Source organism: Podarcis erhardii (genome assembly GCF_964252035.2).
Source record: "Podarcis erhardii genome assembly, chromosome: 17".
Taxonomy (NCBI): domain Eukaryota; kingdom Metazoa; phylum Chordata; class Lepidosauria; order Squamata; family Lacertidae; genus Podarcis; species Podarcis erhardii.
Genome location: NC_138515.1, coordinates 1,168,254 through 1,236,635, shown reverse-complemented (window position 1 = coordinate 1,236,635; position 68,382 = coordinate 1,168,254). Strand labels below are relative to the sequence as shown.

Here is a 68,382-nt window from a genome sequence, read left to right as displayed (position 1 = left end):
CCCGCCTGTGATTTCAATGGGTGTCCGCCTTCACCGTGGCGGTCAGACCCTAATTTCCATGGAGCAAATTCCTCCCGATCGGAGGAACTCCGCCATTGCCTGGAGGCACCAACCCGGAAGTCCAAAGAGATGCTTTTCACACCAAGGAGATGAGTGCTGTTCCTCCCTAATGTCTGCAGCTCAAGCTGCTGCCAAAGATGTGGGGACCAATTACAACATATTTATTTGTTGGCCGCTCCTACCTGGAGAGCACACTTTTAAGGCCAGGCTGTTGGACTCACAACTTTCATCAGCCCCAGCCGGCCTGGTCAGGGATGATGGGAGATGGCATTCAAAACCGTGCAGAATGCTCCTGACATGGTGGTTTTCAGCAGCAAGCAGGCAGTAAATCACACCATGCATAGGAGCCCACTCCTAGGGGCAACGGGTGCTTTGTCCCCTGCAATAAAATATTTGAGGGGCCCGGGCCCCCACAGAGTTGATCAAATGGTGTGCATGCACAGTGCCATTAGTGAGCATTCCCAGGTGTGTGCAAAAACAGGCCAGTGTGGCATAGAAGACCCTGAAAGGCTTATTCTGCTGATTGCTGCAAATCAAGCTGCTGTTTAATGACATAGCAGCAAGGGCAGGACAAGAAGTTGACGATCCTACCTGAGCCACTGCAAACCATGAAATCCCAGTGCGGTCCTTTCCCCCTTCCTTGGGATAATGATCACATCCACACACTATGTTTGAAGCACTTCCTTACACCTGCCTTAAATATACCAGCATTCCGCTTCCATTAGGTAAACTCTGGGTTCTAGTCTTCCCACCATCCATTTTTCCACACCGTGTCCTCTGTAAAGTCAGACAGCTGTGAAGCAAGTCTGTGAATGAGGCAGGCTGTTTCCAGACTCCCATTATTTTCAGGTGGGATTCAAGTACATACTAGCTAATTCAGGTTGTGCAATTACAGCAGATTTGGAGATCTTACACAACAAACTTGCTCTCCCCCTCCCCCCTTTATTATTTTTTTCTTTTTGTAATAAAGAACGTGATAGGGAAATGAGTGCTCAATAAATGCTCCATGTAATCTAAGCTCCAGGAAATTTTTGTGCAAACAAATCAGGATTAATGCTTGATAACCAGTTCACCTGAAAGTGACGCCAGTTGATTTCTGAAATGGTAGAGTAGAGCATATCGCTTCAGTCTTAACTGATATTTTGAATGTTCCATGCAAGTTGAAAAGAAGTGCAGGAAAGAGCTTTTCACCTTGGTGTGCCAAGCTGGGTGGCTGGCTTGCAGAGAGTTGATGTGGCTTTGTGATGAAGGGAATAATTAATAAAAGGTGATTTACCCCACCCATTGTACCTCCTGACATGGCACAGTCCAGTTACCATCTCATAACCCTGTCTGTTTTATGAGTCATCCTGGCTTTTGTGGCTGCAGAAGTCTGGCAAAAGGGTGACCCAGATATAAAGAACATCAGAGCCACTCAAAGAATGGGACCGTGTTTCATTCCATTTTCCCAACTTGTGTGCGTTTTGCTTTGTTTTGCACTACAGCCCTTCACTGTGCTGAATCATTACTGTTCTGCAATTGCTGAGAAGCAGAATCATAGCTGTGGTTCTGAAGGGCATTATATTCCAATTAAAATCATGCAGTGCTCATCCTGACATGAAGAGGCTGCGTGTCAGCTTTTGTTACTTTATTGTCTTTTTGTGAACACAGTTCCACTGTAGGGGCACCTCCAGACTCTAACTATTGGGGGGGATCCCAATCTCTTACTGAAAAAATCAAGGTGTGCAGTTGTTGTTAATTGGCAGCTCTGGTGCAAGAAAGCCACTTCACCAAAGTAATCAGACTTGTCGCAAGAAGGAAAGCACCAGGAAAAGGCAGAAGGAATCCCAGAAGGAAGATCCCAGAAGAAAGAGCAGCAAAAGAGGCTTGAGCCCAGGAGTCAGCCTCTTTTGGCCTTAGGCCCACCCCCGGCCGGCTGTCCATTGTCCTCCCTGGCCGAGGTTGGGTCAAAGGCCAGCTCAGGCAGGTGGGTGGCACCCGCCCAGGTGAGCCTCGCTTGGTGCCGCAAACCCCGCCCACCTGTGGGGAAGGGAGGGCGGATATTGTCGCAAGAAGGAAAGCACCAGGAAAAGGCACCTGCAAGTGTGGGTGAAATATACTCGGAGTCGCATAGTGATTTCATGCTCTTTATTGCAGCTCGTAAAACAGTGAATGAATTGCCCCCCAAACCTCTGGCTTTATATACATTATTTACACAAGGAGTCCTGTCTGACTGGCGGATTCTGCTTCCCTCCTGGAGCCTCCAGTTGTTGCCTTCTAGGATCCTACCAGCCTAATAGACTGATTAACTTCCTCCAGGGGCCTGATGGTCTGCTCCTGCAGGCCAATCAGGTTGTTGCCTTCTAGGATCCTACCTGCCTATTGTTCTAGGATCCAAGCTCAGTACATAACAGTGGGGTAACAGTTGCTTTGACGCAAGTGTCATCTAATCTCCCTGCAAATGCTCTTTAAACAGCCAACTGTTTTCTAATCTCCCTGCAAACAAATCAGGATGAATGCTCAGTAAACAGTCACTCTGGAAGCCTGGAAGCAAGAGGTTGAATTCAGTAGAACTTACTGCTGGACAGACATGGTAAATAATGTGCTGTCAAGTAAGAGGGGTTGTTTTTGCAAATACTATAAGGTAGTGAACAAATACACACACACATTCATTAAATGTATTTAGGGAAGTGACTATGACTCTGAGGCTATGCTTAAATTATGCAAGTGCATTGTTCCACTCCACTGGCAAGTACACTTTAATTCTGGGAAATCTAGGGCTGCCATATTTGAAATAGGAAAAACCAGGTCACTCAAAAATTGTTAAATTGTTGAGCTTTATTTTTTTTTTACAAAAACACCAAAAACGTGATTTTTTGATTGACTTGCCTAAGATCCAGGACAAAACACCACCTTGTGGAAATCCTGCCCCCCTCCCCTGAAGTCAATTTTGCCTTTGAAATCCCAGTGATGTCTGGGAAATTTGGACATCTGGCAGTCCTAGACGAATCCCTTTTCTGCAGCTGAGAGAAGCAAAGGGGGAATCACCTGGAGCTGAGTGTGAGCTCCACTCAGACAAACTTGCAAAGCTGCAGACCCCAACCCTTCTCTCCCACCAGCTCAGGGTTGCACTGGAGGCACCAAAGAAACCATTTCAACCACTTTTTTGTTCCCTTTTTTGATCCCTTGTGCTACATTCAGCACAAAAACAAACTTTAGAAGAAACACGTAACACTGGCTCTGAAAATGTAAATAGGAAAAGGGACACAACTAGGCTGAAGAGCATGTCAGGTGGATAATAGTGCTTTGCTAGCACACATGTGGAAATCTGCTACTGAGATATCATTCAAAATAGGGTTATCTTTTTTATATATATAATATTTATTCAAATTTTAAAAGTTACAAAAAGAAACAATAAAAAAGAAAAATAACAAAAACATGAAAAATACACACAAACATTAATAGAAGAAAAAAAACAGATCAGACCATTACATAGCTTTCTTTCCTTTACTTATTTCCTTGACTTCCTCACACCTCCCTTTTTTGTATTCTAGTTCAATTAGATGTTTCAGCAAATCCTTTCCATCTTTGTTTTTATCCTAATAATTTATCTTAATATACTGTAATTCTCGTCTTTCACCAATTAATAAATCAATTTTAACCTAATCCTTTATAACATTTCTGCTAAAACCACATTACTTCATTCCAACAACCTTCTAACATTCCTTAATTTTGCAATGTTTCTGTAAATAAACTTTAAATTTTTTCCAGTCTTCTTCCACCGACTCTTCTCCCTGGTCTCGGATTCTGCCAGTCATTTCCGCCAGTTCCATATAGTCCATCACCTTCATCTGCCATTCTTCCTGGGTGGGTAAATCTTGTGTCTTCCAATACTTCGCGATAAGTATTCTTGCTGCTGTTGTTGCATACATAAAAAAAGTTCTGTCCTTCTTTGGCACCAATTGGCCGACCATGCCCAGGAGAAAGGCCTCTGGTTTCTTCTGAAAGGTATATTTAAATACCTTTTTCATTTCATTATAGATCATTTCCCAGAAAGTCTTAATGCTTGGGCATGTCACCAAAGGTGAAAGAATGTACCTTCAGTCTCTTTACATTTCCAACATTTATTATCGGGCAAATGATAGATTTTTGCAAGCTTGACTGGTGTCATGTACCACCTGTATATCATTTTCATTATATTCTCTCTTAAGGCATTGCATGCCGTAAACTTCATACCTGTGGTCCATAACTGTTCCCAGTCAGCCATCATAATATTATGTCAAAATAGGGTTCTCTTCCGAGAGAAAGAAGAATGGCAGTGCAGGGGTTAAGAGTGTGGGACTAGGGAACAGGCTGAAAATCCCCAATCAGCTTATCTGTAGTGGCTGGCATGTAACACTAAGAGCTGGGAGACCAGCATTCAGCTCTGAACTCAGCCATGAAGCTCACTGGGTGACCTTGGGCCAGTCACAATCTTGCACCCTAACCCACCTCACAGGGTTGTTGTGGGAACAGCAATGGAGAGGGGAAGAACCATAGATGCTCCTTCAGCTCCTTGGAGGAAAGGTGGGCCAGAAATGTAATAAATAAAAGAGACCTTACATGCATGATGGGAAATAGCGTCATGAAGCTTACGGTATTTCCTGACAATAACATGACACGATTTCTCCGGAAACCCTGAAATGGAACCTGAAACATGGGTTGATAGCAGTTCTGGAGAAAACACACAGTTATCCTGATGAACCTAGGAACTTCAGTTGTTTTCACACAATAAAGGGCTCCATAATTTGATCAGCAACATTTCCTGCACGTGGAATCATTTTGTTTCTCCTGTGCTGTTCTGCCTCATGTTTTCAGCAGGTCTCCTGGGGATACTGGTGTGCTGTTCCTGCATTGTAAATGTGTTGATTCGGGCTGCAAATCCTATCCACACTTCCATGAAACTAAGCCCCCTGAACTCATGAGGACACACAGGGGATTGCCCCATTGTTAATTTAAAACAAACAAACAAACAAACAAAGCATTTTGAGCATCTGCACATGCACGAGCGGCGAAACCCGGAAGTAACGCAATCCGTTACTTCTGGGTCGCCGCAGGGCGCAACCCGAAAATATTCCTCCCGAAGCTACTTCAACCCGAGGTATGACTGTATCTTGGAGAAACCTTTCCCAATAGTTATTTCACCTACAAATCCTTAAGGGAATATTTTGCGTATGAATACAGTATGAATCCTGTGACCTGGATTCAAGAACTAAAGTATTTGCCATCTCAGAGGAATGGCCAGACAACCAGCAAGTATTATCTTGATAGACAGGAAACAAGCCACACTCTCAAATTTCTGCTGCAGACCACCTCTTTCTGTGTACGATGCTTTTTGGGTGGTCTTTGGCTAAGGGGCTGGGCAATTTCCAAAGTCTTTAAAGGTTATTTTACACCTTTGCTCTGGGTCTTCACCTCCTTGCAATGCAGTGGGGAAACTGTTGCCATGGAAAAATAAAGCTCTACTTTGCTTTCACTGAATTCTAGCGGACACAGAGTCCCTTGATGGAGAGTCAAACTGTAAAAGCCAACCCCAATTTCTTCTATAGCACAGCTTTGCACGGGTAGTGGGGGAACGGATAAATGGAGAGTGGTGGGGGGACAGTCAGAAGGGGTTGTCCCAGTCAGCTTTAGGAGCTCCTTCTGTGCTGGTTTTCTCACAGCAGCCTGGCAATGTAGGGATAGTAACAAGGTGGGGCAGTTCTAGGGGTCTTCCTGACTCTACCTTCTGAGATTTTGCCTTTGTGCACAAATCCACACAATGTAAATCAGAGGCCTACTGTGCAGTTGTCAATCAGAAGGTTGAAGGGTTTTTTAAAAAATCAATTTTTATTGAAAGTTTCCCACACAAAATGCAATAAAAGCCAAGCTAATCTAATGTGAAACGATTTATTTAAAAAAGAAAGAAAAGGAAGAAAATAAAGAGTAAAAGTAAAAGTACATACAAAGCCCTCTAGCACCATTATATATTAGCGTTTATTCCACACACAAAAGAGTGAACCCTCTGTTACGGTAAAATCTGGGTGCGAGGCTGCTCTGCCACCCAGCTCATCAGACTAAGTCCGCGGGTCCCTGCGGAGGAAAATGAGCTCAGCTGAAGACAGGAGCAAGCTGCAGCAGATCCAAGTTTATTGCGCAACAGGTTCAAGGCGAGATTGAACAGCGGGAAAGGGGTGACATGAACTTTTAAAACTTCCCTCCATGTCCCAGAATACAGTGCAAAATACATCATAGTTACATCATGAATACATTAAAGAGAGGTTGGGTTACACGGATTACATCATGAATACATTAAGAAGAGGTTGGGTTACACAGGATTAACATATGGAGGAGGGGGGGAATATGCAGAGCTGGAGATATGCGCAGATAAGCACATCCTGAGTACCGGTGATGAGAAGACAATGGTCCATGTACTGGCATTGCCCGGAGGAAAGGCTTGGCAGAGTGATTTGACAGGATTAGGGTCTTCCTGAGAGTACGTGACACCTCGCCTGAGGGATTATGGAGGACAGGGGAGGTGTCATGGAGTCCTAGAGAAATTGAGCAAATTGGCACATTGATTTTCTATGAATTTTATAGATTTTAGTCCCTTTTGACATTGACAATTGGACTCGGAAATAAATGGGTATATTGTAGCGAAGAAGAAGGTGAAGAAGGCATGCCCCCCCTTTCCGTATCACCTCCCAGGTCACCCCTGGGAGCTCCCCCCTCTTCCCCCAGCCTCCCACCCAGGGAGATCCTCTCTGCCCTATCCGTCAGGCAGGGCCCCTCCTCTCCTGTCTATCACCTTCCTGTGTGTATCTGCATTAATCCAAAATAGGGAAATTCAGAAATCAACACAGAAGGAAAGCATGAATTGGAAATCACAAAGAGCTAAGATAGGTTTTGGGATGAAGGGAGCATCTTGGAGTGAGGAACCACCATCATGTCCAGCCTTGAAGGTTAGGCCTCAGGGCATCAGGTTATGATTTGGGTGACCTGTCTGTCAATTAATTTTCACCTAGAACACAAATTGTATGCTAGCATAAGAAGATACATTAACTAACATTAACAGGCTGAAAAATAATATAAAAATTGCATGTACAGTCATACCTCGGGTTAAATATGATTCAGGTTGAGTGTTTTCAGGTTGCGTTCCACGGCAACTCGGAAGTAACGGAATGGGTTACTTCCAGGTTTTGCGCTCGCACATGCGCAGACACTCAAAATGACATCATGCGCATGCACAGAAGTGGCAAATCGCAGCCCGCGCACACACAGACACGGGTTGCGTTCTGCTCAGGATGCGAACGGGGCTCCAGAACGGATCCCGTTCGCATCCAGAGGTACCACTGTAATTATCTGACATTAAGAAAAATTATAAACAGGTAAGGATGCTCGGGTTATTAAGAATCGTTATTTTATATTACTTTTAACTCTCCGTCCTTTCTGTGAGCGCTGGTTGCAGAACTGAAACTACGTTCCTTAGCATGGGGAAAGCACGTCTTTCTTAAAGAGACAGATGCAGATTTTGAAGGCAGAGACTGCTAAATTGGAAACCAATGGAACCTAATATGGCAAGGATATTGCTGATTTGTGGCATCATGAAGCAATTTTTTAATGAGCAATTGAAAGAGCTCATCTTTTGCCTTAGGGATCCTAGATCTCTCTCTATCTCTCTGTGCTGCTCTGGGCTTTGCTTGACCTCATGAGAGCAGACTGCTCCTGCTCTAGCTAGATCACTTCCCTTGCCACTTCTCTGTTTTTATTGCTTTCTTTGGGCTAATTAGGACCCTGAAAGGAACACAACAGAAGCCTCATGCTCACCATTAAATAGTTTATTATTATTATTGGGAGGTCCTAAGGAGCTCTAGTCATGCTGGCCACATGACCACATGAGCTGTACGCCGGCTCCCTTGGCCAATAAAGCGAGATGAGTGCCGCAACCCCAGAGTCGGTCACGACTGGACCTAATGGTCAGGGTTCCCTTTACCTTTACCTTTAAGGAGCTAGGGACGCGGGTGGCGCTGTGGTCTAAACCACAGAGCCTAGGACTTGCCTATCAGAAGACCGGTGGTTTGAATCCCCGCAATGGGGTGAGCTCCCATTGCTCGGTCCCTGCTCCTGCCAACCTAGCAGTTCGAAAGCATGTCAAAGTGCAAGTAGATAAATAGGTACCAGTGCGGTGGGAACGTAAACGGCGTTTCCGTGTGCTGCTCTGGTTCGCCAGAAGCGGCTTAGTCATGCTGGCTACATGACCTGGAAACTGTACGCTGGCTCCCTCGGCCAATAAAGCGAGATGAGTGCCGCAACCCCAGAGTCATCCACGACTGGACCTAATGGTCAGGGGTCCCTTTACCTTTAAGGAGCTCAGTTTTCTTGCTAGGACAGTGCAGAGCCCAGGGCTTAAGGGTAACCTAGAAAGCCTGCCTTATGTGTTCAGCCACTCCATCCCAGCCAATGTTCTGAACAATACACAGTCTCCTTGTTATTATCTGCAGACTGTCATACATTCATAAGGCTTGTTGCCTGGCACTTGCCAGAACTCCAGTGTACAACTGCAATGCCTGCAGGTCACAGTGACATTCAGGAAATTGCTTCATCTTCTTCCCCTTTCCTTGGAACAGTTTATTCCAAGTCATGATTTATTATTTCCCTTACTCTCTGTCGTTTCCATTTCCAAAAAAAGGGCTGTCTTTTTTGCTCCCCATGTGCCTGAAATGTGAATCATGCATTCAAGTATTTCCCTGCCCCCTGATGCATCTAGGACTCCAGTTCAAGTCACCAGCTTCTTGTACCCCTCCCAGTTTATCATACCGCAACCATGAGGCTCTCTGCTTCTGCCTGCTTCTATCAGTTTCATAGGCAAATCTATGCTATTGGTCCAGGCAATGTGGGCTTGGAAGGTAAGTTGTGTGTGACCTTGCTGTGATGAACCGTTTGGCCATTTGGCCACATTACATTTGGCCCTGCAAGCCACAAAGCCATTTTACACCCTGACTGGCATGTTTATAGGTACATAAATAAATTGTTTTATTCAAACTCCGATTTGGTCTCAGTGGTTCTCACCAATTTCCCCCCAAGAACATAAGGCAGAATTCAATATCCCCCAGGGCACACAATTCATCTCCAGATTAAAGTTCTGCCTGTAAACACACCGGCGAGCTTGAGAACACAGCTTCCCTTCCCTGGCTTCTGCTTTCTCCCAAAGGTGCTGATAGGCTGTTGGCCCTCTTGACATTGCCACCGTTCCATTGGCCCTGCTCCCCTACCTGGAGATGCCTTGGCCTCCCGTATGTGACTGATCTCTGACTCCCCCCCCCCCCCCGCAGACATGGCCAGGGTCAGGAAGGAGGGGCCACCTGCAGCTGCCCCATCTTGGCTTCACCTGCTAAACCACATGGGCTGGGCTGCTGGAAAGGGCACAGCAACAGGGCCAGTGCAAAGGTGGGCATTCTGGGCACACCTGGACTCACCTGCTTCTCTCGCTTCTTTTTTTCCAATAGATTTTTATTGAGATTTTAAAGGTTACAAAAAGAAAAAACAAAGAACATATTTAAACGGGGGGGGGGGGAAAGATGCAGATAATAAAAAAAAACGATAAATCAATCCTTTACATAACTTTCTTTCCTTTGCTTCTGGATTGGGTGTCACCTGTGGTAGGGGGCTGCTATAGGGGTTTCGTCAGGAACAGATGGAGTCCCAGACATCTCAGGGTCCCCTACCTGTACCTCGTCATCCTGAGGACTAGCAGACCCTGGTTCATTTGCTGAAGCCCCTGGTGATTGCACCTCTGGGCCATTTTCACTCTGGTCTTGCAGCTCTGCGTCGTTAGCCAGGGATGAATTATCAGACTCCTCCCTGCTGAGCGCCTGGCGCCTCAGCTGATCTATATGTCTCTTCCAAACTTGTCCATTTTCCAAGGTCACATAATAGGACACAGGTCCACTAGCCCCATTATCTGATACAATGGTCTCAGGTAACCCGTGGGTTGCAAACAGCTGCCTCAACACCTTGATTACGGCAGCTGATGCCATGCTAGGGACCATCGCCACTTCTAACCATTTGGAATATGCATCGACGATAACCAAAAAGACCTTCCCCTGGAATGGCCCAGCAAAATCTAAGTGCAGCCGGCTCCAGGGAGATCTGGACTGCTCCCACCAGTGAACTGGTGCTCTGGCCACTTCTGGCCGCACCTCTTGGCATGCCTTGCATGTTCGTACCCATTGTTCTATGTTCTGGTCCATTCCAGGCCACCACACATAACATCGGGCTAGCGACTTCATCCTGACCATTCCCGGGTGTCCCATGTGAAGGTTCTCAAGAACCCTGTTTCTCAGTGGTGCTGGGGTGATCACCCTATCTCCCCACAGGAGACAACCCTTATGCATGGATAACTCGTGCTGCCTTGTCACATAAGGCCTGAATTTGTCTTCATGCGGACCACCTGGCCACCCCCTCCCCACCCAAGTGAGCACACGGGAGAGAACAGCATCTTTCCTCATTTTCTCAGCAATATCAGTAGCTGTTACAGGAGCCCCCGGAAGTGTTTCCAGCATCATTATGTGCTCCGCTGGAGCAGGATCCTCATTGCTCCCGCCAGGAAGGGGCAATCGACTCAGCGCATCAGCGTGGCACAACCGTTTCCCCGGCACATGGGTCAAGGTGTACTGGAACCCGTTCAGGAATATAGACCAACGCAACATTCTGGGGGAGAATTTGTGGCGTTTGTTTGTTCGGGTTGAACAACCCCAACAGTGGTTTGTGGTCCGTTTCAATGGAGAAATGACGACCGTACACATAATCATGGAACTTTTTGATTCCTGCCACAATTGCAAGCGCCTCTTTGTCAATTTGAGCATAGTTGCGCTCCGTGGGCGACAACATACGGGAATAGAAATAGATGGGCTTTTCCGACCCATCTGGTTCCCTATGACTCAGCACCGCCCCCAGGCCGTATTGAGAGGCATCACATGCCAGGACCAGCGGCTTCGATTCATCATAATGAGCAAGGACGCTCTTGCTACTCAGCATTCCTCGCAAGGAGTCAAAAGCCTTCTGCTGCTCCTGCCCCCATCGCCACAAATTCTTTTTCTGCAACAGTCTATGTAATGGTTCAGCTACCGAAGCTTTCTGGGGTAGGAACGAATGATAAAAGTTAATAAGTCCCAGGAATGACTGCAACTCTGTCTTGTTCTGTGGTCGTGGTGCCTCGATGATGGCCTTAACCTTAGCATCTGTGGGGTGGATGCCTGATGCATCAATTTTAAACCCCAAGAATTCCACAGTTGGCACCCCAAAACTGCATTTTTCCTTTTTTAGTTGCAACCCCACCTCCTTGAACTTGAGCAACACTGCACGGACACGCGCAACCAGTTCCTGTGGGTCTTTTCCAGCAATCAAAATGTCATCAAAAAATGGCAAGACCCCCGGCAGACCTCTTAACAGGCGTTCCATGAGCCCTTGAAAAATCCCTGGGGCCACACAAACTCCAAATTGTAATCTGTTAACTCTGAACGCCCCTTTATGTGTGACAATAGTCTGTGCTTCCGCTGATTGTGGGGTTACTGGCAGCTGTTGGTAAGCTTGTGCCAGGTCAAGTTTGGTGAACACCTTGCCCCCAGCCAGTTTAGCCAACAGATGTGATACGACTGGAATGGGGTATGAATTTCCCCTGAGTGCCTTATTGATAGTACATTTGTAATCAGCACAGATCCTAACTTCCCCATTTGCTTTAAGGGGCGTGACGATTGGAGTCTCCCACTTAGCGGAGTCCACGGGTGAGAGAACTCCCTGCTTGACCAATTTATCCAGCTCTGCTTCGATCTTGGGTTGCAGTGCAAATGGCACTCGCCTTGGTTTGAGTCGGATTGGGGCCACCCCAGGGTCCAATTCGAAGTCAACTGGGGGCCCTTTATAACAACCCAGTTTTCCATTAAAGAGACCAGCAAATTCTTTGTATAATGCCTCGCTCACCTCAGGGCAGGTTTGGATTGAATTAAGCCCTGATATACTCAGTCCCAGGGCGGGAAACCAGTCAGTGCCCAAGAGACTGGGGCGACTGCCCTTCGCAATCACCAGTTTGAGTACCGCCTGTTTGTCCCGGAACTGTACTCTCACGGCACACATTCCCATGACATGGATGCGGCCCGCTGAGTATGACTGCAAAGTTGCCGGGAAGGGCTCCAGAGGGGGCAATCACCAGGGGCTTCAGCAAATGAACCAGGGTCTGCTAGTCCTCAGGATGACGAGGTACAGGTAGGGGACCCTGAGATGTCTGGGACTCCATCTGTTCCTGACGAAACCCCTATAGCAGCCCCCCTACCACAGGTGACACCCAATCCAGAACCGGCAACACCAGTTGTCAGGAGATCAAGTAGAAGTTGTAGGACCCCACAGTACCTGAGAGATTACGTCTGCTGTGCTCACTAGGGGGGGAGGGGTGTTGTGTATTGAGTCAAAGGATTTTATGTCTGTATTATTATTGTCTGTATTTGCATTAGGGTAAAGTAACTGCCTTTTGGTTCCAGAGGGTACAGCTACTATTGGTTCATTTAAGCTGCTGTATTTGTATCCTCTGTCTTATTGGTTGCCTCCAAAAGGCAGGACTGTGATTGCCTGATATTGTTCCCTCCAAAATGTATCCTTTCTAGCTAGTTCCCTGTCCCTATAAATGTAGCTCTCCCCTCCTCAAGTCTCAGTCTTGTTTGCTTTAATAAAGAAGTGTTACTAGAGAACTGTCTCCAGCATATTATGTCAAGAGAGCTGAAATCACAAACCCCACGTCACAACAGGTGGGCATTCTGGGCACACCTGGACTCACCTGCTTCTCTCGCTTCTTTTTTTTTCAATAGATTTTTATTGAGATTTTAAAGGTTACAAAAAGAAAAAACAAAGAACATATTTAAACAGGGGGGGGGAAAGATGCAGATAATAAAAAAAAACCATAAATCAATCCTTTACATAACTTTCTTTCCTTTGCTTATTTCCTTGACCTCCTCACACCTCCCTTTTTGTATTCTAATTCAATTAGATATTTCAGCAAATCCTTTCCATCTTTATTTCTATCCTAATGATTTATCTTAATATACTATAATTTAACGTTCTGTTTTTTCACCAATTAACAATCCATTTTTACTTAATCCTTTATATCAATCAAATCCGTTTATTGTGAGTACCATGCCTGTGCACAAAAATCAACACTACAATAGTTAAAAAATATTAAAATTCATTACATACTATGCCAACAAAACCTTCTTCCCACAAAGTAGAAAAGGAGGGAAAACGAGCAGCGAGTTAAACAGACGGTGAAGGGGTCTTTACATTGTCGTTCATAAATCTTTCCCTGGCTTTCATGGCCTTCATCACAAAGACCGCTACCACATGGGTAATGCGTGGGTTTGCATCAACTAACAAAAATTTTACTCTATCTTCAGGACTGGTTATAGAGTTGGGTATAATTTGCAGCAATGCGTCTCTAAAGCCCGAGTAAATGGGGCAATAGAGGAAATAATGTATAAGATCCTCTTTAATTTTCATAAGGCAAGGACATAAACGATGTTCAACTGGGGTTTTTGTGTATCTACCGGTCAGATAAGCAGTTGGCAATGTTTGAAACCGTGCCATGGTGAAAGCTCTCTGAAGGGTGGGATCAGTGATCTCCACCAAGTAGTTGGCACAGATTTTGACTGCTTTTACTCGTGGAAACCAGTAGGAAAACCCAGAGTTTTTTATCTTGGTGGAGTCCAAAAAGGCGTCTTTTTCAAAGATCCATTCCCGAACTTTATCAGGGCTCCACAATTTGAGAGTATTAAACTCTGGTAAGTTGTATCTGGATAGAATGTCTAGTAGACTTTTATGCCAAGTGGTATTATATGGTAATGATACAAAGGCTTGTTTAGCCAATAGGGTGTTCGGGGCATCTATGAGGTTGGTGAAAAAACGCAAGAATCTTAAGTGGGCCCTGGCAGACACAGAAGGTAATCCTACTTCCACTCTTAGGAGAGCTGCCGGAGTACTCTGAGGGAGGCCTAGAATTCTTCTGAGATAAAAATTTTGGAAGATTTCAAGCCGATCTAACAGCTTCTGATTCCATTCCCAGAGTTCTACTCCGTATAACATCTGTGGAATCACTTTTCCAACAAAAGTTTTTAGTGCCGGGGTCACCAGTTGCCCTCCCCTCGAATAAAAGAAACTGAGCAGAGCACCAGTTGTCCTACGTGTTAGAAGGGCTACAGTCTTGAAGTGGGCAAACCAGCTAGATGTAGCTTGGAAAGTGATACCGAGGTATTTAAAAAGGAGACATTGTTCAATTTTGTGTTCATCTAGAGACCATCTAAATGTGTGGCGAGCTCTAGTAAATACCACAATTTTTGTTTTATCATAGTTTATCTTTAGAGAGTTTTGGGAACAATAAGCTGCGAGTCCCTCCAGCATGCTGAGTAGACCCCTTCGGGTGAGTGCCATGACCGCCATGTCATCAGCATATAGCAGTATATTCAGATGTTTGCCTTCCAGGGCAGGGGCTGATGACTTATACTTTGCCATATGTTGAACAATGTTGTTTATATAGAAATTAAAGAGGAACGGCGCAAACAAACAGCCCTGTTTAACCCCTTTCCCCAGTGGCAGTGGGTCAGTATAGTTGCCTGACATCCCAGTTCTGATTTTAACTGTGGTGTCTGAATGTAACTCTCTAAGTATTTTGAGAAGTCGTCTATCAATATCAGTGTCATATAGTTTTTGTAATCCTTTATATCATTTCTGCTAAAACCACATTTCTTCATTCCAACATCCTTCTAACATTCCTTAATTTTACAATGTTTCTGTAGATAAACTTTAAATTTCTTCCAATCTTCTTCCACCGACTCTTCTCCTTGGTCTCGGATTCTGCCAGTCATTTCCACCAGTTCCATATAGTCCATCACCTTCATCTGCCATTCTTCCCAGGTGGATAAATCTTGTGTCTTCCAATACTTTGCAATAAGTATTCTTGCTGCTGTTGTGGCATACATAAAGAAAGTTCTATCCTTCTTTGACACCAATTGGCAGACCATGCCCAGGAGAAAGGCCTCTGGTTTCTTCTGAAAGGTATATTTAAATACCTTTTTCATTTCATTATAAATCATCTCCCAGAAAGTCTTAATCCTTGGGCATGTCCACCAATGGTGAAAGAATGTACCTTCGGTCTCTTTACATTTCCAACATTTATTATCGGGCAAATGATAAATTTTTGCAAGCTTGACTGGCGTCATGTACCACCTGTAGATCATTTTCATTATATTCTCTCTTAAGGCATTACATGCCGTAAACTTCATACCTGTGGTCCATAACTGTTCCCAGTCAGCCATCATAATGTTATGTCCAACATCTTGTGCCCATTTAATCATAGCAGATTTCACCGTTTCATCCTGAGTATTCCATTTCAACAGCAAGTTATACATTCTTGATAAATTCTTAGTTTTATGGTCTAACAGTTCTATTTCCAAAACAAAATAAAAAAATTCCTTCCAGTAGCACCTTATACTGGAAGGAATTTTTTTATTTTGTTTTGACCATGGCAGACCAACACGGCTACCTATCTGTAACTAGTTCTATTTCCAATTTTGATTTTTCCACCTGGACTCACCTGCTTCTCTCCACCCTCTTTGCCCCTCAAGGATCTCAAAGATCAGCAAGATATGTGGAAAGTGAAGAGAAAGGGCCAAACTGCGTCTCATCCATTTGACTCTGTATGAACTCCATTCTCCCCTTTCCTAAACGCTTCTCTTGAGAGTATTAGGGAGGGGCTCTTTTAATGCTTTGCACGTCTTTCAAATCACATACATACAGTAACCATTTGTTTTGTTGTTGTTTTATTATATTGCACTTTTCTAAATAGTTTTCCAAAAATGAATTATTAATTATTAAGATAGTTACTAAAGGAGCTTGCTTGTCCCCACCCCCATGTTCTCCCTCTCTGTTGGCTTCACTTAAACAAAAAAAGAAAAGCAAGAATTAATGGATGTGTAATAGCCATGTCTGGCCACACGAGGGAGGTACCAAACCACAACAACACACCATGTGCAGCAATCAATGAGATGCTGGGGGGGGGGGGCTCCCAGCGAGGGGTTTGGTGCGCTGGGCGGGGCTTCCTTCCAGAGCAATGGCAGAGTCGGGATCTGGAATATCCCAAGTGTGGGAACTCGGGAACTCCGGCTGGCAGGCAAACACTTTTAAATAAAACAGGTGTTTGACCACCGAGGTCTGTCTGGGCTGCTCTAGGCTGCTTGTTCGCCTCTGCTGCCATGTTTGCAATTTAAATACGTTTTTAACTGCCTTACATTAAAAAAAAACAACACTTTCCCATATGCTCTGATGTTTACATTGTGTTACTGCATAATACAGTTTGCAAATCGTTTATTTTCTGTTGCAGACCTTATTGTTAGCTTCCATGAACAATTTTTATTGAAAAGTGGAAGGGATAGATCTCTGTCAGAGGCAAATAACCTGCCCTCCAAAATTTCTCTGATGAAAATAGGGACATCTATTCTTCATTTATATTTATGTTTATGTTTATACCCTGCATTTCTGACAGGGTTGTCCCAGCTATTCTGGATGGCTTCCAACATATATAAAACCATAACAAAACATTAAACATTAAAACTCTTCCCTATACAGGGCTGCCTTTATATGTCTTCTAAAGGTTGTATAGTTACTTAAATCTTTGACTCAGGCGTCACATGACTCCATACCCCCCAACATTTTTCAAGTGAAAATAAGGATGTCCTAAGGAAAAGTGGGATATTTTGGGATCAAATCAGAAAGCAGGACAGCTTCTGTAATTCTGGGTCTGTCGCTGGAAAATAAGGACACTTGAAGGGTCTGAAGACAGCCTTTGTTGAATACAAATTTGAAACAACAACTCAGAGTACAGTGGAAAGCAAGCAGCATGCATCTCCCTTTCAGATAATTGCCAAAATACCCTTTGTCATGGGGAAGTCCACGCCCAGGGAACAAATGCAGCTCCCTTGCCTCTCTGCCTGCTCTTTGGGACTCCCCCCCCCCACACACACACTGCCCTTGCTTCACATGCCTTGAGAGTTGTGGGGGCGGGGGGGTTGCCCAGATGTCTTGTGTTCTTGAACACTCAAAATAACATCCCATAAACACCTGAATGGACAGAGAGAGAGTGTGTGTAAACTAGCCTGCTGTACACAGGTACAATTCACATTCATTGTTCTGAGCATTTTGGCCTCTGGACCCTCCCATTACTGGAGGATCTGCCAGAAGAGACCACTGCCTCAGGGTAAACATGCTTTCCACCCCATGACAGCATCTTCAGTCATGCTGCTGTGATGCTGTGCTGTACAAAATGGGGAAATGCACCATCCCATAGTCTTCCATGTATCTCTGTCACAGGTGGAAACTAGATAGTGGACAGTAATGGACAGAGAACTGTTCTAAGCACCTGCAATGCAAGTCATGTCCACCTGCCACAGTGAATGCTGAAACAAATTTTTGCTTGCTCTGGTAGTGCTCCTCTGAGATCTCACGGAGTGAGAGTCAGGAAGGCAGAATCCCAGGGTCCTGATGCTGCCTTGACGTGACGCCTGCCTGCCTGCCTGCCTGGCTGCTTGCTCCCATGAATAAGACCATGCCATTTCTTTCAAGAGCAGGTCACCCATGGTCAAAGGTCAGGGGTGATGGGAGCTGTAGTCCAGAAACATTCCAAGAACCTCAGGTTTCCCAGATCTGCCTGGGAGGGGTAGAGCCTAAGATAGCAGTTTTCACAACCTTGGAAACTGAGCAGACAAAAATTTCCAGAGCAAGTTCTGGGGCATCATCACATGATCTAGAACAGAGATGTCCAACAGGTTGATTGGGATCAACTGGTCGATCCCCGGGAGGTTTCGGTAGATCACAATAGATCACTGGCTCCTCCATCCTGCCCCGCCCCGTCGCCCTATCCTCTAGATTGCTAGAGCGGAAGTTGGAGTTATCGCAGCGAGGCTGACTGTCTCATTAGTGATCTCTTTGTGAGTGCCTTATTTTATTTAATAGACCTAAGCCCCTAAATTCATAAACAATTCCTCCCTAAAAGCTCAACAACTTTTACCTGACCCCCCCCCAAGGGGTAGGTCACTGCCAGATTTTAATTGTGTGAGTAGATCACAGTCCCCAGGAAGTTGGACATCCCTGATCTAGAAGATACTCAACACTTGTCTACAGCTGCACATTACTGCAGAAGCCCAGCTGTAGTGGCTGAGATGCATTCTATGAATCATAGAATCATAGAGTTGGAAGAGACCACAAGGGCCATCGAGTCCAACCCCCTGCCAAGCAGGAAACATCTTGTAGCTTGGGAGGGGGCTCCCAGTTCGGATAACACATGGGTGCCGTCAGATTGGGTCACGGAGGAGGGTTTAGTGGAGGACTTCCATGAGCTATTTCCCCATAAGCCACAACCCGCAGGGAGGTTCGCGGAGAGGGCATTTGGGCCGACGGACGATGAAGAGGATTTTGAAGGGTTCTCAACCTCAGACCAAGAGGAAACACAGTGGGGGGAAGGAGTGAGTGAAGAGCGTCCGGGTCCATCAGGTGTTAGAGGTTGGGGTAATGTTTTTGATGATACCGAAGAGGAGGAGGAGATTTTCCTAGGATCTACCCCCGAGAAGCATGAGGAGGATGCATTGGGTGAGGCTCCTTCTCAGGAAAGGGAGGTGAGGGGGGCCTTTGAGGAGGGGGTGGATGTCAGGGAACTGCAGGCAGCGAGGGAGGAAAGAATTAGAGGATACAGGGAACGATCTCCACTGCTCAGTACTGAGTCCTCCTCAGAAGACAGAGAAGAGGATAGTGAGTCTGGGGAGGAAGGGGTGCTGGGAGTGTTTTCTCTGCTAAGTGCAGCAACGCGTGCAGCTGGCTAGCTGACACAGTTCCACTTCGTTCATTGAGTTTCCGAACTCTGGATCTCTGATGAGCTGACGGATCTGAGGAACGTCAAAGATGCCAGCTTTCAACTTCTCCATGGTCAATCCTGGAAAAGCCTGGCACAAGTAAATGAAGCAGTCACCATCCTTGTCCAGAGCCTTGGTGAACTGCTTGATTAAGCCGAGCTTGATGTGCAGCGGTGGGAAGAGTATTCTGTCTCTGTCCCCCAAAGGGTCGTTGATGACGTTCCTTTCTTTGCAAGGCACCAATTCCTCCCGCACAGGCCAGTCCTTCTTCGTGTAATGCTGAGCACAGTCCCTACTATCCCACATGCACAGAAAACATGGGTACTTGGTGAAGCCAGACTGTTGTCCCAACAAAAAGTTCACCATCTTCAGGTCAACACAAACAAACCACTTATGCTGATCATAACCACTTTTCTCCAGCACATACTTCACCGCTTCATAGTTCTCCTTCAGTGTACTCGAGTGAGCCAGAGGTATAGAGGCAAACTGGTTGCCGTTGTGTAGCAGAACACATTTCAGTGATTGCTTGCTGCTGTCAATGAACAGTCTCCAATCTTTGGGTTCATACTGTGGCACTCCAAGCTTGAGCAGAAGCTGCGCAATATCTGCACAGTACACCAAGTCCTTCTCTTCTGAGAAAAAACGGAGGTACCCTTGATGCCTGTTGTGGAAGAAGCTGATGCGAGCACTGTCAGAGAGGAGGTTTTTTTCCTTCAATCTGGATGCCAACAGTTCGGCAGAGTCCTTTGACAAGCTGAGGTCACGAACTAGATCATTCAACTCCTTTTGGGAAAATGGATGTGGAGCATCACCTTCAAGAACCACTTCTTCTTCTTCATGTCCTTCAACACTGGAGGCATCTTCATCACTAATGTCACAATGAGCTACAGGACGACGTGCTGATTGAAGATCATGATACTTGAGGCTGCTCCGGTTCTTTCTGTTGATCCCAGCTGCACCAATTTATGGAAGATTTCGAGGTTTTATGACTTCAAACTGATCCCTTTTCGACATAATCACCCATAACTATCGGACCTGAATACTTCTTGTCATTAAAATAAACATTTCCAATCAAAACAATTATTCGACATGGCATTTTACCCCCACCAACTTCTTCTAAAATGCTCCACACAAGCGTATATGTGAACAAAAACATTAAAAAGACATGTGGCCATAGCTCAAAAACTTGACCTGATTGAGCAAAACCAATGTGATTTTTGGATTCAGCGCATCAGATTCGTCCTAAATCAACTGAAAAAACGCAGACAACAAATTTGTTGTTGACCAGTGTAGTCATCTAGAAGACAGAAAAGGGATGCGGGTGGTGCTGTGGGTTAAACCACAGAGCCTAGGACTTGCTGATCAGAAGGTCGGCGGTTCGAATCCACGCAACGGGGTGAGCTCCTGTTGCTCGGTCCCAGCTCCTGCCAACCTAGCAGTTCGAAAGCACGTCAAAGTGCAAGTAGATAAATAGGTACTGCTCCAGTGGGAAGGTAAACAGCGTTTCTGTGCGCTGCTCTGGTTCGCCAGAAGCAGCTTAGTCATGCTGGCTACATGACCCGGAAGCTGTACACCGGCTCCCTCAGCCAATAAAGCGAGATGAGCGCCGCAACCTCAGAGTTGGTCATGACTGGACCTAATGGTCAGGGGTCCCTTTACCTTTAGAAGAGAGAAATCCAGCTTTGTGGCTTTTCCCCTCACCTACATAGCAAAGCTGCACCTGATGTACTTCTCTCTCTTCTGCACTACTGTTAAAGGCATGGGAAGTCTGTCTATTTAGATCAGTGCTTCCCAAACTTGAGGCTCTCTCCAGCTGTTTTGGGACTACAGCATCCACCATCCCTAGCTAGTAGGACCAGTGGTCAGTGATGAAGGGAATTGTAAATTTGGGAGATCCTGATTTAGATAGTGCATCTCTCTTTTCAGATTCTGCAGGTAGCATCTTTGAAAGAAGTCAGTGCACCTCATTTGTCAATAGTGCAGCTTTTCACAAGCTGGTAGCCTCCAGGTGTTTTTAATACAGCTCTCACCAGCTCCAGCTCCAGCTGGTGAGAGTCTTTGCTGACTGGAACCGATGGGACTGAAACATTGAGGGGAGGGCAGTAGGTAGGAGCTGGGTGCAAGAGCTCCATAGCTGGAAAGCTCTTCTTGCTAGACGCTGCCAGATTCATCGTGTGCTGTGGCTGCTAGCATTGGGAGATGAATTTAGTCTGCAGGACACCATATGCTCCCAGCTTCTGAAATATCAGTGGAGTCACTGAGGCTAGAAAAGTTGGTCACCTGCAGTATAATGACACCCCACCGCAGCCTCCCTCTGATTTGCTACCACACAAACGCCCATCATCCCAGAACCCTGGCCAGGCAGGATGCGGCAGATGGGACTTTGAGGGCATGAGCAACATCTGAAGGGCACACACATGAAAGCTGTACTTTCTTTGTAGGAAAGGCAGATGACTCAGGTCCCAGAAACCCTTTTCAGGTCTGCCCTCAACTCCTTGTGACAATTGTCCGTACTGCTTCGTTGATTAAGCTGTGAACCAGATCTAAAGTGTTATTGTGTAATACACTTTAAAGTGGGCGGGTCCCAGCCATATTGACTCACCATCTAAGAGCTTGTTCCATCCAGCATTTCCATCATGCCCTTATCAAAAGGGTACACAGAGGGGAGAGGAATGTCAGCCTTTGGTGATGTCATCTGTATGAAATCACCTCCAGCCCTCCAACTGCCACTTATCCCTCAGGTATCAGAGCTGATTGTATTTTTATAAATTGCAGGGTGACATCACCAGGGCCCCCAGTAGCACATTTTCTTCCCAGCCTGTTTCTGACATAGTTAACTGCCCAAATGTGCCCCCACTAGAAGCAGAGAATGGATGTGGGAGCCCCTATTCCCTGTCTTTCACCCCCTGACCTTCCCATATCCATTAAAGACAGTCTGTTCTTGGACAGTAAGGCTCAGCAGCCCCTCACAAGTTTATAAACACCCATTCGCAATCCGACAAATGTTTTGAATATGAGACATGATCCTATGAATGTGGTGTTAGAGGAGCCCAGGTGTCTTGGCCTCATCCTCCCCCCAGACCCAGACATCAAACAAGAATCTCATCTGGTTCTTGATCTGAGAATAATAAAAGCCCACTTCAAATGTTCAAAGCTCTTTGCATATATTATTTTAGTAATCCTTCTAGAAACCCTGTAAGGTAGACCAGTATGGTCAGTGCATCTGGCTGTAAACCAGAAGACTGGTGTTTGAGCCCCCCCCCCCAGGGGATGGGCCAGATGACTCGTGGGTTCCCTTCCAACTCTACAATTCTGTGATTCTGTGACCATTCCCCATATTAAAGACTGGGAAGGCACCGAGGAATAGTAGCTTGTCTAAGGTCGCCTCACTCCTACACAGTACATTCAAAGCTCTATCATCATACCACTTTGACAGTCATGGGGAATCCTGGGAACTGTAGCTTCTTAAGGGTGCTGGGAACTGAAGTTCAGCACCCTTAACCGCACTGCTCAGGATTTCCCATGGCTATTAAAGTGCCTTAACTTGGGCAGGTAAACTTGGCTCACACTTGGGCAGGTAAACTTGGAAGTAAGTTCCCCTGGGTTCAGTGAGGCTTATTCTAAAGTGGGTATGCATAGGACGGCAGCCTTTACTTCCAAGCTGCACAAGCTCTAGCAGAAGGGATTCCGTCAGCCCCTTCTATGCACAAGCCTAATACGCCTATCCCCAATTTCTTAGGAAATTACCCCTTCCCCAGTCTGCCCCCCAAGACTTAACAGACGCGTTTCCAGCCCATAGAGAGAGCCCGGGTGTCCTGGTCTTGTGTGTTCCCCTGCTCAGCCTGGAGCGGAGCCCCAGAAGGGAGAGGAAACCTCGCCAAGGTATTATTCACCAGCCAGGCTTGTGGCCCTTTCCAGAAAAGGAGGCGGCGGCGGCGGAGATGGAAGTCAGTCTAACATCATCCCAACATCTTCCCCCTACCTCTCCTCCATACATCATGACATCATTTCTGTCCCCTGCCCACCCCACGGAGTGGTGATCTCCATCTGGGCGGTCCCTCGCCTCTCCATTGGCTAGGAAGCTATGTCCGTCATTCCCTGAAGTGGGCGGCCCCCACGCTGCTCTCCTTACAACGCCCCCCCCCCCCCCGCTTTGAAATCTGGGACTTCAGAGCGTGACAGCTGGAAGCAGGAGTTGGGTACCTACTGACCCCAGCAAAAGAAGCCGGACCCCGGCTGTGCCCTAGGCAAGGCAGCGGGTGAGTGAGCCTGGGTCCCCCAGTCCACGGTCGAAGGATGCGGTTGCTGCGGGAGACGGGATGCAGGAGGTGGAAGGGGCGGAGTGGGGAAGCAGCTAGGCGGAAAGTTTCCCGGCTTCATCTCGTCCTCTGTACTGACCTAATTCCTCAGCTCCCCTTCCTCAAAACCAGCACCATTCTCCCAGCCCATCTGGCCATCCCCGCTTCTTCTTTTTAACGCATCCACTTGGGTCCATCCAACGATCTGCACTATTCCCCCATCCTGCTTCCTGCTCCAGGGACAAAAACCTCAGGGATTCCCTGGTGCCCAGCCCACCTTCCCTAGCATCCCACTCCCCACCTAGGATGGAGGATATAAGCAAGCCAGGAGTTCTGCAGACCACCTTTCCCAGCTCTCTAAAGTCAAATCCAGTCCAAGCAATCATTGATTCTGGCACAAAAGGAAAAATGCTATGCTTGTGGTATTTGGAGTGATTTTTAAAGCTGCCCTTCTTTTGTCACCATGGTACATGCTACATCTAGGACTGGGCAAAAAAGAGAGAGAAACAACTCCTTGGGTCATCCCTGGAGTGTTCCCCTCCTAAATTGCACAGGCAGGTGAGGTGGGGCTGGAAGCCAGGGCTTAAGGTGATCCACCATAGCCAGGAAGGTTGATGAGGGAACCCTGGGACTTGACTAACTGGGGGCACAGACTTCCATCTCCGTGCACATTCAATGCAGGCAAGCAGGCCATGCCATTTTTAAGGGTTAGTTTGACTCCCCGTGCCTGCCTGCCTCCAACCAGCCAGTAGCCATCAACACATTGCTTCCTAGTTTCGTTCCAAGTGCTTTGGAATTAACTGAACAGCCCCAATATGTACTGAAGTGCATGGTGTGCCAACTGGCAGCAGGTTTAGCTCTACTGTGTTACTTCACAGTGCTGTCACTTATGTTTTGATTCAAGGAATGGTGAGGTTGAAGTGCTCTTGCTCTGTTCCCAACCTTAAAAGCCTCTAAAATGGCAGCAAAGAAGGAAAGCTCTTTGAGGGTGACCACAGGAAAGGGGAGCCCAGCTCAGGAAGAAAGCACCTGCCCAGGTGCATCTCCAGGTGGGGCTGGGAGAGACTTCTTGCCTGAAACTGTAGGAGATGCTGCCAGTCAGTGTAGAGGAGCCAACCGTCTGACTCCACTGCTCACTGCAACTCTTGAGAGCCTGGACAGAGACTCTGAAGCAGTGCAGAAACTCTAAGTGGAGGACAAAGTTTCGCTGGGAGAAGCCACCCTCCTCCATGGGACTCTTTTGTCCTGCCCCAGCTTCCCAAGGAGAACGTGCATTGGATGAGAGCAGATCCCACATCCAGCCCCCTAAGATATCTTCTAGACAGAAGCAGAAGTCTTGGAGACACTGGGCAGATGGGAACCACCCATTCAGCTGCGCCTTCTCTGTTTTTCAGTGTCATCCTGTAATCACCCTGCACAGGTTGCGACAGAATAGAAAAACGAATTCCACATGGGAAAGCACAGCTCAGAGTATGAAGGGCAAAGGCTGTCCTTTGCTAAAGGCCAGTCCTTCCCCAGAGATGACCTTCTGGGATGGGGGGGGGGAGCAATCTCATCAGAAAAAGGGAGAGAAACTAGCCATGCTTTCCCTTGAGCAGGCAAGAACTGCAGCCTCACCAGGTAAACAAAACAGAGGCAAAAGAGAAAGAGAAGTTAGAGGAACTCTTTGTTGCACCCAGCTGTGGTGGGTTCTTCTGGGCAGTCTCCCTTTGACCCCTGTTTAGGATTCAGTGGATATGGTCATTCAATAATTGTCCACTGATTCATTCATATCCCCCCCCCCCGGGTTCCCATTTCCTCTTCTTAATGCAACTGAGCTCATTTATGAATTATTATTTTTTGCCTGGATGCCCTCGTCTAGGTTAATTTTGGAGATTTTGGTCATGTCCCATAAGAAAAGAAGGTCAGCACATAACAGATAAATTAGAAAGATTCCCAGCCGAGAAGGGGGCTTCAAATCAAAGAGCAAAGAAGAAAAGTTGAGGGAACTGGACAGTTTTTACATTGGGATGAGGAATGCTTCTGTGAAGAAATTACTAGCTCTGTGAGATGTGCACTGTAATGGGAGCCCAGGACTCCCTGAGGCCACCTAGGGGTCAGTGAGAGGGAGCAGGCTTGGAGACCAAATCAAATGCAAGAACAAAACAACAACTTTCCTGCTACCAAAAATCGGTCCCTGTTGCTGGAGGAGCATTGGGTACACATTCATCCAGAAAGGTTTAGGATAAAATTATCTCTACTTGATGCAGTGGCAAATCTCTCAAGGTGCCCTCAAAGGCCACAGTTCTCCCTGCACAAAGTAGCAATTGAGTCCCTTGATCAGCTGCTGACACTGCTTGCTGGCTGTACTGCGTTATTTCCATCTGTTCATAATAATACTTGTTATTTGCCTTTCCTATCCATGGACTCAAGAGAAGCAAACAGGTTCTTTAAACAAGCAACAACAACAACAGCAACAACAACAACAAAAGATCACAGTAAAAACTACACCAAAAATAAGATACTTTTTTAAAAAAGGCAACTGGCACTAATAAACCAACCAGCCCTGGGGGGGAAAAGCCTTCAATATATGACAAAATGTAGTTACTTGTGTTCTGCATATACAAAGCAAAGCTCAGGTAAATGGTGTCTGAGATGCTTATCGAAAGTGCCCTGGCCATGGGAGGATGAAAGAGCCTTTAGATTATGCTTCTTGGGGGAGGCAAGGAGAGCCTGCTTACACTCTTCCTTGCACAACTGCCTTGCAAAGTAGGCCTGTCACATCTGCAAACTACCCAGGAATCACTGCCATCAAACCCCTTAATTCAGCTAATCAGAGCATAGGTCATGTTTGCCAGGTAACCAGGTAACCGACTTCTTTCCAGAAGATGAAGATCTGGCAGACGCCATGGTTATTGCTGGTGGAGTTTGCCAGTGGGGTTTTCTCAGTCTTCCTGTGCTTATGATTTCAGTAGTACATGCCTCACCTGCTCAGGCTAAATGGAGTGGGGAGGGGGAGCAGGACAGCAGGGCTTCTATCCACATTTGGCTCATGCTGGAGTGAGTCAGTGGCCACAGCCAAAGTCGCTGGCCTTTCAGACCTTGCTCAGTTCAAAATATGGTCCTTGTTAGAATATTAGTTGCCCACTTGGGGCACACAGGAAGGATGTCATCTTCTGCTCCTAGGGAAGGGAGCTCCCAAAAAGAAGGCCCTGCTATACACAATCTGTGAATTCACTTATAGAATTATAAAACCATAGCTCTGTGGAGTTAGAAGGGACTCCAAGGGTCACCTAGTCCAACCCTTTACAATGCAGGAATCTCAACTAATACACCCATGACAGATGGCCATCCAACCTCTGCTTAAAAACCTCCAAGGAAAGAGTCTACAACCTCCCAAGGTTCCACTGTCAAAAAGTTATTCCTGGTGTTTAGCCGGAATCTCCTTTCTTGTAACTTCAATTCATTGGTTCAAGTCCTACCCTCCAAAGCAGGATAAATCAAGTTTCCTCCATCTTCCATGTGACAGCCCTTGAGATATTTGAAGATGGCTATCATCTCCTCTCAGTCTCCTCTTTTCCAGGCTAAACAACCATTCCTCATAGGGCTTGGACTCTTGATCATCTTGGTTGCCCTCTGTATTCCAGGTATGGTCTGCCCATGGCAGACTAGAGCAGGACTATGATTTCCCTTGACCTGGACACTAGACTTCTGCTGATGCAGTCTAGAAGAGCATTAGGGTCTTTTGCTGTTGCATCAACCCAGCTGTCCATGCTAAGCTTGTGATCCACTAGGACCCCTGGATCCTTTTCATACGTACTACTGGCAATCTCTCATTTTATATTTGTGCAGCTGGCTGCTCCTGCCTAAGTGTAGAAACTTACATTTATCCCTATTGAATTTCATTCTGTTAGTTTGGGCCCATTTAGTTCTCCAATTTGTTAAAGTCATTTCAAATCCCAATTCTGTCTTCTACCACATTAATTTATATGAGGGTGAGACCATTTTCCTTTCAGCATCCTTAAAATAATGGCATCTGACTCTGAACATGATTCATTTCGGAGACAAATGAGTCTTAGCTAAATCCATCACAAAGGAGTGCAGGATTTCAACCAATGCCATGATACTGACGCCTGACAATGGCTCTCAAAGTGAACCATTCACAGGGTTGTGTTATCACCCCAACTCTATTTATTATTTTCACTGCCATGATCCTACACTTTGTCCAAGGGAAACTCCCCACCAGGGTAGAAATATATCAAACAGATGGAAAGCTCTTTAATCTGAGTAGGCTGAAAGCAAAGAGTAAGGTTACCGTAACTTCCGTCATAGAGCTTCAATATGCTGAAGAGAACGTAGTGTGTGCACGCTCAGAGAATGACCTCCAAACCATCCTTAATATCTTTGTAAGTAAAGGTAAAGGGACCCCTGGCCATTTGGTCCAGTCATGGCCGACTCTGGGGTTGCACGCTCATCTCGCTTTATTGGCCGAGGGAGCCGGTGTACAGCTTCCGGGTCATGTGGCCAGCATGATTAAGCCACTTCTGGCGAACCAGAGCAGCGCACGGAAGTGCCGTTTACCTTCCCGCCGGAGCGGTACCTATTTATCTACTTGCACTTTGACGTGCTTTCAAACTGCTAGGTTGGCAGGAGCATATCTTTGTAGAAGCATACAAAAAGTTTACCTATCACTCAACATCCAAAAAACCAAAGTGCTGCACCAACAAGCACAAAATAACCCCTCTGCAGCGTCACAAATCCAGCTCAATGGAGTAACGTTGGAAAGTGTCGATCACTTCTCCTACCTGGGCAATTATCTTTCCACAAGGGTCAACACTGATGCCGAAATCCAGCATAGCCTGAGCTCTGCAAGTGCAGCTTTTTCCTGATTGAAGTGCAGAGTGTTTGAGGACCAGGACATTTGCAGGGAAATCAAAGTGCTTGTTTACAAAGCTATTGTACTACAAACCTTACTGTATGCTTCTGAAACATGGACCACTTATAAATGCCATCTCCAACTCCTCAAAAGATTCCATCAATGGTGCCTCCAAAAAAATTTACATATCACTTAGGAAGACAGGCGAATTAATGCCAGTGTACTTGAAGAAGCAAAAATCACCAGTGTCAAATCAATGATTCTTCAACATCAACTTTGTTGGACTGGTCATGTTGTGTAGATGCCTGATTATTGTCTTCCAAAGCAACTACTCTATTCTGAACTTAAAAATGGAAAGTGTAATGTTGGTGGTCAACAAAAGAGGTTCAAAGACTTTCTCAAGGCAAATCTTTAAAAATGTAGTATAAATACTGACAACTGGGAAACACTGGCCTGCAAGCGCTCCAGTTGAAGAACAGCCTTTACCAAAGGTGTCATGGACTTTGAAGACACTCGAACTCAGAACACAAGGGAGAAACGTGCTAAGAGGAAGGCACACTTGGCAAATCCACACTATGATCAACTCCTGCCCAGGAACCAATGTCCCCACTGTGGAAGGACGTGTGGATCCAGAATTGGCCTCCACAGTCACTTACGGACTCACTGTTAAAACCGTGTTCATGGAAGACAATCTTACTCGGCCAGGAGGGATCGCTAAAGAAGAAGAAGAACTGGTGCCTGGTGCCTGACCCCGTGAACTGACTTTGGAACTTCCTCCCAAGGGAAGGCCACTTTGCCACCTCTATAGAGAGCTTTAGCTGCAAAGAAAAAAGCCTTTCCTTTATGGGTTATTCAGTTGCAAGCTGTTTTAATTGTTTCATATGATGCCTTTAGATTGCTTCAGCCTTGGCTACTTTTAATTTTTGCACATCTTCTGTGTTGTTTAGCTTGGCTGTTGTCAGCTGTCTTAAAGTGTTTTTGAGGAAAAGTGGGATTTTAAAAATTGCTTTACATGGATATATGACTCAGAAATAAAGGAAAGGAAATGCACCCTTCACATGCTGAGGTGCAGTCTTCTTTGCTGCTGGCTCACTTACAAATATTCTGAGAATTGCATATTCTTGTCATCCATAGCAGAGCCTCCAGATATCCTCATTCACTCGGGAATGTCCATATTTTCTCATGCTTGTCTCTGCGATATAATCGTCTCTATTTTTGCCTTTTAAAATTTGTGCTCATGTGAGATGCTAGTGTCATACAGGTGGACTTCTGATGAAAAAAAGAAAGGACTTGTCTTCTCTATCTTAGAATCATAGAATCATAGAGTTGGAAGAGACCACAAGGGCCATTGAGTCCAACCCCCTGCCAAGCAGGAAACACCATCAGAGCACTCCTGACATATGGTTGTCAAGCCTCTGCTTAAAGACCTCCAAAGAAGGAGACTCCACCACACTCCTTGGCAGCAAATTCCACTGTCAAACAGCTCTTACTGTCAGGAAGTTCTTCCTAATGTTTAGGTGGAATCTTTTTTCTTGTAGTTTGGAACCATTGCTCCGTGTCCGCTTCTCTGGAGCAGCAGAAAACAACCTTTCTCCCTCCTCTATGTGACATCCTTTTATATATTTGAACATGGCTATCATATCACCCCTTAACCTCCTCTTCTCCAGGCTAAACATGCCCAGCTCCCTTAGCCGTTCTTCATAAGGCATCGTTTCCAGGCCTTTGACCATTTTGGTTGCCCTCCTCTGGACACGTTCCAGTTTGTCCGTGTCCTTCTTGAACTGTGGTGCCCAGAACTGGACACAGTACTCCAGGTGAGGTCTGACCAGAGCAGAATACAGTGGCATTATTACTTCCCTTGATCTAGATGCTATACTCCTATTGATGCAGCCCAGAATTGCATTGGCTTTTTTAGCTGCCACGTCACACTGTTGGCTCATGTCAAGTTTGTGGTCAACCAAGACTCCTAGATCCTTTTCACATGTACTGCTCTCAAGCCAGGTGTCACCCATCTTGTATCTGTGCCTCTCATTTTTTTTGCCCAAGTGCAATACTTTACATTTCTCCCTGTTAAAATTCATCTTGTTTGTTTTGGCCCAGATTCTCTAATCTGTCAGGGTCGTTTTGAAGTGTGATCCTGTCCTCTGGGGTGTTAGCCACCCCTCCCAGTTTGGTGTCATCTGCACCAATCTGGGGAGGGTCATTGCAGGCAGACAATTGTCTGTGACCCTCAGCCTCGTTTTATGCAGCACTCCAAGGAGGAGTGGTACAGAGAGGGGTGGGGTAGTACAACGGGAGAAAGCGGTTCATAGAACTGTAGAGTGGGAAGGGACCCTGAGGGTCATCTAGTCCAGTCCCCTGCAATGCAGGCATCCTGCCCACAGCCATCCCTGGGTGAGCTCAAATCACCCTCCTTCTGGTTACCAGCCAGACTACAATAATGCAAACCCCACTTGTTCATGGGCGAAGCCAGGGGCAGCTGCTCCCCCCACCCCAAATCAAGCAAATAAATAAAAATACTTCACTTACTGATTGTGTGGCAGATAATTCAGTTCACCCCCCCCCATAAAGCCTCTTCTCCCCTCCCCCCAAAATAAAGCCTGGTTACATCCATACACTTGCTTTTGTCCCTGACTCTGCCCAGACTGGGACTTAACCAGGGGTGGCTGGTTTCCATGGGTACTTTTAGGGTAGAAGTCAGGAGGCCAACAGTAGGGGGAGCCAGAGACAATGGCAATTAATTCTTGTTCCTCTCCCATCCTCTGCCCCCTGATGCCTACAATGGCAGCCATGAGACTATGGAGGTGGAAGCTGATTGCCAGGGCCTCCATTGGGCTGGTTGCAGTCAAGAAGGCAACAGGTTGGCTCAGAAGAATCAAGGCTGAGGCTGGTGGGGCAGTGCCCCATTTGTCCTCATGGACAGCACTTAACTTCCTGTTCTCTAATAGTGCAGAAGAACTAAAAGACCAGATGGAATTTCCTGGGTTCCTCCACTTAGTTGGGTGAGGTGGGTTGAGGGACAGACATAGCCAGCCCAGGGTTTCTTGCCACCTTAGGGGCAGCACCAGATTCAGTGCAGTGGGGGTGGTTCTCTCGCACAGGACGCTGAGCCAAGGGGGCACAAAATTGAGAAGATGCATTTGGGGGTGCCAGGTGTTGGCCTCACACATAGTCTGACCCTGCTTAGGGCTGATGCTGCTTGCTACCTGTTGACCGTTGACTATGGCATTCAGGCTCCATATGTGTGCTGGTTGACTTAACGGGCTAAACTTGCAGGGCTTTATACAGCTCCCTGGGGTGGGGCTCTTAAAGTAGTCCTGAAGGATAGTTCCTCCCCCACTCTCTGCACCCCTAAATCCTAAGAACACAAAAAACTCAATGGTCAATACAGTTAGATAACATAAAATCACTCTCTGTTAGCATCCAAAAGCCTTCTGAAATAAATAAAACCTTATTTATAGCCTTCTGAAATAAATAAATTAAACCTACCAAATTCACATTTGTGTCTCTGCCCACATACCCATAGGTTTCTGCAAAATGTTGCTTGTTCCTTTTTCTCAGGTTTTCCCAATTTTCTAGGGATTTACTGAATCCTGGACTTTTGTTTTTGCCTGTGGAGGAAACAAAAATAAACTGAAAATGGGCAGGGTGTGGGTGTGTGGAAGCTTCGTTAAATGAATGGCTTCCATGATATGGGTTATTTTTCTACTCCAGATCTAGAATTCTTCCTCTGCAGCAACGACCTTACTGTTTAGGCTTATAAATTTCTCCTGGCAGCTGTTCTCCCGCTGGATTAGCATCAGGGTAACAACTATCAAAATAACAGAACCCTCATTTGGGCAATGAAACCTCAGGACTGTAATATGTTTAAACAGGAACACACAGACAATGTTCGCTTATCAGTTAGGCTGTCCTTCTCTCAAAAGGGGACAAAACACACATGCCGTTGTCATTATCATCACTTTTCATGTACATATGCTCATTTATTTAAAGAAATTTACTAATTGTCCAACATTATATTTGGGCTTAAAGCAACAACTAGGTAGCACCTTCTCATTAAAGCATGAGTTGCATTTTTTATATTATACAAGAAACCTCATACCCAGTGTTGCTTGAGAATTCTAAGAAACAAACAAACAAAACAAAATCAATACAGAGTTAAAATAATTGCAATTTTGAAAGGTTCAGCCCATCATCTTGTTTAATGGCATCCAATTATATACAAATTTGGACAAAAACATGCTCCTTGATCTGAGGAACCATCATGCAAGATTTGGTTACAATATCTTAAATATCCAAATACATGGTGAACAGACAAACAACTTTAAAAAAAAATTTGTAGACACATTACAAACCCTGCCTCTGTCCTCAAGGGCTTAAGGAAGATCACCCAAAAACATTCAAAATGTCTAGCAAATGCCCATCAAATAAGCTCATGCTGTTAGATCACCTATCCTACACAAGTGAAACATCCACACAAAAAGGAAACATATTTAGTGCACAAAGACACATTTTGAACTACACAATATTGAGACAAAATATGCAAACTCTTGATTCCAAACCAAGCCAGCTGTACAATTTTAAAAAGCTAAAGTACCACATATGAAAATGAATGAAATGAAGAGATCTGAAACTCTGAAACTTCTACATTCCACCTTAGAACAAGCCCTTTACTTGTGCAAAGTCTGGGGGCAGGGCCATAGCTAGAGGGTGGTAAGGTAGGCCCCTACCAGGGGTGCAGGCGATGGGGGGGCACAAAATTGGCTAAAATATGTCCATAAATATAAATATTGATTATTGCCTCATAAGAAATGGTTTTAAATAGAGGGTGAATTGAATGGGTGGAGGGGGGGGTTGGAGGAGTAGAGGGGCGAGCAACCTGGACGGTTCTGCCAGGGGCACAAGATCCCCCGGCTACGGCTCTGGGGGGGGGAACAGTGGCAAGGGAAACTAACTACAGGGAGTTAACACCCCAGAGGACAGGATCACACTTCAAAACGACCTTGACAGATTAGAGAACTGGTCCAAAACAAACAAGATGAATTTTAACAGGGAGAAATGTAAAGTATTGCACTTGGGCAAAAAAAATGAGAGGCACAAATACAAGATGGGTGACACCTGGCTTGAGAGCAGTACATGTGAAAAGGATCTAGGAGTCTTGGTTGACCACAAACTTGACATGAGCCAACAGTGTGACGCGGCAGCTAAAAAAGCCAATGCAATTCTGGGCTGCATCAATAGGAGTATAGCATCTAGATCAAGGGAAGTAATAGTGCCACTGTATTCTGCTCTGGTCAGACCTCACCTGGAGTACTGTGTCCAGTTCTGGGCACCACAGTTCAAGAAGGACACGGACAAACTGGAACGTGTCCAGAGGAGGGCAACCAAAATGGTCAAAGGCCTGGAAACAATGCCTTATGAGGAACGGCTAAGGGAGCTGGGCATGTTTAGCCTGGAGAAGAGGAGGTTAAGGGGTGATATGATAGCCATGTTCAAATATATAAAAGGATGTCACATAGAGGAGGGAGAAAGGTTGTTTTCTGCTGCTCCAGAGAAGCGGACACAGAGCAATGGTTCCAAACTACAAGAAAAAAGATTCCACCTAAACATTAGGAAGAACTTCCTGACAGTAAGAGCTGTTCGACAGTGGAATTTGCTGCCAAGGAGTATGGTGGAGTCTCCTTCTTTGGAGGTCTTTAAGCAGAGGCTTGACAACCATATGTCAGGAGTGCTCTGATGGTGTTTCCTGCTTGGCAGGGGGTTGGACTCGATGGCCATTGTGGTCTCTTCCAACTCTATGATTCTATGATTCTATACAGGTTTGGTTTGCACATAAAACTAAGCCATGGTTTGTTTAGCCAAAGTGTGGCTTGTTTGAATGTCTGAAACCAGTTCAGCAAACTAACCGTGGCACGTTTCCAGCACAAATTATGATGTGAAACTATGGTTTGTTGTTGACTTACAAACTATGGCTTCTTTGTTGTTGTTTTTTAAAGAATATTTATTAAAGTTTTCAAGAAATAGTACAATATATAATAAAAAAGAAAAAATAACAAAAATACAAAGATACAAAAACAATTAAAAGAAAAACACATAAAATTTCCATTACTTATTTTCTCTTAACTTATTTTCCAGACCTCCTCATACCTCCCTTTCTTGTATTCCAATTCAAATTGTTAATTCCGCAAATTCTCCCCATAAGTTTTTACTTATTTCTAAACCTTATTTTTCATATCTCTTAAGCATTACAGCTGGAAACCCCTTAATTTCTGGCCAACATCATTCTAATATTCATTAATTTTGCAATATTTCTGTAAATAGTCTTTAAACTTCTTCCAATCTTCTTCTGCCGACTCTTTTCCCTGGTCTCGGATTCTGCCAGTCATTTCTGCCAGTCCCATATAGTCCATCATCTTCATCTGCCATTCTTCCAGAGTGGGTAGATCTTGTGTCTTCCAATATTTTGCAATGATTATTCTTGCTGCTGTTGTCGCATACATAAAACAAGTTCTGTCCTTCTTTGACACCAATTGGCCAACCAAACTATGGCTTCTTTGAACTATGGGTTGGCATTATGCCTGAACCCAACAGCTTTGCTTGACTACAGTTTGTTTGATCACCCCATCCCAGATGCTCACCAAACTATAGAGGCATAAGGGAAAAACAAACCGAGCTTTGCAGAAACACACCATGGCTTGTTTGCTCTTCTGTGAGGTGACTCATGGTTTGTTGAACAAATTCTGCTTAAAACAAACCATAGCTTTGTTTTGTCAGTCTGGCTATCTTGCTATATCATGCTATATCATGGCAACATAAAAGTTAAACCACAGAAGACATCTGAAGGCAGCCCTGTTTTGTGTCATGTTTAATGTTTTATTATGTTTTTATATATGTTGGAAGCCCCCCAAGTGGCTGGGGCAGCCCAGTTAGATGGGTGGACTATAAATAATAAAAGTATTATTATTATTATTATTATTATTATTATTATTATTATTAATAATAATAAATAGGGAATCACTATGAGAAATGTTGGAGGGTATGGAAGCAGCCTAACTATCTGGGGTTCTTGAGGGAGAGATGTACAGTGCATTTGTTTGTTTTGCAAAAAACAAAAAGAAAACAGTGGGGGAGTCAGATCCCCAAGGGGCTTACAATCTAAAAATAGACACAAGGGAAAAACAGATGAAAGATTTTATCTCTCTCTCTCTCTGACTTAGTTCAGTCAGATATTGGTTCTGGGGCTTGTTCAAATGGCTTAATGTAACATTATGATTATGTTGTTTTATCGTATAAAAAGTGGACAGGTCCAAATGAAGGCAGTGCTCCTGTACCTTGGATGAGAGAATGTTGGCAGGTTTTGGTTTTTTTCTCCTCCCCTTTGGGATGAGCAGCTGCACCTGCCAAAATCCCTGCTTTCGTAGATCCATTTGACAAGGAGCCTGGTTCTTCTCTGCATCTAGTTACCTGCCAGCGCAGCCGCTGCAAACACATGCAAATAACCACAATGCACAATCATCAGTGGGCAGTCACAAGTGCGCCCCCCCCCCAACTATGTGAGCCCCTGCGCCAACACACTCCGGAGCCAGGTCCCTCCTGGCATTATGTGCTGTGCATGTGAGTGTGTACAAAGAGGGTCAGTTCAAGTTCGGGATTGATGGGTGTGGGGATCAATTATTCAAGAGGCCCAATTAATATTCATAAGCCTCCAGCACCAAACTGTCAAAGACAAGGAGGGGAAATGAGAGCAAGCGTCAATATGCTGTGTTTGTGTGTTGTGGGGCAGAGAGAGAGCAGTTCCATCCCAATACTTGCAACACAATAGTCCCAGAATTAATAGTCTGTCCATTAAGCTGGGCTCTCAACCTTGGCCCAAGAAATGACCCTAATGAAGAGTAAGAAAAGCTATGTAAGAGATATGAAAAAAAAGGGGGGGTTGAAATAATTTAAAGAATTAGTGGTGAGGATTTGCTAAACAAACAAATTGAATTGGAATATAAGAAAGGGAGGTATGAGGAGGTCTGGAAGATAAGTTAAAAGAAAACAAGTAAATGGAAACTCTATGTGTTTTTAATTTGCTTTTATTTTTGTGTTTTTGTGTTTTTGTGTTTTTGTTTTTTTCTTTCCTTTTTGTTTCACAATGTATTACCTTTGAAAACTTTAATAAATATCTTATATAAAAAAAAGAGTAAGAAAAGCTATGTTTGCGCATGTTCTGTCCCACAGACCCAAATGTAGACCTGGGTGAGAGGATCGCTGGGGCCCCAAAGGAACCAGTTGCAGGGATTCCAAAGAAGGCTGAACAAAGTGCCCTGGGATCAGTTCTAAAGCTTTGCTGTAGAGACTTACAGTGAACCACTCGGTCAGGATTCATATTTGGGCCTGTGGGAGAGAGCAAGTGGGTAAACCAGCAATCCAAAGCCTCACGCACACTAATTGAAATCCGCAGGAGCAAAGGAGTCACTCAAAACCTTACTGAGTAGCAACTACTGTACAAGATTTCCCAAATTTCCAAGCCACTGGGGGACAGCATGGCCAGGGGCTGTGACCACAGTGGAATCACTGTTGCCATGTGGCAAACCTTTAAAAGGCATGTGCAAGTGCTTCTCAGTTCAGCATGTCTGCGTTGCCTACCTTTAATTCTAAGTAAAACTGCCGGGGCGGGGGGACAACAAATACTAAATGAGGCAGCAGCAAAACAGTAAATAAAAAAACCCATTAAACAAAGGACAGAGCAAATAAAATAGTCTTCCTCTGACAATTCATCTAGGTGCTAAGAAAACCTTGACATCATACATTTTAAGTACATGGCTACCCCCCCAAGAGAATTCTGGGGGCTGTAGTTTGTTATGGGTGCTGTGAATTGTAGCTATGTGAGGGGTAAACCAGTTTCCACGATTCTTTGAGGGAACCCAGCCACTGTAAGTGTGCTTTAAATGTCTGGTGTGGATGGCTCTGCAGATGATGTTCCAGAAATTTAGGCATGCTAAGAAAAGGCCTTATCTAGAGTCTGCATCTGCTTATCTCCAGTGGTGAGAGCATTTGGAGCAAGATTTCCAGGGATGGGGCACCTGTGGCCCTCCAGAGATTGATGGACTGTGACACCCATCATCCCTAGCCATTGGCCATGCTGGCTGGGGCTGATGGGAGTTCGACAGCATCTTGAAGGCCACAGGTACCCCATCCTTGAACAAAGCAAACAGGCAGGTACTGGATGCGCCAGCGTCTTTGCAGCTGGGAACGATTACATGAGACAAGTAGTCCTCAGACCAAGGAACATAGAAACATGGGAAGCTGCCTTAGACTGGTTCAGACCATTAGGTCTATCTAAGCTCATTAGTGACTGGTAGCAGCTCTCCAGGGGCTCGTGCAGGGGACAAATGGTGCCCCATCCATGTTAGACAAGTGTGGATCTTCACTCACCCCTTCTTCTCTGGTGGCAGGGCACCATTTTGTGGTTTGCTTCAGGTGCCAAAATGCCCTTCTTCATGACAGGGCTGACCCGGGGGGGGGGGTCACCACCATGTTGCCAGCTCTGGCTCTCTGCCACTTGCAATTCCTTGAGTTCCCTCTCTTATACTTGCCCCAAATAACTCTTCTTCAGCATCCATATAGTCCTAGGGGACGGGGATGTCCTCACATTCAGCTTCCGTGTGGCAGACAGACTTTGTAAGAAAATAGTCCCAACTTCCCTGTCAGCGCCTTACAATGCGGCTTGCTGGTTAAAAATATATATATATAATCCTGCTTCTCCGTCACTGCAGTAATCAAATGCAAAGGAGAGTGGAGCATGTATCTCATAATTGGTAAAGTTGCCTTTTTCATTAAAATAAATAAAGAAAAGGGTCATGCTCTTGTATTTGCAGTGACAGCCTGACATGCAGCAGTTTAGCAGGCGGAGAGTTTCTGAGTGCAGAGAGGAAGTGATAGGAAGAACTTAGCTTAAAATGTTCTGCATGTCACATTGATGTTTGAGAAAACTAGAAGGGCGTAAATCAAAATGAAAGCAACCTTGCCTTTGTTAGTTGTGGCTGCGGGTCTAACCCCCTGCTCAACACACATACACACACAGTTTCTCATTGCTGCATGCCCTTACCTGCTAAAATTTAGTCTTCGAGAGCAGTGGGTCCCACTAAGCTAAGGGCTGCAGATCCCCCTGTTTTTAAAGCCAAGCCATGGACACCCTACTTTTGAAAAAAAAAACGATATCTCTATGGTAGTTTGTGTTATGCAAACAGTGCTATGGACCCCCTGCATGGGTTACACAGACTTCCTGGGGGCTGCAGACCACCAATTGGGAACCACTGAGAATAATCCAGGATTCCTGTTGTGACTTTTTTTTTTTTTTGCATGTGACAGGCCAGCACATCTCACAGCATGCAGATGTGACATCTGCATATCGCACAGAGTGCTCATGTCACACAGCGCAGGTCCCCTCAACTGCAGAGGCAAGTCGGCACACCTGAACAGAAGTCTAGCGTCCTGATCAAGGGAAGTCATAGTACCACTCTATTCTGCCTTGGTCAGACACATCTGGAGTCCTTTGTCCAGTTTTGGGCATCACAATTTAAGAAGGATGTTGCCAAGCTGGAAGGTGTGCAGAGGAGGGAGACCAAGATGATCAAGGGTCAAAAAAACCAAGCCTTATGAGGAACAGTAGAAGGAGTTGGGTATGTTTAGCCTGGAAAAGAGGAGACTGAGAGGAGATATGATTGTTGTTGCTGTTTAGTCATTTAGTCGTGTCCGACTCTTCGTGACCCCCTGGACCAGAGCACGCCAGGCACTCCTGTCTTCCACTGCCTCCCGCAGTTTGGTCAAACCCATGCTGGTAGCTTTGAGAACACTGTCTGACCATCTGTCATCCCCTTCTCCTTGTGCCCTCAATCTTTCCCAACATCAGGGTCTTTTCCAGGGAGTATTCTCTTCTCCTGAGGTGGCCAAAGTATTGGAGCCTCAGCTTCAGGATCTGTCCTTCCAGTGAGCACTCAGGGCTGACTTCCTTAAGAATGGATACATTTGATCTTCTTGCAGTCCATGGGACTCTCAAAAGTCTCCTCCAGCACCATAATTCAAAAGCATCAATTCTTTGGCGATTAGCCTTCTTTATGGTCCAGTGATAACCATCTTCAAACATCTAATGGGTTTTCACATAAAAAATGGAGAAAGCTTGTTTTCTCCTGCTCTGGAGGCTAGGACTCAAATAGTGGCTTCAAGCTGCAATAAAGGAGTTTCAGACTAAACATCAGGAAGAACTTTCTGACAGTAAGAGCTATTTGATAGTGGGGGGCTCTCTTTCCTTGGAGGTTTTACAGCAGAGGTTGGGTGGCCATCTGTCATGGATACTTTAATTGAGATTCCTGCACTGCAGGGAGAGGGACTAGATGACCCCTGGGGGTCACTTCCAACTCTACAATTCTGTGATTTTGTGAACTAAATTAACAGGATCAGCTGCCTTTGAGAGAGTCCACAGGAAATATATGGTTCCTTTGGAATCATCTAGGCTTTGTTTGTTTTTTTGCTTTCACAAGTGCCCCTGCAGAGCAGGCCGTGAGACAAACCTTATCCCCTGCTAATGTTTGCCGATCATGCTATTGTTAAAGCCACAGGTGTAGGAATCAGAGAGGCTGGCAAACCTACTTTAGATCGAAGCCAAAAAATGTCCCTTCCCCTACCAGGCTATGGCAAACGGAGGGGCAGTTCAGTTGCATCAGATCCAGGGATTTCCCCTCTTTTGTTTTCCTTCTTTATTGCTAAGGCTTGAGCAGCAGCAGGCTGACACAGCAGGTGATGCTTTTTCTTGGTAGGAAGCGGTTGGGCAGGTGCAGCTTGCTCTGCCAAGGCTAGCACAAACTGCAGCTGCCAAAGCTCTTCTGCAGGAGTTGTGCCTGCTCACCCCAGTCACCACAGGCCATTTTTTCTTATAATGGCAGGCAATTACCAAACAACAAAAGGCAAGCCAAACAGTGGGTTGTCATGTTGCATCTGCTGCTCAAACTGAGCCTGTGCTTTGTGACCCTTGCAATCTGGACCATTTGTGCAGCCATTAAAAATCTGCGGATCAGAGGCTGTTGAAGGTTACAGTTTACAGGCACACTTCCATGCAGGGAATAAATCTGCCAAGGAAGTGCCCCAGAAGACCATTCACACACTAGTCCCAAGCCAGAGCCGGGTGTGTATGTGTCTTCATTCACTTCCTATGGGAAATGAGACACAGCATCATTGGAGTGTCCCATGTGCTTCCTCTGTCTTTTCTCAGACTGCAGAAGGCAGACTTTCTTTTCATTGCTGTCAAGAGAATGGAGCCTTTATCACCATCTCTAAAGGTTAGATTGCTTTAGTGCAGAGATGAGCAACATGTGTTTCCCAGATGTTGTTGTACTCTTAACTCCCATCGGCCCCAGCAAGCATGATCAATGGTCAGGAATGGTGGAAGCTGTAGTCTAGAAGCCTCTGGAGGGACCCACCAGTGCCTCATCCCTGATCAAGTGCGCTCTCTCTCTCTCTCTCTCTCTCTCTCTTTCTTTCTCTTTCTTAAGAGGTGTGGCTTAGATATGTGCAACGAGGCAACAGGTGGGTGAACCCATATACCTTGGTGCACTTTCACTGTTATGTTTCTGGTCAGGATCATTTTAGATGTATGGAGTTTTTTTTAAAAAAAAAAAAAAACCCCTGATATTTTAATTTGTATTTTTCAGCTATATAGTTTTTGAAAAGCTAAGTATTCATGGCTAAATATGTTATAGTGCAGTTTTGAATTTATTTATTTTTGGCCAAAAATATTGCCTTATTTATTGGTGTAATTTTTGAATCGTATTTGCTTTTTAAAAGTTTTCCTTCTGGTTTTTAACAATACCAAAGTAAAACATACCAGCAGTTGTCTTTTGAAGCTCTTTAGTGCCAACTTGAAAAATCATTTAAAATTTCAGCAAAACTGTTTTTAAAAATTGAATGCTAGGTGAACTTTCCCTTATCTTCATGTCAGTTGCAATTCTGCATGTAGCACACAGCACTGATTGTGTACCTCTGGAAACCATCAGCCTAGGCACACATTCAAAATCACTTCAATCTGATTAGTCCTCAGACTCATCAGCCTTTGACTTTTCCAGATCGAAGACTGACTTTTAAGTCAAACTTCCAATGTATGACCCACTTTAATTTCTGTAAGATCTTCCTCTGTCTGTCTGTCTATCTGTCTCCTCTCTCTTTTCTCTCCCGAAGATTGTCATGGCAGTTCTTGTGTGAACCACTTTAAATCGAGCCTCAATCCAGTTCTGGATCACATTCTACTCAGGAAAAAATGAATAAGTCTAGATCCAGTCCATTTCCAGTACTTCACATTTGTTCATTGATAAATCTTCATCCCCTTTTTGTATCAATCTTCTCTTTTAAAGAAATATGCTCCCCAAAACTGTATTTAAATGTATGCTTTCTCACAAAATACACATTACTAAATGTATTTTATCTTAAAACATAGACTTATATATGCTTTTTAAAAAACTTTTATTTGCTTTTTGAGCCAAGAACTACATCACAAAATTTGGAGAAGAGCAGTGTCTGAAATATATATTCATACTGATCACACATTAGTCCAGGAGATGTGGATCAGATCAGTCTGCAAATTGGCAGAAGTCAAAATTCCTCCAGCCTTCGTCATTCTACCTGTTAAACACCAGTGGCCATATTCACAAGCAGTGTACTTAAACAGAGGTGTAAAAGGGATGTCAAACTCAAAAAGTGGTTTGAGTGCCCAAATTCATCATTCATGAGATGCCGTTACAGTGGTACCTCGAGATGTGAACAGGATCCATTCCGGAGCCCTCTTCGCATCCAGAAGCAAACGTAACAAACGACAGCACATCTGCGCACACGCACGTTGCTTTTCGCCGCTTCTGCGCATGCGCGTGACGTCATTTTGAGCGTCTGCGCATGCACAAGCGGCAAAACCCAGAAGTAATGCGCTCCATTACTTCCGGGTTGCCGCAAAGCTCAACTTGAACGCGCTCAACATGAAGCATATTCAACCCGAGGTATGACTGTACTACAAAAATGTCACTTTTTGTGATTGCAAAGCCAAATTATTAAGTCTACCTCAACCTGATACAGTGGTACCTCAGTTTAAGAACGGTCCAGTTTAAGAATGATTCAGTTTACAAACTCCGCAAAATTGGAAATAGTGTCCTGGTTTGCGAACTTTACCTCAGTCTAAGAACAGAAGCTGAATGGTGGAAAGGCACCAGCAGCGGGAGGCCTCATTAGGGAAAGCATGCCTTGGTTTAAGAACAGTTTTGGTTTAAGAACAGACTTCAGGAATGAATTAAGTTCATAAACCGAGGTACCACTGTACAAAAAATGCAGGGCATGGGGGAGGGATGTTAGTTGTTTCTGCAGCTGAGGCAACTTGCCTGTTCTCAAAGCACTTGAATGTGAAATAAAGAATATGTTATGTGTACACACATTTGACCATGCTGAGTGCTGGGCACAGGCAATGTGGCTTGCAAGGAGTCAGACTATTAGGTCACGTAGCCCAGAACTAGTTGCCCCAAGAGCATTCCACCAACTAAAAGTCATCTTTAAAACAGCATGCAAGCCCATCACACAAACACACACAATATCCATGAGAGCAGAAGGACCAAACAGTCGTAGGACAGGAAGCCACAACGATGTTCCAGGAATCACGGGTATAGTCAAAACTCATTGGGTTAAATGGCAGGCAGGAATGCCAAAGGCATTTTCCTGGAACTCCACCTCCTTTCCATATTATTATTATTATTATTATTATTATTATTATTATTATTATTATTTGCCACATGTGTTAAGCTGAATGTGCACAAGTTAAATGCATACGTTGTGAGCTTACTGTAACTGGCAAGAGTCAGTTCTTGTGGTTTACTAAGCGGCTTTTGGCTTCCATGAAGATGGCTCTGTGCAATGTGTGTGGAACGCACATTTGCAACCCTGAAAGAGCTTTGTGTGGATCTCCCCACCCTGTGACTCAGGGGCAGCCAACAGGGTCCCATCCAGATATTTGTGCTGGGCTACAGCTCCCATCATCTCTGTTCCCTTGGCCATGCTGCCTGGGGCTGATGGGAGTTGTGGTCCATCTGGGGGGCACCCCATTAGCAGCCTGTGTAGAGTCCCAAGGGGGAGTACTTCTGCCCATGGAATGCCAGAGCAGAACTCATGGGAATTTCAACATTGCACAGCACTACACTTTCCCTATATAGATCTCCCTTAAAAAAATTAAAAACCTTTTTTTGAAAAGCTGCTCTTCTTTAGTGACCAGCCACAAAGCAATGTTCTCCAGCAAAGCTGACAGCTCTGAACAAGAGAGCCGGGGACAAGAAGGGATGTGAGGTCAGGATTAAGAGCATCAGTGGCAGAGGGGGAAACATGCCTTCATCACAGGCCTTGTCAGCGACAGCAAGCAGCCATCCTGAACAGATGTACCGCCCCGCCCCGCCCTGCACCTTGCCACTGCCACAATTCGAACAAGGGAAGCACCCAGGTGAGGACACAGGGCCAGGATCTGTGTGTCATGCCTGTTCTGAGTCGCTGACAACTTCCATCCACTGTTTTCCAGTGCTGCTCACCCTTAATGCAAGTCCTCTTAAAGTCACAGTCCTAGTCACAAATTCTACTCTCCACCTCCCCCCGCCCCCGCCCCGCCCGCCACTTCTCTCTCTCTCCTCTCTCTTTGACACATCTCTATTTTTAGCTTCCCCTTCACGGCAGCATTTGGCTGCTGTTGCTGCTCTCGGCCCTCGTGCAAATGAGCTCACGCTCTGCCTCACATGCCTCAATCGCAGTACCTTCCAGGCCTGGCGCCAGTTCTGCGGCTGCAGGGGAGAGGGGGGCAGGAGGGGCAGGGAATGAGGAGACTCAAAAATCCCCCAGCTTCTGCTGGCCCTCTGCTTAGTGGTACACCTTGTGGAAGGCACTTGTGTGGCACAGTGGCTTGGTCATTGGGCTAGGACTGAGGAGACTTTGGGGGCCTCGAAGCCGGGTGGCTGGACTTGGAGCACAAGGCTAAAATTGGCTCTGCAATGCCATACCCTCCAACATTTCCCCAATGAAAATACTATTGAAGTGTTGTTGTTGTTGTTGTTGTTGTTGTTGTTGTTGTTGTTGTTGTCGTCATCATCATCATGCCCCCACCCTTCTGACTGGGTTTCCCCAGCCACTCTGAGCGGCTTCCAGCATATATGAAACCATAACAAAACATTAAACATTAAAAAGCTTCCTAGCCAGGGCTGCTTTCAAATGTCTTCTAAAAGTTGTCTAGTTACTCCTCTCCTTAACTCAGGGGTCGCGTAACTCCATACCCTCCAACATGTCTCTGATGAAAATAGGAATGTCCTAAGGAAAGTGGGACATTCCAAGATCAAATCAGGAACCAGGATGGCTTCTGTAAATCTGGGACTGTCTCTGGGAAATAAAGGAGGGTCTGCATTGTTTCTGAATGCCAGATGCTGGGAACCTCAGGAGAGAGGGGAGGGCTCTTGTGCTTGGGTCTTGCTTGGAGGTTTCCCTGTAAGCATCTGGGAGGACACTGGGAGAACAGCTGCTGGACTAGAAGAGCCATTGGCCTGATCCAGATGGTTCTTCTTATGTTCATTCATCCTGATTTGCTTGCAGAAAGGTTACATGGTGGCTAGACAGTGTATGGTATTTATTGAGCAGTAGTTCTGATTCATGACCATGAGCATTCATCTTGCAATCCTAAGAGGGAGAGAGAAGCCTGAGATTGGCCAGAGGCACCTAACTCTGCTCAGTCCTTGCCCCATCTTCCTATTGTGCTTGTAGTCCAGTCATTCAAGGGGAATATGGGCAGGAGACGGCATTGCTGTGCCCTTCAGAGCAGACAACAAGCAGAAGCTGATTGTGGGTGGGGAGATTCAAGGGACTGCATTCAGGCTGCAGTATCCCTCAGGCAGAATCCATCGCTTTGGTTGCTCCTGTACCACCTTCAAGGATTGCAAAGGAGAGTGAATATAAACAGGCGTCTCCTATCCTAGTGGTGCCAAGATGGGAAAAATCACACCTGGTGAAGTTCTCTCTTCTATGCAACCCTCAAGACAGAGGTGGCTAACTTGCGGCACTCAGCTCCCCTCCCAGCAGAGCCAGGAGCCAGGACTGATGGGAGCTGTAGTCTGAGGAAGGGCACCCGACTGAACTTAGATGGACAAAAGCTCTCTCATGGGGTCTGAATTTGGCAATCCATCATCCTTCCTGCTGGGATATGACTTACTGCTCCCAGCATCCTAAACCCATGCCTCTACTTTGCTCTCTCCTCCTGCCCTCCACAAATCCTGCCCTGCTCCTCACATATCGCACCAAGTGCCCTGATCCACAGGGTCATGTCTTCTCATCTTCTGTCCCCCGACTCTCCCCCCCCCCCGTGCCCCCGCCCAGAGATCTGCAAGGCTTGTCAGGCTCCAGCTGTTCCACACAGTGGTTTATCTAGGTCACCAATTACCCAACAGGCCCTCTTGCTGCCAGCACCACTGTCTAGAAAATCCCATCCTGCACAGATGGGACAGATCAACAGCACCCAGGTTCAGGAGCCGGTCACTGATTTTTGCTCCCAGGGACGAGGAGGGGAAGCTTGGGAGAATACAGCTCACCACCTCAAGTCCCCAAAGCAGGAACAGAAGCGCCAGCATCTACACCAGCTGTTTTCCTTGGGATTAGTCCCAGAACAACCCAAGAAAAGCTGGTATAATCTGCATCTCATCTGCTGTATTGGCACTGATCAGGGTACCAAACCAGGTTTATTTCATGGCCATAACTGCTTCTTCATAGATGTATTATGCTCACCTATGACATTTTTCATCTCCAGAGACCTCCCAGAGAAAATGGTTCTGCCCTCAAATTTGCCACATATAATGACATGATGGTTGGGAATCTACAAACAGTTCCATTCCTGGAGAAGTGCTCCAGCCAGATGGGCGGGGTAGAAATAAATTATTATTATTATTATTATTATTATTATTATTATTATTAACCTGCAAGTAAATTTGCTCACAAACAAGCACACTAATCAGCCATTTCAAGCAATGTGCTGGTGTACCTACCCATGCACAGATCGCCCCTCAAATTAAGCATTTGAGGCTGCCACTGCAGACTGTAGGTGAGAGACATTCCAGGTATATTCCATTTGCTCGTTTGTTTAAGCTGCAAGCATTTCTGCTGCACTCTTCAATCTTAAAAGAGATCCCAGAGCAGACAAACAATAAAAAAACAGCAACAAATGATCACACTAAAACTACGATACATTTCAAAACATCTAAAAGGCTTACAAATAAAATTCCCTGGACAACAGAATAAGATTTTTACAGAAGCCATTACACACCAAAAAAATTGGACAAACTCTTCCTAGCTGGCACTATTAAAAAACTTTTTACACCCACTGACTGTCAGTAAAACAGGATTTACTATCTATCACTACTCCTGTCTCTGAGAGGTGAGAGATTCCAGGGCGTCCAGGAGCTTCCCCAGAATTGGTGTTTCTTTTGGAATGAGGAACAGCAGAGACTGTGGTGTCTTTAGGATATATGGTTTATTTACACATATATCCAATCTGAGCCTACGATGGAGGGGTTTACAGCATTAAACCCCCCAAAAGGGTCTTGCTTCTCCCAGAGCTGCAGCCTTGGCTTCAAACAGAAATCAGGCATAGCTCTGTCTCCCAGCTGCCCAGTCGGCAGCCTGCTAGCTTCTACTTCAAACACACCTGAGCTCCCAGCTCTGGCCTTTGATTCTCTAACTACCAGCGAGTTGAGGGAGGGAGGTCCAATTATCTGGCACAGAGCCATTTCCTTTGTTACCTTAATGGCCCATACTTAGAGGGCCCTTACCAAGAGACTTGTCTGGCTGTTTCAGCAATTTGAATTAGATTTTAACACTTGCTATATCCAGGAATTAGAAGAGTCTCTGCATACAGCCTATCCCACCCCCACCAACTCATAACACTTGTTAATTTCTGAGCCTGACTCAGGCATAAGAGGTGATACTGTTCATCTTGCTAGCTAGGAACCTTTTGGATACCCCAGAGGCTGCATCTTTCCCTCTTTCTCCGCCTTTTCCTTATCCCTTCTACAGTACTTTCTGCTTCTGAAGAGCTCTCCATCCATTTCCATCAACTCTGATGGACCCCTGTCTCACAAAATAAGGACCTGGCATTAAACTTCCTTTCTGAAGCCCATCAGCTGACCACACCAGTCTCTGACCTTCCACTTCAAAGTCCAATCAGGTCCCCGTTCCTTGAGAAGACTTGCTCCTTTTCTTCCTCCAATTAAGGACTGGTTCTTTGGATACAATCTAGGGCTCTTTGGAAGAGCATCCCTTTGTTAATCTGCTATTTATGCAAACAAATCAGAAGCACCCAACCCAAAAGAATCCTGGCAGCTGCAGTTTGCACCCCTTGCAGAACTACAGTTCCCAGCACCCTTAACAAACTACAGTTCCCATAATTCTTTGGGAGGAGAGAATGTGCTTTAAATGTATGGCATGTACTTGGCCTGGATTCTGGTACCTTCTAAGGGTGGTAAAGCAGAGGACATTTCAGTAGGTGCAGCTTGTTATGGGTGGGAGAGAGAGAGAGAGAGAGAGAGAGAGAGAGAGAGAGAGAGAAGCTGCACTTGCTAAAATTCCATCTTATTAGAGACCCCCTTCCTTTTTTTGCATCCGGTCATCCAGTTTATAGAGACAAGAATTTACCTGCTTTGGGCCAGATCAAATTCCTCTTAAATGGAAGAGACAACCGTGTAAGTAGGAGTGTGACTTTGTTTTCAAGCAGCAAAAGCTTTTAAGGATTTTCTTAAGTATGAATGTGATTGATTGCAGCAGTGACAATGTGCTTCAGCAATGCACTTGGGGTGTATAAACACATAATTCATCTCAGATTTGATCTCTGATTGATGTATGGAGTTACAGATACATTTCTACAGATACATTCCTTGCACACTTTTGACTTTGGCATTCATTACTTTTTAGCCTATGGCCAAGACAAATAAAAAAAAAGAGAAAGGGATGGGGAATGTGCTTGGAGCAGACACAGCTGAACTGCAACAAACCAGGAGCTACAGCCAGTGACACACTGCAGAAAAGTTGGTTTGAAATTCGGATCCCTTTCCCAACAAAGGGCACATATTGCACACCAAAAGAGGAATTCTCCCAGATAGACCTCTTAGCAGGGAAGTCAGATTTAACCTTTTAAGAGTGGTGGAGGAGAGGACCAGAAATGTTACTGCCCTGGACATGCTCACTTTGAACTGCAACGGATGAGAGCACCATGGAAGCCCCTCCCTCTGCTGCTGACCTCTCTCCATCTTTTCCCAACTGACACCAACTTGGACCTTCTCATGGCTGTGACATTGCAATGCCTTAGCCAATGGCTTGTATAGTCTGTGTTTTCATCAGGTCTTGCCCTTTTGTGACCATTTTTGCAAAAGTGCCGTGTGCACAGATGTTGTTGTTAGCTCCTAAAATTCCATTTACTTAGAAAACCTGAGTTAAGAAATGGAATATAGACTTTGGGGCTCAGAATGGGATCTTGTGTAGAGAGCAGCAGGAAGTTCTTTACGGATATTTGCACACATTTTCTTTCTTTTCTTTTTTTTTAAACTGTTGTTTTTTTTATATATAAATATTTATTAAAGTTTTTAAATATAAATGCACAAATAATAAACAATCTTACTTCTATCACAGACATAATTTCATCACTTCTTTGGACTCCCTCGCGTCTCCCGCTCCCATTTACATCGTTAAAAGTTTTTTCCAAACAAATTATCAACTTGTTTACAATCTCATGTCCACGCATTCAAATATGATCTAGCACTTCTTCCAAAAAATTTTATATTTTCTTTAGTCTCACTTATCATCAAATTTCAAATCTAATTTAGTGGTGGCCAATTTTTTATAATCTAGCATCCTTCTTAACATTCAACCAAATTACAATATTTTTGTAGATACTTCTTGAATTTCTCCCAGTCTTCCTCCATCTTCTCTTCTCCCAGGTCACGGATTCTGCCAGTCATCTCGGCCAGTTGCATATAGTCCATCAGTTGCATCTGCCACTCTTCCAGTGTGGGTAGATCTTGAGTTTTCCAGTTTTTTGCGATGAGTATCCTTGCTGCCGTTGTTGCATACATAAAGAATGTTCGGTCCTTCTTTAACACCTTCTGGCCGACAATACCCAGAAGGAAGGCCTCTGGTTTCTTAGTGAAGGTATACTTAAATACCTTTTTCAGCTCATTATATATCATTTCCCAGAAGACCTTCACCTTAGGGCATGTCCACCAGAGGTGAAAGAATGTTCCTTCATTTTCTTTACATTTCCAACATTTATTATCAGACGAATGGTATATTTTGGCAAGTTTAACTGGGGTCATGTACCATCTATATATCATTTTCATTACATTTTCCTTCAAAGCATTACATGCGGTGAAGTTCAGCCCAGTGGTCCACAACCTTTCCCAGTCCTCAAACATAATGTTATGCCCAATGTCCTGTGCCCATTTTATCATAGCCGATTTAACCATTTCGTCTTGTGTATTCCATTTTAACAGCAAGTTATACATTCTAGATAATACCTTAGTCTTTGGTTCTAACAATTCAGTTTCTAACTTCGATTTCTCCACCTGGAACCCTAACTTTTTATCATTTTTAAAAACTTCTTTGATCTGAGCATAATGTAACCAGTCTCGCACCTTATCCTTCATTTTCTCTAAACTCTGCAATTTCCAATTGTCTCCATCTTTTTCTAATATTTCCCAATATTTTGGCCATTTGGCCTCCATATTGGGTCTTTTTAGGGCCTTAGCCTCCAGAGGTGAGAGCCACCTTGGAGTTTTATTTTCCAGTAAGTCTTTGTATTTTGTCCAGACATTAAACACTGCTTTCCTGACAATATGGTTCTTAAAGGCCTTATTGATCTTAACTTTATCATACCATAAGTATGCATGCCAACCAAAAGCATTGTTAAAACCTTCCAAGTCCAACACGTCAGTGTCTTCGAGAAGTAGCCAGTCTTTTAGCCAGCAAAAAGCTGCGGCTTCATAGTACAACTTTAAGTCTGGCAGGGCAAAGCCCCCTCTTTCTTTCGCATCTGTTAATATCTTAAACTTAATTCTGGGCTTTTTGCCCTGCCAGACAAATCTGGATATATCTTTCTGCCACTTCCGGAAGCACTCCGTTTTGTCCACAATCTGTAATGTTTGAAACAAAAACAACATTTTTGGCAATACATTCATCTTGATAGCAGCAATTCGGCCTAACAAAGAAAGCTTCAATTTTGTCCAACTATCCAAGTCTCTCTTAATTTCAGACCAACATTTTTCATAATTATCCTTAAATAGACTCAGGTTTTTTGCTGTTATGTTTACCCCTAGGTATTTTACTTTTTTAACCATAGTTAGTTCTGTTTCTCTCTGAAACCGTTCCGACTCTATATCTGTCAAATTTTTTCCCAACACTTTAGTTTTCTGTTTATTTAATTTAAATCCTGCCACCCGACCAAAATCCTGTATCAGTTGTAATACTCTTTTCGTACTAGATTCTGGCTCCTGCAGAGTCAAAACTAGGTCATCTGCGAAAGCTTTCAATTTGTATTGTTTCGCTCCGACCTGAATCCCTTCCACCAACCGGTCCCCTCTGATCAAGTTCAAGAGCACCTCCAGAACCGAAATAAATAACAAAGGGGAAATCGGGCAGCCTTGTCGTGTTCCTTTTTCAATTTTGAACTCTTCTGTAACCACATTGTTAACTATTAGTTTAGCCTTTTGTTCTGAATATATTGCGTCAATCCCATTCTCAAACCCCCGTCCCACTCCCATTTCATTCAAATTTCCCTTCATAAATTTCCAAGAAATATTGTCAAAGGCCTTCTCCGCGTCTATAAAAATTAACACTGCTTTTGTATTTATATCTGTTTGCAAAAGTTCCAAAACGTCAATAATGTTCCTAGTATTTGCAAACATATGTCTGCCTGGGAGAAAGCCTGCCTGGTCTTTATGAATTACTTCATTAAGAACTCTTTTAAATCTACTTGCCAAAATGTCTGCAAATATTTTGTAATCCACATTCAGAAGGGAGATGGGACGATAGTTTTTAAGTTGTGTCTTTTCAGCTTCAGATTTTGGTATCAATGTGATAAAAGCTTCCTTCCACGATTCCGGCGCCTTCTTCCCTTCCATAATTTCATTACAGACCTCCATCAATGGTTGGATCAAATAGTCTTTTAATGTCTTATAATACTTGGAGGTCAGGCCGTCTGGCCCTGGAGATTTGCCCAATTGCATGTTCTGGATAGCTTGTTCAATCTCTTGCTGTGTTATTTTGTTGTTCAGGATTAATCTGTTTTTTTGTGACAACTTTGTTAGTCCATTTCTTTCCAAAAATTGTTTAATCTCAACCTCATCTTGCGGCCCTTGAGTGTATAATTTTTTAAAGTATCTCTGGAAGCACTTTCTAATTTCTATGGGGTTCTGGATATTTCTTCCTTCAATTTCTAGGTTTGTAACTGTATTTAGTTTCTGTCTCTTCTTCAACTGCCAGGCTAGCAGTTTCCCACATTTATTTGCCGATTCAAAAGTTTTTTGTTTCATTAATTTAATCTTCCATTCTATTTCTTGGTTTATCAATTTGGAATATTGAGCTTGATATAGTTTAATTTCTCTCAGAATCGGCTGTGACTTCGGATTTGATCTTAATTTCTTCTCCAATTCTTTGATTTTCTGCAAAATCTTATCTTTCCTTTCATTTTGTGTTCTTTTCTTTACAGTGATTTGCACACATTTTCTTACTCTGATTTATTCTGTTCTAAAATAGTGATGATTGGAGAAGAGTTGAGAAATAGTTATGTGAAAAAGTCGAGGTGGGGCAAGAGACAGGGAAGGGGAGAGCTGCAAGGAGCAGCACAGGGCACGGGCTGCTTACGTCCTGACCACAGCTAAATTCCTACTTGTGATTTCCAGACCAGATGTTGCTCACATTGTCCACTACAGTACTGAGGACTAGAAACGTACTCTTAAAAAGAGACAGAGGGTGTGTTCACATTATTCCTTTAGAGCACAGTGAAGTTGTTGCGGTGGGTTTTTTTTGTTTTTTTGTCATTTCACTGCTCTCCCCACACCCAGCTGTTCACATTCTTGTGCTTCATTTGCTTCTGTTTGTGTGCACTCCAGGGGGCACTGGCTACCTTTACTCTGTGAAGAGGGGTTCACACCTGGTCTAGAGATGAGCTAAAGGTAAAGGTAAAGGGACCCCTGACCATTAGGTCCAGCCGTGGCCGACTCTGGGGTTGCGGTGCTCATCTCGCTTTACTGGCCGAGGGAGCCGGCGTACAGCTTCTGGGTCATGTGGCCAGCATGACTAAGCCGCTTCTGGTGAACCAGAACAGCTCATGGAAATGCCGTTTACCTTCCCGCTGGAGCGGTACCTATTTATCTACCTGCATTTTGACGTGCTTTCGAGCTGCTAGGTTGGCAGGAGCAGGGACAGAGCAACGGGAGCTCACCCCGTTGCAGGGATTAGAACCACCGACCTTCTGATCGGCAAGTCCTAGGCTCTGTGGTTTAACCCACAGCGCCACCCGTGTCCCTCGAGATGATGATCTAGAAATGGCTTAATGTCTCCAGAAGCACATGGGGGCAGCATTCCATGGAGCAAGCTGAAAAGCTGGCGTGGACAGAAGGCTTGCCATGGTGCTACTTTGAATTCCTCCACCAGCACTGGAAACACAGGGAGTTCACAGTCAACAGGAAGCAGAACACAGCCAGAGACAGGAGGCTAGATTGGAACTCAGAATACATGCCTGCTCTGAGAAACCCCACTTTCATATCTGTCTAACCCAGTGTTTCCCACTGTGGGCAATACCACCCCCGGGGGGGGGGGGCTGGAATGACCTAGGGAGTGGTAGTAGCCTTGGGTGCAAATGGAGGACATTGAATAAGGGGGCAGTGGAAGCATACAGTAAGAAGAGAGGAGAAGAAAATTTTGAAAAACAGTTTGTACATGTTTCATCTGTTGTGTAATGACACTTGCTGACAAGTCAGGCACCATTGCAGGACAGCAACAGTGCCTCCCCTGGATCTGGCAGTCAGGCTAGAGACAAGGGCTTCTCCCTTTCCAGCTTCTTCTTCTTCTTCTTCTTTTTTAAATAATATTTATTAAGATTTTGGAAATTACAAAAAGAAAGAAGAAAGGTTAAACATAGAAAAACAGAAACAAAAACAAAAACACTACATAAAACATTAAATTAGCAAAACAAAACAAAAACAATTAAAAACACTTCCAATCTTTTCAATCTTAACTTTCATACCCTTGTTTCATTGACTTCCTCAACGCCTCCCTTTTTGTGTTCCACTTCAATTAACTATTTCAGCAAGTCCTTTCCATCTTCATCTATTTTCTGTCTTATAGTTAATTTTAACATATTGTAACCTAGTTTTTTCCCCTTTTAATACATTAACCATCTATCTATACCTAGTTCCTTCTAACATTTCTGCCAAAGCCATATAACTTTATTCCACCTTTTTTCTAAAGCTCCTTAATTTTACAGTATTTCTGTAAATAATCTTTATATTTTTTCCAATCTTCCTCCACCGACTCTTCTCCCTGGTCTCGGATTCTGCCAGTCATTTCCACCAGTTCCATATAGTCCATCAACTTCATCTGCCATTCTTCCCGGGTGGGTAAATCTTGTGTCTTCCAGTACCTCGCGATGAGTATTCTTGCTGCTGTTGTCGCATACATAAAGAAAATTCTATCCTTCTTTGGCACCAATTGGCCGACCATGCCCAGGAGAAAGGCCTCTGGTTTCTTCAGGAAGGTATATTCAAATACCTTTTTCATTTCATTATAAATCATCTCCCAGAATGTCTTAATCCTTGGGCATGTCCACCAAAGGTGAAAGAATGTACCTTCAGTCTCATTACATTTCCAACATTTATTTTCAGGCAAGTGATAAATCTTTGCAAGCTTGACTGGTGTTATGTACCACCTGTAAATCATTTTCATTAAATTCTCTCTTAGGGCATTACATGCCATGAATTTCATACCTGTGGTCCATAACTGTTCCCAGTCAGCCATCATAATGTTATGTCCAACATCTTGTGCCCATTTTATCATAGCAGATTTCACCGTTTCATCCTGAGTATTCCATTTCAACAGCAAGTTATACATTCTTGACAGATTCTTAATTTTAGGGTCTAACAATTCTGTTTCCAATTTTGATTTTTCCACCTGGAAGCCAACTTTTTTATCCAAATTATATGCCTCCATTATTTGATAATAATGGAGCCAATCTCACACTTTATTTTTTAATTTTTCAAAGCTTTGCAGTTTTATTCTGTCTCCAACTTGTTCCAAAATTTCCCAATATTTTGGCCAGTTGGCCTCCATACTGAGTTTTTTCTGTGCCTTCGCTTCCATTGATGACAACCATCTTGGGGTTTTATTTTCTAACAAATCCTTATATCTTATCCAAACATTAAACAGTGCTTTTCTGACAATATGGTTTTTAAACGCTTTATGTGCTTTGACCTTATCATACCACAAATATGCATGCCAACCAAATACATTGTTGAACCCTTCCAAATCCAATATGTCAGTGTTTTCAAGAAGCAGCCATTCCTTCAGCCAACAAAATGCGACTGATTCATAATAAAGTTTGAGGTCTGGCAGGGCAAATCCACCTCTTTCTTTAGCATCAGTTAGTATCTTAAATTTTATTCAAGGCTTCTTGCCCTGCCAGACAAATCTAGAAATATCTCTCTGCCACTTCTTGAAACAGTCCATCTTGTCCAAAATCTGCAAAGTTTGAAACAAAAACAGCATCCTTGGCAATACATTCATTTTTATCACAGCAATTCGGCCTAGCAATGATAGCTTCAAATTTGACCATATTTCTAAGTCTTTTTTCACCTCAGTCCCAACATTTTTCATAGTTGTCTTTAAACAAATTAACATTCTTAGCAGTCATGTTAACCCCTAAATATTTCACTTTCTTAACCAATGTTAGTCCTGTCTCTTCCTGGAACTTCTCTATCTCATTCATAGTTAAATTTTTCTCTAGAACCTTAGTTTTTGTCTTGTTCAACTTAAAGCCTGCTACCTGACCAAATTCTTGAATCAATTCCAGTACCCTTTTGGTACTAGATTCTGGCTCCTGCAAAGTCAATACTAAATCATCGGCAAATGCTTTCAATTTGTACTGTTTAGCTCCCACTTGTATGCCTTTAACCAATTGGTCCTTTCTGATCATATTTAACAAAACCTCCAGGACCGATATAAAAAGCAATGGAGAGATTGGGCAACCCTGTCGTGTTCCTTTCTCAATCTTAAACTCTTCTGTCACTACATTATTCACAATTAATTTTGCCTTTTGCTCTGAGTAAATTGCACCTATACCATTTTCAAAACCTTGGCCTACCCCCATCCCCTGTAAATTCTTCTTCATAAAACTCCAAGAGATGTTGTTGAAGGCCTTCTCTGCGTCCACAAAAATCAAAACTGCCTTAGTATTAATATTCACTTGTAATTTTTCTAAAATATTAATTATATTTCTCGTATTATCAGACAAATGTCTGCCCGGGAGAAACCCGCTTGGTCTTTATGAATTTCTTCTATTAACACCTTTTTTAATCTTTTAGCCAAAATATCTGCAAAAATTTTGTAATCCACATTAAGCAACGATATGGGGCGGTAGTTCTTAAGCTGTGTCTTTTCAGTCTCTGTTTTCGGTATAAGTGTAATATGTGTCAGGGAACTGCCATCAGAGAGAGAGGCGGAGGCAAGGCTCCAAAACGATGCAGGAGAGGGGACCAGCAGGGGGGGAGGAATTCAGCGTAACACCAGTAGAGAAGAGAAGGAGATAGAGGAGTTGGAGACAGAGCTCCAAGACCCTTCACCAGAGACTAGTGGAGAGAGCGCTGACACGCCTCTGCCTTCCCCTTACTTGCGCAGACGAGTCCCGCGCAGGGAAAGTAGGAGGAGACTTGGCGTCAAACAGCTCTTATGCTGGAAGAGGTTCAAGAAACGCCCACTGACGGATTCTGCAAGCGACTGATCAGCCACGGAGTGTGGGCTGTCAGCCAAGGCATGGTGAACCAAGCAATCTGACTGAACTTGCAGGCAACTTACGCACAAGTAACCCCTTACAACCATTACAGCCATCCGTCAGACCCTGAAGTTACTTGTGCACAGGCCGGGAACCATGAGCCAGACTGGAGGTGCCGGTGCAGCGGAGCAAGCTGCGAGTGTGCAGGACTTGGTGAAGAGGAACCGGGACCTGGAACAGCATGTAGCTCTGCTGATGGCGCGGCTGGATGAAAGGCGAACTCAGGATGCGCAGGTTAGACCCACCCCAGTGGCAAATAAAGTGCCAGGACTGGTACACAAGTTTTGGGGGGAAGTCCCAGGACTATAACGCGTTCCGAACGGAAATAGAGTACGCTTTGGAACTGCAGCATGATGACTTTGCTGACGATGCAGAGAGGGTGGCATATATCGTGGGGCACCTTCAGGATGGGACGCGCAAATGGGTCAGGCCCCTAATGACCACGCGGAATGCTGCCATGAGGGACGTACGGAAGTTTCTCCAAGGTATGGACACAATGTATTCAAGCCAAATTGGGCAGAGTGTGACCCAACGGGAGCTGATGAGGTGCAAGCAGGGGGACCTATCCGTTAGAGACTATTGGTCCCGTTTTGCAATGCTGATACACCGGCTAGAATGGGACCTGGATGACCCGCCTATACGGATGCTGTTTGAGGAGGGGCTGTCCCCAACCGTGAAGGACGAGCTCTCCCGCGCACCCCGCCCACAATCTATGGATGAATTGACCAAAGCTGCGCTTGCGATAGGAGCTCGGCAGGAAGCGCGCGCTTTGGAAAGGCGGGAAGGGAGAGGAGAGCGTTGCCCTGACTACCGCATTCCTGAGATGCCAAGGCAGCCTTCCGGGCCCGATGAGCCAATGGAAATCGATGGAGCGCGCGCGCGTGAGGTTTCAAGCGCCAACCAAGGATGGAGAAGGCTTTGAGGAAAGGGAAGGACTGCTGTACTACAAGGGAGCAATGTATGTGCCCGGGGAGGCCTTGCGGGAAAGGGTGCTCAAACAGCTTCATGACAACCCAACAGCGGGGCACTTTGGGCAACACAAAACTATGTTACTGGTTACTAGGCAGTTATGGCGGCCAAGGGTGAGGGAAGATGTATGAGAGTATGTACGGGGGGCTGCCAACGGGCTAAGGGGGAGAGGGCTGCCCCGGCAGGGTTGCTGGAACCCTTGCCCACACCGGGAAGACCCTGGGAGGTGGTGTCTATAGATTTTATGACAGATTTGCCCAAGTCCAGAGGGAAAACAGCAGTCATGGTAGTAGTAGATCTGCTAACCAAAATGTGCCATTTTATAGCTTGCTCGCATGCAGTAACGGCAGAGGAAACGGCCAGGTTGTTTGTGGATCACATCTTCAGGGTTATCTCAGACCGAGGGAAACAATTTACCTCGAGGTTCTGGAGGAGGCTCATGAACTTATTGCAGGTGGAGGTGGGATTCTCGACGGCGAGACACCCGGAGACCAACAGGCAAGCAGAGAGAGCGAACAGTATTTTGCAGCAATACCTACACTGCTACGTCGAGAGACAGAACGATTGGGTAGAGAAGCTAGCACTGGCTGAGTTTGCGTATAACAATGCTGAGCATGTGTCCACGGGGATGAGCCCGTTCATGGCTAATTATGGGTGTCACCCCAGGGCCTTTCCCGGGAGGGGGGAGGAAGGGTGGAGCGTACCCGCAGCAGAACAGTTTGTGGAAGAAATGGAGGCTCTGCACCAGCAGCTTAAAATGAACCTGGAAAGGGCCAAGGAAGTGTACAAGAGGCAAGCAAACAAACGTCGCCGGGAAGGAGAGACTATAAGGGTGGGAGACCGGGTGTGGTTATCCACCCAAGGGCTACCCTTTAAGGGAGGGTGCAAGAAACTGCGGCCAAAACAGCTGGGACCCTTTGAGGTAACACACCAAGTGAACCCGATGGCATTCAGGCTCAAGTTGCCAGACAGCATGAAAATCCACCTGGTGTTTCATAGGTCGCTGCTCTCACTGTACGGGGGGGGGAGGTTCCGGGGGGAAGGAGGAGAAGGCCTCACACACCCACAAGTGGAGGAGAGGGAACACCGCAACCAGGTGATGGAGATCATAGATTCGCGATGGCGGGGGCGGCAGGTGGAGTACCTGGTAGCTTGGGAAGGAGAACCCGAGTCAGAAAACACGTGGGTTCCCGCGGGGGAGGTAGATGATGGATATCTGGTGGAAGAGTTCCACAGCAGGTATCCGAGGAAGCCCAAACCAATAGAGAGATTCTGGGAGGAGCAATTTGGGACCACTGATGAGGAAGAGGAGGATTTTGTGGGTTTTCCTACTTCCGAAGAGGAAGAGGGAGAAGCGTCAGGGGAGGAGGAATCAGACGGGGAAGCCCGTCCCGCGCGGAGAAACCGGAGCGGGTGGGAAGTGGGGTTTGAGTCCTCGGAGGACGACAGCAGCTCCTTCCGGGGGTTTCCTGCATCGTCGGCTGAAGAGGGAGACAAGGTTACGTCACCGGATCGGGCCGGGGGTGGAGGGGGTCCTGGGAGGGAGGTGGATGTCAGGGAACTGACATCAGAGAGAGAGGCGGAGGCAAGGCTCCAAAACGATGCAGGAGAGGGGACCAGCAGGGGGGAAGGAATTCAGCGTAACACCAGTAGAGAAGAGAAGGAGATAGAGGAGTTGGAAACAGGGCTCCAAGACCCTTCACCAGAGACTAGTGGAGAGAGCGCTGACACGCCTCTGCCTTCCCCTTACTTGCGCAGACGAGTCCCGCGCAGGGAAAGTAGGAGGAGACTTGGCGTCAAACAGCTCTTATGCTGGAAGAGGTTCAAGAAACGCCCACTGACGGATTCTGCAAAGCGACTGATCGGCCACGGAGTGTGGGCTGTCAGCCAAGGCATGGTGAACCAAGCAATCTGACTGAACTTGCAGGCAACTTACGCACAAGTAACCCCTTACAACCATTACAATAAGCTTCCTTCCACGACACTGGTGCCCTTTTCCCCTCCAATATTTCGTTACAGACTTCCTTCAGTGGTTGTATTAACCATTCTTTCAGAGACCTGTAGTACCTTGAAGTCAATCCATCCAGTCCTGGAGATTTACCTAATTGCATATCCTGGATGGCCCCTTCCACTTCCTGATCTGTTATTTTATAGTTCAACATTAACTGGTTTCCCTGAGAGATTTTATGTAATCCATTTATTTTCAAAAATCGATCAATATCCATTTCCTTCTCCTTTTCCTGTGTATAAAGTTGTTTAAAATACCTCTGGAAACACTTCCTAATCTCCACTGGGTTCTGGATATTCTTTCCTTCCACTTCCAAATTCGTAATAGTATTAAGTTTTTGTCTTTTTTTCATTTGCCAAGCCAGCAATTTCCCACATTTATTTGCCGATTCAAATGTCTTTTGTCTCATCTGTTTGATCTTCCATTCTATTTCCTGGTTCGTCAATTTCATGTATTGTACTTGATATAACTTTATCTCTTTCAGGATCTCCTGTGATTTTGGTTTTACTCTCAACTTCTTCTCACCTTCCTTTATTTTTTCCAAAATTTTGTCCTTTTTTTCATTTTGGGTTCTCTTCTTAATTGCATTCTGTTGTATCAGGAATCCTCTCATGACCGCCTTGCTTGCATCCCAGATTACTCTTTTTTCCACTGTTGTGCTCATATTTGTCTCGAAATAGTCTCTCAAGGTTTTTTGGGCCTTCTTGATCACTTCTTCACTCCTAAACAATGTATCATTCATCCTCCATCTGAAGGAACCAATTGGCGTCAATCTCATTTCCATCTTCACTGCATTATGATCAGAGCAAGTCTTGGGGCAAATCTCCACTTTACTGGTCTTCGGAGCCAATCCTCTAGTTACCCAAATCTGGTCCATTTTTGTCCATGTCATTTTGGCCTCAAAGTTCCCTCTCTTCCCAGAGGGTTCTTCATTCTCCAAATATCAGCTAAGTCCATATTTTCAGTCATATCAAAAAAAGTTTTTGGTAGTCTACCATCTTTAGTGACTACCTGTCTCTGGGCCTTATCCATGTTTGTAGACACCACTCCATTCATATCTCCCATCAAAATCATATTATAGTCCATATAATCCAACAGAATCTCATGTAATTTCTTTAAAAATTCCGATTTTCCTTCATTTGGTGCGTAGATGCCTACTATCAAGAATTTCTCTCCTTGTGCAAGTCTTCTTCGTATTTATCCAAAAACTTTACCTTATCCTCTACCGATCTTATTTTTATTTTCCTTCCTTTGAAACTGAAGGATAAACCTTGGGGAAACTCCCACCTAAATTTGATTTCGTTCTTTCTCAGCAGGACAACCAACTCTCCATAGTCAGGCCTAAGATCCAGAAGATATTTTGGGACGTCTTTAAAAATTTCCACTCTTGACTGTTGAACTTCCAAGTTCTTCCGATAGTGCCAACCCAAAATTTTATCTCTCTCTTCTTTAGTTCGGAGGGTAATCAAACAATCTCGTATTCTATTTTTCTCTTTTTTCCCTCCTCTTCCAAGTCTGAAAGCCCTCACAATTTTAAATTCCTCTTGATCCAAATCCACGTCCCAAAAATCAGCAAATTCCTGCATAAGAAAGTCTATCAAACTTTCCTTCTCCAATTCAGGCAAAGCCCTGATCCTCAAGTTCGTCTGTTTTTCTTTAAGTTCAATCATAGAAAGGGTCAATTTGTGGTCGTCAAATTGCCTCTGCAGGTCTGGAACTCTTTCACTCTCTAATTGTGTTTTCACTCTCTAATTGTGTTACTTTGCATTCCACAGCAGCAGCTTTTTCCCTAGCTTCCTCCACTGTCTGCCGTATCAAAGTAGACTCCTGTACCAATTTCTGAATAGCCTCTGTATTGGTATTCACTTTTTGTCCCAACTTATTTATACTTTCTGTATTTAAATTTATACTTTCTCTGTTTAAGTCAATTTTAGTAGTTGCCGTGTCAACTTTCTGGTTAAGTTGATCCAAAGAGTCACTTATCTTGCTTAGTGCCACCGCTAAAGTGTCTTCTGTTGACATTCCTTTGAATTTAGAATGTACTGGCACAGCAGCTGCAGAGGAAGAGGGACCTGATGTTGAGGCTCTCCTTGGCTGCTGCAAAGTCTTCCCAGACCTTAATGTTTTTTCAGAAGTTGGCTGATCTATTTTTTCCTTTCCATCTGCCATAACACTTAAAGATTCAAGGTCAGTCTCACAGTCACTCAGTTTATCTTGCAGTGGAAATTCCCTAGCCCAGCTCTTATAACAATAGCAGCTTCCTCTAGGGGGAAGCAGTTTCTATTTGTGTTAGTCTGTAATTTCCAAATATCCAAATGCAGTTCAAATAAATAGACTTAGTTTCAATTTTCAACTTTTAGTCCTTTATAACACAGACGGAAACAGTCGCAAGAAAGTAATTCAATGTATCTCTTCTTATTTATCTAGCTGTCAACAAACGTTCCAAAGCACCTCAATAGGAGCCCGTTCCCAGGGTCAGAGCGGTAGTGCTTTTAACTCTCTTCCCACTCTCTCCTGCAGGCAAATTCAGTCCGAAACTCCCCCCCCCCCTCTTCTCCTGCATCTGAGGGGGGTTCAATAATGATATTTTTTCCCGGTGAAAATTTAGCCCTTTACAAGTAGGCTTTCCAAGGCTTCAGCTTACAGCTTCCTTGCTTCAGTCTATTTACAAAAGGGGGAAGGCGGACTTCCTGTGTTGAACCTCCCCCGTTTTCGTTGTCAAATTAAAGCTTTTTGAAAATCCAATTCTCCTACTTCATTCTACTCATGGGTAGTTGCTTTAATGTCCGATTAACCACAGGAAAAGGTCAGCGCTCTCCGGTAATGGCTATGCGGCTTCGCTCTGTGGAAAAAGCAGTCGATTCAAAGCACCGCGCCGCTCACCCCACGTTGCTCCGGATCCCCGAAATCGGGTTTCCCCGCGAGCAGGGGAGGAGCAAAACGTGCCAGCCGAATCCCCACGTTCACAGGCTTCAGTGCCTGCGATTTTTAACAGGTCTCCGCCTTCGCCGTGGCAGCCAGACCCAAATTCCCACGGGGCAAATTCCTCTTGGTCAGAGGAATTCCGCCATTACCGATGGCGCTAAACCCGGAAGTCCTCCCTTTCCAGCTTCACCCAGGCCTGGAAAGTGGGAAGTGTTGTAGAGCATAGGTAGCAATATAAACACATAAAAGATCACAAATTTGTCACTGCATCTTTCTGTTTGCTTGCTTAAAGAAGGTAGATTTCCGGGGGGGGGGGGAGTAATTTTTTTCTGTAAAGGGGGTGGTAGGCCAAATAAGTTTGGAAACCTCTGGTCCAACTCATTCTCTCTTTTGCCTTCCAGAGATGAGCTTGCTCCATGGACTGCCCTAGAGCTCACATCTGACAGATCAAGATTTTCTCCCCAGCCTTGCCAAGGGTGCCTGTCTGGGGAGGACACAATGCCCTCCTTCCCGCTCCGCGCTCTGCTGGTGCTGCTCCTGCCAGGATTGCTGCCTGCCACTCTCACCTGCCCGCCACAGTGTGTCTGTGAGACTCGCCCATGGTTCACGCCACAGTCAGTCTACCACGAGGCCCGTACAGTGGACTGCAATGACCTGCTGCTGACCCAAGTGCCAGGGAATCTCTCTTCAGACACCCAGGTTCTCTTGCTGCAGAGCAACAAGATATCCAGGGTCAGCGGGGAGCTGCAGCACTTGCTCAACCTGACCGAGCTGGACCTCTCGCAGAACCACTTCTCCAGAATCAGCGATACTGGGTTAGCTAACCTCTCGCGCCTCATTACGCTTTACTTGGAGGAGAACCAGGTGGAGGAGCTACCTGACCACTGTTTGCATGACCTCACGTCACTTGAGGAACTTTACATAAACCACAACCGCATCTCTTCCATCGAGCCGTTGGCCTTTGCTGGTTTGAGGAGCCTACTTCGGCTGCATCTCAATGCCAATCATCTCCGTGCCATTAACCACCACTGGTTCCTCCCTCTCCCCAATTTGGAGATCCTGATGATTGGAGAGAACCCCATCTCGCAGCTAGAAGGGGGCAGCTTCCAGCCACTGGGACGGCTTCACAGCCTCGTCTTGGCTGGGATGGAGCTAAGTGAAGTACCCGCTGATGCTTTCCGAGGGCTGGATTACCTGGAAAGTTTGTCCTTCTACGACAACCATCTTCCACATGTTCCCACCAAGGCACTGAAGGGCCTTCCTCTCCTGAAGTTCCTGGATCTCAACAAGAACCCCATCGCAGAAGTTCGGACAGGGGACTTCAAGGACATGCTGCACTTGGAGGAGCTGAGCCTCAACAGCATGGAGGATCTGACCGGCATCCACAAAGACGCTTTTGAGAATCTCCCAGAGTTGGCAAAGCTTGAGCTGTGCAACAACCCACGTCTCTCCTACTTGCATCCTGGAGCCTTCCGGGAGGTGCCAGCTCTTCGCACCCTTCTGGCCAGCAATGCGGCCCTCAGCCTCTTCCCTCTAGGCCTGATAGGGGCCTTGCCAGCTTTGGCAGAGCTCAGTCTCTATGGAAACCCACTACGCTGTGATTGCCCAGAAGCCTGGCAGCCGTTGGCCATGGGACATGTCCGGTTAATTGAGTCCCAAACCACGCTCTGCACCCTGCCCTTGGAAGCCGCTGGGCAACAGCTCCAAGAAGAGCTGAAAGGTGTCATGGGAGGATCATGCCTGCCAGAAATCTCCTCCAAGGCTCTCTCCGAGAGGCTGGAGGTATCGGCCGGCTCAACAACAGCTCTGGATTGCCCAGCCAGCTCGGAGCCACCACCGCAGTTCCAATGGATAACGCCATCGGGGGGGAAAGTGACCACAGGGTCAGGGAGGCTCCATCTGAGGGTAGGGGGAACTCTAGAGATCAGTGCCACCAACCCGGCAGACTCAGGAGTCTACACTTGTGTGGCGTGGAATGGGCTGGGCTCTACCAGCCGCAGTGTGGTCCTTGCTGTGACAGAAGACAGACCCATTGCCCCCATCCAGCTGCTTGTTCTTGCTAAGAAGGTTCAGTCACATTTTGTGGTGGTGGAGTGGACGACATCCTTTGCGGAGGGGAGGAAGAGTGAGAGGAGTGATGAGTCCTCCACAGTCCACCCACCTCCTCCACTGCTGCCATGGTCGTCAGCTACCATGCGAATCCATAATCCCCACCTGAGCTACACAGCACGAGTCCCTGTGGGCATCAAGGAGTTCAACCTCACGCACCTACAGCCAGCCACCCGCTATGAGATTTGCCTTACTGTTGTGTCCTCTGTTCCCAGGTCCTCAGCAGCTGCTGGTTACGCGGATGTCCCCCCATCCTTGGTGGCCTCCACCAGCTCTTTGGAAGCTGCCTTAGCAACCCCACGTGCTTCCACAACTTCTCTGGATTCCTGGGCAACCCAAGAAGAGTCTTCCGCCTCTTCTGTGGGTCATCTGACAACCACAGTTTCTTTGGCAGTTTCCAAGGGCTCCTCGGCGCCCCCAACAAGCCCCTTGCCAACCTCTGCCATGACTCCGCCTCTTCTGCAGCTGCCCCGCACCCAGCGCTCCTGCCTCAATGTCACCACCAAGGAGGCCTCGCTCGCAGTGGAACTGATGGGAGGCTGGGCTGGAGGAGCAGCCTTGGCTGCCGTCACCGGCTCCTTGCTGGCTGCCCTGAGCGCAGTGCTGCTGCTTCTCTGCGCCTCACGGCGACTCAAGGAGAAAGGCTGCCGTCATTCGCTCAAGAAGTACATGCAGCATGCGGCGGCCATCCCGCTCAACGAGGTCTACCCGCCCCTCATCAGCTTGTGGGATGCGGAGGGGGACCCGCCCCTGCCCATGGCACCGCTGGCGCAACTGGCTCTGCCCATGTCAGCTCTACCCCCTCCTCCAGCCACAGGAGGGGGGCACCCTCTCCTGCTGCCCCCTCCACCAGGCCAGATTGACACGTCCAAGACCTACCTGTGGCAACAGCCGTGAAGGAAACAGGTGGCAGGTGGGCACACACACTTCTGCCTCCTGCTCCTGGTGGGAGAACTCCCTTCCCCATGGATTTTAGGGTATGGGGTTTCCCAATCCATGCCCTTTCCTCCCACTTTTCTTCCTTGTGCACCCACCTTTGCATACACCGCCTCTAGAGAGCACCAGGAAGCTGGATGTTTATTCTTTAGTCAAGGTCTCCCTGTGTAGTCGTAGCCAAATAAGGAGGGGAGCGTGACAGGTGGATGACAGAGCAACTGGGACAGTGTAGCCCCTGGGGGGCAAGGGGGGAGAGATGAGTTTTTGAATAAAGCTGTGGCATTAGAGAACACAGAGAGTGTTTGGGTGTGTTGGTTGGAAAGGAAGCCAACACAGAACACCCTGTGCAAGCTGTGAAATCTATCCATCTTACCCAAAGTAAAAAATAAGTTGCTTTTAGAAACTAAGGTTGAGATGCTTCCCTCTTGTGGGCATTTGGGGATTAACAGGCCAGTTTCTCCTCCTGGGCTGGACTGCAGCTTCAGTTTCAGACGGGAGAGAGGAGGGGAGAGAGACCTGTCCAGATCAAGGCATCCGTGGCCTTTAGAGACCCTAAGCACTGGGGGAGGGGTATGGTGCCCCCAAATTCATGATGAAAAATAAAAACAATACTAATCCCCTAAAATATATTTTTGTTTTTCAAAATGACACAAAACTTACACATATGCCAAAATGCACAAGCATATAGGTCCCGTGCAACCTCATTATTGTGATCTCCTGTAGCAGAACACCCCCTGGTTTAGGTGGGTGTTAGGAAGAGAGCAGGAAAACGGGGGGAGGGTGCCTAGGAGAGTGTAAGGAAGCCTAACAAAGTTCTGAGTTTTCACATGTTTTTTAAAAAATATCAAATGTCATTTTATTTTTTAAAAATCTCATTTGCATGTGTGGAGAGGGGGAGTTTGGTACCCCTGCTTTTCTGATGCCCTAAACACATGCTTAGCCTGCCTGTTGGATAATCCAACATTGCGTTAACAGCAATCCCATGCTTTGGCCTGTATGTCCTCTGTTCTGATCTCAGGCATACAAGGACAGATGGTGCTTACCTAAGTGGCAAAAAAAAAGGCACTTTGCTCAAAGGGCATTATTTCTCATGTCCCAGGACTATGAGCCATGGCATTAAAAATGGGTTTTGCGGTTTGAGCCCTGAATCTTGTGAGCTTTCTCCATGCTCTTTTCCACTGGCTAGCTTCTGGCTAGCCTCAGCCAAACCCCATAGACTCTCTTTGTCGGAAGGTGATGAGTCAGCCAGACCTGACCATCTTTTACCATTGAGAGTTGGCTGAGCTTCCTCAGAAGACAGCTGACAGTTGCTGAGTGCTAATCCTGTGGCCCCATCATCATCATTTCCCCAATCATTTCAAGTTCTTTGAAATTCCTTGACCAATTGAAGATGATTCTCACACCAAATCCAGGTTACAGAAAAGGTTGGAATCGTAGAATGGTAGAGTTGGAAGGGGCCATGTGACTCATCTAGTCCAACCCCTGCAATGCAGGAATCTTTCGCCCAACGTGGGGCTCAAACACACGATCCTGAGATTAAAAGTCTCATGCTCCACTCACAAAACATTATGGCAGAAGCAGGAGAAACGGGAATGGCCACCCCAGGGGTTCACATTATGCATAATTTCAGAGGGGAACATGCATTTTCTGCTGCAACAGTGTGGCCATGCTGTCTCAGTACACACCCTTCTGCTCTTCAGGAACACCAGAATGCAGAGTGCTGTAATATGGCCATTGATAGGACATTGCGCTTGTAGCACTGAAGCCTCTGTTTGGCTCAGCTAGTCCACTGACACACAACATCACAATCCTGACAGCAATGCTGACATGGTTTGCAGGCCAAACCCTGCGAAGTAATGGGAAATTGTCACTTCAAATGCAAATAAAAATATATTGTACAGGAAGAACCTTGGAGGGCAGGCTGAGTGCTAGAAAAGTATAGGGCAGGGAGCCAAGGGGCAAGACGGCTAAGGAAAGGGTCAAATGCAAGCAATGGAATAAGAACGAATAACCTGGGGAAAGGATAGGCTGAGGACAAGAGCTGAGGCAAGGAAAGGGACTAATGAGAGAGGGGCTTCAGATGATGAAATCTCTAAATTCTTAAGATCAGCTTGCCTTTGGGGGGTGGGGGGGTAGAAGGATACAGAAGGTACCAAGGCGTAGGGCTGCCATACATCCGGATTTCCCCAGACATTACCAGAATTTCAAAGGCAGAACTGACATCCATGTGGGAATGTTAAGGAAAAGGAAAGGATATATTGAATAAGTATTATCCTTCCTTCACTCACACCAGTGAAGGAGTGAGTGATGTAGCAGAGCAGATTCCCCTTAATATAGCAGGGGAATATAGTAGGAAGCTGGTCTGCAGATTTGTTTGAATGTCTGTAGTTGAGTAATCCAATTTGGCTTGTCCAGATGGATTATTCCTGGTGTCCCCTTTGATCCCTCTTAAAAGAATAAAGACACAAGAGTCTTTCCTTAAAAGTAACAAGAAGTTTACTCACATTTCAGTTCACGATTTGATCCCTGAAAGGCAGGCTTTACTTAGTAGTTACATAACAAACTGAGTTCATTTTACATGGAGATTGAGCTCATGTGTTGCTGGCTAAGAACCAGCAGACAGCAAAATTACATTAAGAGAACAAAATGGCAGCAAGAGATCAGCACGAGAGAGAGATCAAGAAAGAGAAAATGGCTGCATGACTCGGCTCCTTTATGGAGTCAGCCAGGGCCACACCCATCTCCCAGGTCACATGCAGGGGAGGATGCTCCAGACCAGCAGAACAGGAAGTTACACTGACTGGAGTAGCAGCCCACTACCTGTGCCCACTCTGGGGAAATAAAGAATGTTGTACAGTACTTGACTGTTCCAATGGATTACATCCCACAATCGAGGCAGCACTTTCCCTGATTTTATGCAAGTCAAGTGAAAAATCGTGGTCTTTTTGAAATATGGCAACCCTACCAAGGAGGAGGAAGTCTAAAAGAAACAGGAAGTGGGGCAGAGTAGGAAGTGGGCTGAAAAACCTGGTGAAGACATGGGACTGAAGGTGTGCCAAGTCCAAGCGGCCGAGGTGCCTTTGGCCACCTCTGTGTTGGGGGGCGCTGCAGAAACTGGTGCAGCCTAGCAGAAGGCTGCACTGACCTGTGCGGTGTCGAGAGATGTGCGT

General features: G+C 45.6%; 1 pseudogene across 4 annotated transcripts; it reads left to right on the top strand.

The window, feature by feature from the left end:
- Positions 1-23,149: 23,149 nt before the first annotated feature.
- LOC309331997 (leucine-rich repeat neuronal protein 1 pseudogene) lies at positions 23,150-68,157 on the top strand (annotated as a pseudogene). 4 transcript variants are annotated; one of them, XR_014161624.1, is made up of 4 exons: positions 23,160-23,254; positions 47,844-47,911; positions 52,331-52,393; positions 62,569-68,157. The product of XR_014161624.1 is annotated as a leucine-rich repeat neuronal protein 1 pseudogene (transcript). The 4 variants fall into 4 exon arrangements; XR_014161623.1 differs by lacking the exon at positions 47,844-47,911; XR_014161622.1 differs by lacking the exons at positions 47,844-47,911; positions 52,331-52,393 and having other exon boundaries at positions 23,150-23,254.
- Positions 68,158-68,382: the final 225 nt, after the last annotated feature.